Source organism: Fistularia commersonii, chromosome 25 (genome assembly GCF_037954325.1).
Source record: "Fistularia commersonii isolate RoL2024-O1a breed Wild chromosome 25, RoL_Fcom_v1.0, whole genome shotgun sequence".
Classification (NCBI taxonomy): domain Eukaryota; kingdom Metazoa; phylum Chordata; class Actinopteri; order Syngnathiformes; family Fistulariidae; genus Fistularia; species Fistularia commersonii.
In genome coordinates, this window is record NC_141308.1 from 2,451,453 (window position 1) to 2,523,541 (window position 72,089).

A 72,089-nucleotide genomic window follows, 5' to 3' on the forward strand; every position below is an offset into this window, starting at 1 on the left:
CTTGAACTTGTCTCTTCACCTCTTTTCCACACTCTCCATTGCTCTGGACTGTTGACCCCGAGTACCTGAAATCCTCCAACTTGTTGATCTCCACTCCCTGTAGCCTCACCGCACCACCGGGTTCCTCTTATTCACACACATATACTCTGTCTTGCTACGACTGACCTTCATTCCTCTCCTTTCCAGAGCATACCTCCACCTCTCTAGATTTTCTTGTACCTTTTCTCTACTCATTCTCCATCACCACTGCAAACAAGAAGAGGCTCAGAGCTGATCCCTGATGGAGCCCCATCTCCACCTTAAACGTCTCTGTTACCCCTACAGCACACAGCAATACAGTCTCACAGCTAGCATACATGTCCTGCACCAGTCTAACATACCTCTCTGTCAGTCCAGACTACATCATACAATACTAGAGCTCCTCTCTTGGCATCATGTCATATGCTTTTTCTAGGTCTACAAAAACGCTATGCCGCTCCCTCTGGCCTTCTCTCTACTTCTCTATTGGCATTCTCAAAGCAAGTACTGCATCTGTAGTATTCTTTCTAGGCATGAAGCAATACTGCTGTTCACAAATGCTTAGTTCTGTTCTCAGTCTAGTTTCCACGACTCTTTCCTATAATTTCGTTGTATGTCTCATCAACTTTATTCCTCAATAGCTGCCACAATTGTGCACATTCCCTTTATTCTTAACAATGTGCACCATCACACATCGTCTCCATTCTTCAGGCACTCTCTAAGATCCTGTTGAATGATCTAGTCAGAAACTCTACTGCTTCCTCTCCTAGAAACTTCCACACCTCTACAGGTATAGCATCAGGACCAACTGCCTTTCCACTCTTCATCCTCTTCAATGCCTTCCTCACTTCACTTTCACTCATCTCTGCTACTTTATGGTCTGCAATAGTCACCTCTTCTACCCTTCCCTCTCTTGCATTTTCCACATTCATCAGCTCTTCAAAGTACTCTTTCCATCTTCCGACTACTCTTCTAGCATCTAACAATACATTTCCCTCTTCAGTCCACTCAGTATCCCACTTCTTCTTCGCTAACCGCTTTCTCTGTATATACTCCTGCACCTCCTCATTCCACCACCAAGTCTCCTTATCTACTTTCCTTCCAGATGACACACCAAGTACTCTTCTACCTGTCTCCCTGATAACACTAGCTGTTGTTGTCCAATCATCTGGATGCTCTCCCAGACCACTGAGAGCCTTTATCAACTCCTCCCTGAAAACCATACAACACTCCTCCCTTTTCAGCCTTCCCTCTTTGACCTCTGCTCTGCCTTTGTCCTCTTGGTCTTCCTTGTCACCAGAGTCATCCTACAAACCACCATCCTGTGCTGTCTGGCTATGCGCTCACCTACAACTACTTTTGCAGTCACTGATCTCCTTCAGGTTACCTCGGCTATACGAGATGTAGTCTACCTGTCTTTTATGCAATAAAGTGTTCACTGCAGCCATTTCCATCCTTTTTGCAAAGTCTACCACTATCTGTCCCTCTGCATTCCTATTCTGTATACCAATTCTACCCATCACTTCTTCATCCCCTCTATTGCCTTCACAATCATACCCATTGAAGTCTGCACCAGTTGCCGCTTTTATCTCTGGGGATATTCCGCATCACATCATCTAGCTCATTCCAAAACTTCTCTTTCTCCTCACACTCACATCCCACCTGCGGGGCATAGCCACTAACAACATTGAGCATCACACCTTCAATTTCCAGTTTCAGGCTCATAAGTCTATCTGACATTCTTTTCATCTCCAGAACATTCCTAACAAGCTCCTCCTTCATGATAACTTCCATTCCATTTCTTTTCCTGTCAGTACCATGATAGTGCAACTTAAAGCCTGCTCCGAAGTCCTAAGCTTTTAGCCTTATTACCTTTCCACCTGGTCTCCTGGACACACAGTATATCCACTTTCCTTCTCTGCATCATGTCGACCAACACGCTACCTTTTACTGTCATACTCCTGATATTCAACAACTCACAGTCCCAGACTCTTGCCTTTCCTCTTCTGTCTCTGCTTCCGAACACACCTTCCTCCTCTCCTTCTTTGACCTTTAGTAGCCCAGTTTCCATTGGTACCCTGAAGGTCATCTGAACCAATGGCGTTTGATATTGGAAATACTGTTGCCATATAGGAAGCCTCACTGGCAGCCATGATGGCCAAGGTCCCTCAACTGTTACAGAATGATACCACTGGTCGGTTGGACGAACAGTCTGCTTTGTATGAGGAAAAAAAGAAAATACACTGGTTGATTTGTAGAATGTGACCAAATACCATCACAAAACTAACTAATGAGACTGACTGAGTTTGTAACAATATTCAGTCTAGAAACCTTCCCCACATCCAGTTGCTACAAATGTTGTTGATCCATCTCAAGCCATAACCCATGCTCTTCCACATTTTAACTGTATTTCCACCACATTAATTTGCACAGAAGAGTAACCAGCACATCAATGGGAGTTAAGGAGTAGAAGGCAGTGATGGGACTTTATGTAATTTGCTAGCAAAAAAATAAAAGGATATCAACAGTAAAAAGGACATGTAAGGCTACAGAAGTACAGGACAAGAATAGCAATACATATATTTACCTATGGAAGGGGTTCATTGTGTATAATTTAGAGTGATTCAGCACAGGGGTAAACATGCAGCATTGGTGCATATCCATAATTAATTAGAGCCTTAAAAGAAGCAATTCATTCTAAAAATTGTCAGAGAGGCCTATAATTTTAATTGAGCCAATCACCCTCCGTCTGAATATAGGATCTATATTTTCCAAGATTTTGAGACTCAAAATAATAAATCTAAGCACGACTTACAAAAACATGATCAGTACTTAATAAAAATGCATTTGCCTCCCATGTGTACTCTTAAGTGTGTGTGTGTGTGTGTGTGTTTGTGTTTAAATAATGCCTGCCTGAGGCCATGCACAAACTCCTCTGTATTGATTGCAAAGCCTGCTACTTATTCATTGCATTGCTGAAAGTCCTCACTTCTCCTTCTTTCGGCTTTTGCCTTCAGGGGTCACCACAGCGGCTCAACATTATCCATTTAACCCTATTCTTTGTATCCTCCTCTCTCACACCAAGTACCTTTATATCAGTGACGTGCGGTGAGGTTCATGGCTGGCGAGGCACTGACGTCATCAGTCAGATTTACAAACCTATGAACCCTACGGAGTAGCTTATTCACCATTTTATTGGCAGCTGTTTACGTGTTTTGTTTAAAATATCATATCAGCAGTCCTTACATATACAAACTGTAGCACAGAAAAAGCACATTACAAAAAACATTTTTATCTCTTAACTTTACTTATGAATGAAGTCCATGCGCCGCTGAGCGGTTTTCCTTTAGCTTAGCATTGTGGATGCTGATGTTGCGTCTTTGCTGTTCATTCAAAGCAAAATCTATCCTGGACATCCCGAATGTTTTTAGCGCGATTTAACTTTGACTGTGAGTGGCCGACCGCTCATGTTTGAATAGGCTTCTTTGCAGATTCTTCAGGTCAGAATATCCCATTTGACTCCAGACATTGTCAGAAGTTGAGAAAAGAATGCAGGAAAACCAGAAAAGATGCTCTCTTGCTGGACATCCACACAGCCAGCATTTTCGTGTGTACCACTCCGTTTGAAAAGACCGAGTCTTCCGTCTCCTAGTCTGAAACAAATCCGTTAGCGCCGGCGTCGTTCTTCCCTTACTTATTATCTCCTGCTTCCACTGAAAGTCCAGTTTAGAAAATTCTTTCAGTTTAGCAAGGTAATCCTCCATTTTGAAAATAAAGCCAAGCATGAGGTAAAAATGACTGGATAGCTGCACTTGACTTGCTAACTGTTTACAATAGCTTGCTAATGCAATTCTATTATTCTTTAGCCGAGTAGTAAAAAGGCTCCCTGGGATCACCGGCGCTCCCTAGCATGAGGCCCCGTCACAGCGTGCCTCACTTAGTGTGTCTTCGCTGCCGCTTTACGATCGCTCGGCACGAGAAACACGTTCCAGTTGTTAACGAAAAAAATAAGCATAAGTATGGAAATTAGGTTCATATATTAGTGCTTAAAGTGTTTGAAAATTTTAATAGGGACATCCACAGAGACAGCAATAGCATGGCAGTGCAGTGATTGCGCAATCCATAGCGGACTCCGCACAGCTCTTCCTCACATTGAAAATCTAAATTTAGTTGGGTTTTTTTTCAGTGATTTTGAAAAAAAAACGACTAAAAATTGTGAGGTTAGGTGGAAATAACTTTATAGTACAAATCACTGAATAAATAGAACCATTCAATTAATTTTTTCATTTTACATTTTTTTTCTTTCCATGATGCCAGGTGAGGCCCAGCCTCACCTGCCTCTACTGACTGCACATCACTGCTTCATATACTCTCTCACTACATCCATAACTCTATTCATTGGTCTTCCTCTAAACCTCCTGCCATGCAGCACCAGTTCCACAGTCCGTCTGACAATATATTCACTATCCCTCCTCTGCACATGAACCAACCATCTCAGTCTGGCTTCTCTGACCCTCTCTCCAAAACATCTAGCATGTGCCATTCCTCTGATGGACTCATTCCTGAACCTATCCATCTTCATCACTCCCAAAGAGAACCTCAACATCTTCATCTCTGTGACCTGTAGCTCTGCCTCCTATCTTTTCATCATTGTTATGGTTTCTAGTCCATACAGCATCAATGGTCTCACCACTGTCTTGTACACCTTTCCTTTCATTCTGGTTGATAGTTTTCTATCTCATTGTACCCTTGACACATTTCTCCACACATTCCAACGTGCTTGAACTCGTCTCTTCACCTCTTTTCCACAATCTCCACTGCTCTGGACTATGGACCCCAAGGACGTGAAATGCTCCAACTTCTTCATCTCCACTCCCTATAGTCTCACCGTTCCTCCTCATTTACACACATATACTCTATCTCGACTGATCCAGGAGGTCATCCAGGATATCTGGGGACAGCAGGAGGAAGGTTAGTAATTTCTTACTGTCAAAATTTGATAAAATACTTAAGGTGAGTTTGAATGCTTAATAAAGTACTCTAAATCAGCATTCTATCTTCCCAGGGTGAAAATGAGTTTCAAATGTTCATTCCTTTATTTTACTGTTTTCATTTTCATCATTAATCAACTAAGCCACTCAAGAGAAACTGATAAGTCATATTTTGCATTCATTGATAAAGCTTGAATTGATGACATATTTGTCAGAAAGAATGTCTGTACACTGTTGGACCCTGTACCCAGACATGATGTGTTACTGTGCCAGAGTAACAATGTACGACATTTGCCTGCTTATATTTCACTTTAAATGTTTGTGAAACATCCAAATGAAAATGGAGTTAGGATCACTGACCTCATCCTGTAATATAAGCTTCTTATCATTTAAAAGAATATATATTTTGTTTTGTTCTGTTTTTTTTTCATAATATTTTGCATATTTTCTGGTACTTTTTATATAACTGTTTACTCATGACATGCAAATTTTCAGTATTCTCGTTTACAGACAATATCAATTTGGCTTGTTATTTCACCTCTTTTCTTTTTTTTTAGTGCTGCTACCGCACAGCATGCAGGACCCTGGTTTGAATCTCACAAGGAGCAATTCCGTATGGAATTTGCACATCTTCCCCATTTCTGCATGGTTGTCCTCCCACAGTCCAAAACAATGCAGGAGGTTAATAGGGGAAAATTGCCCTATTGCGTGAATGAGAGTGAATGATTGTTTGTCTATAGATGTTGCCCTGAGCTTGACAAGCGACGGGTTAAGGATGTACTCTGCCTCTCTCACTCTGCCCAATGACAGTTAATAGCATCCCCAAGCGTAGAATAAACAGTAGACAATCAATGAATGAATGTATGAAGCTTAAATGTATCTTTTCCTGACCTCCAAGTACTCAGAGGGTTCTCTGTGGTTTGTGGCTCACCAGGCCAACTTCGGTTACTCGGTTGCAAGGTATATCAATGTATCGCTGTGTGTTGAAAGTACTGTTGTTTTAATTACAACTGTGTCCATGTTGCAAAAACTGCATAATTACAGATGACTGATACCTTTTGTCTAGCTTTCACCTATATGTCCATCTGTACATGCATACTTCCTACTTTTTATAATATCCACCCACAAACCTGCTTTTCACCCCTTATAGTATGCAGGACAGCCATCTGAGTATTATGCACAAGGTCCATTTGTGTACAATTATTTTCCACCCCAGAAAGGAGGCTGTGCCATAAAAAAGTCTATGTTGTGTGCATACTCTGCTCTTCCAACAGGTTGAAGTACTGAATTTCATCTGATCAGCACCCAAACTTTGAGCCTTACTAGTACTACTAGATGTATTGCCTCTTCTCTCAGTAAATTAACAAATAAATTCTCTTACATGGTTCAATTCTCTCTTTTTTTAATTTGAAAAACAATTAGTGTCAAAGCAATTTAAATCACTTCATAGAAATTATGCAGCCTGCTGGAAAGAGATTGAAGCCAGTACGATGTGCATTTTTACTGTTTTATTTTCACCATTATACATTGTGAAAAATTTCACTGTCTCCATTTAGTATATTCAATTGGTCTGCAAAGAACATTAACTTTTAAGCCCAATCTTGCACTCCTGTATGACTAAAAACTTGCTGTAAACTGAGAGCTTATATATACAGTGATATTAACTCTGTGTAACTCTATGTTTATTCAAAATATTCAGTATGAAAACCGAAGAAAAATAACTGTCTTGAAATTTTCGATTTGAATTTCAACAATTTATGGAGTTGTTGAACTCGAATAGAATAGAATAGAATAGAATAGAATAGAATAGAATAGAATAGAATAGAATAGAATAGAATAGAATTTCGGTATATGACATGGGTCATTGACATGGGTGTCTATTACATACCATACAGAAGCACTTGTGTTTTCATTCATAATTCTTTCTCTTTGATAAATGTTTTTTTTTTTTGTGAATAATGAGCATCAATGCAAGAAAGCCATTCATACAAGTATAAATTTCCTGCAGAGTGTCTATCCGATAGAACCCAAGATCCAGGCAACAATTATCCCCAAGTTCCCAGGCAGAGACCTTCCAGGTTACTGTATGTTCACGGTTTCCTGAAACCATGACGTAGTTAAAGCGTTAATTTTGCAAGACTACCATCAGAGTGACAGCCATAGCTATTCCGGGTAGTCGTCTTCTTTATAAATGGAAACAAGAGACCACATGGTCAGGTCAACTGCCCTACCTAAAAATACTAGTGGTGCATCATAGCCGTTACTCTCCTTTAACAAATTAAATTCTCTTAAAGGCACCGCAGGAATCTGCCGCTCTCATTTCTCCCCAAAGCCCTTCCTTTTCAATTTTATAGATTCTTATCTGCATATATGTATTCCACCACAACTACTTGTACTGGTTGTCTACTGACACACCAATGTCTTCCAACATGGTTTCCACCATTTTAGATACACTGGCTGCCGCCATCAGCAAGTGGAATAGGAGTGTCCACTACAAAAATATTTGTGTGTGTGTGTGTGTGTGTGTGTGTGTGTATGACAATGTGTATCACTATTTCTGTGGGATTATTCTCTGAATTCTGCGCTAAACCTCAACCTCTGACCTAAAAGGAACCCTCTCTTTACAATATTATGAGTCCGCGTCATGGACAAGCAGACATTTAAGACACCGCACTATTTTCGTTCTTCCAAATCATTGCATACATGCCTTTACAATATGTATGACACACATACATAAAGCAAGGTAAAACAGTCAAATGTGAATTGTGCATCATTGCTACTTGATAAACATGCATCTTCCTGTTCCCTCTTTCGGTCTTTTTATGAATCTCCATAAAAAATACATACCTCAGCAAACTGATGGTAATTTTAATGGCAGTTGTTGTGCAAGCTCAGATGATAATGCACATTAAAATTAATGAAACATCTAGTCTAAGTCACATTTTACAGCAACTGAGGTGTGCAATCAGAGTCTAATAAAATCATCGCTTTTGGTCAGAAATAAATTTAAGATACGTGTTGAAATACTAGTGACAATAAATGCATTTCAGATTGTCTAAAAAATCACAAAATGCTTTCACTGGCTTCCAGACCCATAGTATGCCTATTTTTGATTTTTCTTTTTTTTTGTTCTGGATTTTTCTCTGTCGTATCTTAATATCTTGAAATTATGGATAAAAACATAGCATCAACACATGCAATTTCCGGGTAATTGTTCAAATGCATTCTTAACATTTGAGTGAACACCAATTTGACTGCAAAAACCAAATGGGATCACTCCTTTAGCAAGTCATGACATGAGCTTGCTGATTTATTTGGGCTGAAACTGTGAGGGCTGATGCACCCCAGTGAATAAATTATAAAACATTCAGGTCTCAATAACAGACTTGTGCGTTCCTTTTTTAAATATGTTGCTCATGCTTGTGGTTTGGGAATTACCATATCCCCTTGTCACATTAAATATTGAGTCTTTTCTGCTCTGTCGTTAAAAGCATTTCTCTCAAATTCACCGTGCAGAACACTGCATGGAAATGGTTCAACTGTATGACTCATACTGATTGCCCTGTCCATTTCTGCGTACATCGTAGGGAAGAGGTATAAAAATCCAGCAGATGTTGTTTATGGGCCTTCGTGACTAAACATAAGTTGATATTTTATTATTAGTGTTATCTCTTGCATTTCTCAAATGGGATTTTCTTATAAATAGGATTCCTTTACCATTACAAGAGGCCAGTTTAAAGAGAGCCAGAATGATCTAAATACATTTACGCTAGTTACATGTTTTACTGTAATCACTATGTCTGTGGAGGTTCTTAGTCATCCAGGTCATGGTGAATTCTTGTCAAAATCTTCTTGTCTTGGCCACTGGACTTGAATTTCTTCACTTGAAGACGCTTCTTCAGTTCTAATGACCTGTGGGAAGTTTCCGAATATAGCGGCCAGGGTTCTGGGCGGGTCTAGGTTATGGAGGCTTGTTGTGGTTTTTCTGTTTTGACAAAGATGGCTTCTTGACTCCTCTTTCGAATCATCTGTCTTCTTTGGCCTACTGTACAAGTGACAGCACACAACACACTCTCTATCTTTTGCCTTGGTGTTTTGTCCTCATGGTGCACCACTTTTTGTCTGAGGGTGTTGCGGGGTTTGAAATTATCGGTCTACGGTGTTGAACACCCTTCGGAGTTTCTCAAAAACACCAGCAACACATGGAATGACGTTGCTCTTTTGTTTGTTGTTGTCTTCCTCCTGATCTACTTTCCTGCGTCTGGTGGTTTCTGTTTACTTCTTTGTTTAGCTTTACCTATTCACATTTGAATCCAGGAAATCCCACAAAGTTGCTCTTTCGTTTCGACAAATGAAACCCCCATTCGCATAACAACCCCCTTAGACCTAGTTTCTGTCGATTGACTCTTTCATCTACACAATAAGCCACCATAACGTAGACCAGCCAAGAACCCTGGCAGTTATATTCGGAAACTCCCCACAGGTTATTAGAACTGAAGAAGCCTCTCGGATGAAGGGTGAAACGTCTTCAAGTGAAGAAATTCAAGTCCATTGGCCGAGACAAGAGGATTTCAACAAGAACTAAAGAACTGTTGTTTTACCAGAATTTTACATTTACATATGTCTGGAAATGTGACATGATTACAGTTTCAAAAACAAAAGGGAAAAAAGTGTTGTATAACCGCTGAACAGTTGTGTTGAAAAGCTGTGCTGGGGTTGGCACTCAAACATGCGAAGTATTGACGGCTCAGACTATAAAAAGAGTCACATGCTTATGTAAGATAGCAAGGGCAGTCCGCCTGAGGATGATTTCAGTCTTCTGGTGTGAATTAAAAATGGGTGAAAAGCATTGTAAAACACCTTTGACATTTCTAAATCATATTTTAAATGTACATCACACATGGCTAAGTATAAATAGTTGTCACCATGACTAGAAACACTCTTGCTACAAAGTGCTCTTCATAGCCTTCATAACAGGATTAATCTGCTCCCGACAGTGCACTTACTAATTGTTCAGAGACCTGAATTAGGCCACTATATCTCTGTAATTGGGTTTGAATGGCGATTTGCTGAAAGGTTGCACTTCAGTGTTGTCCCTTGTTTAAGAAGGCTACATGCTAAGTTGAATTCTACCCGCACCCTCTGCATGTGGTAAGCATATGTGCCTAATGGAATGTTAAAACTTCAACGTTGAATATTTCCAGATATGGAATGGTTGACGACGCAAATAAACTTTTGATTTTCTTGAATTGAAGGAATTTTTGCCTATCTCCATTATTATTGCTTGCAATTGTGTCATTTGCCATTGTATTACTTTCGGATTATTTGGTAATTTACATTTTGTGAGACAATTTTAAAGCAATCTTTGAGGTAAATGTCTCACATTAGTTACTTATGACGAATTCAGCACACATTCAGGCCTATAAGCAAATACACAGAAATTTGGGATTGTGATTGTTAAGAACATATCACCTTTGATATAGTAGGACGGAGGACTCATCTTTATTTCAACATTCTCGCCTCTAGTTAAAAGTGACTGGCAACTTTTGAATGTATACAATAAGAATACTTGTCGATTGATTTTACTTTGCTGGTGTTTTATTTGTGAGTGAGATTAAGTCACAACACTCAAGCATTAAAATCATTAGAAGTAAAACACGGATTAATCTAAAATGAAAAGCTGATTATTACTTAGTTATGGTTGGAAGGTTATGCATAATTTGTACTGTTATCTTGCAAATGTTTAAACATTTAAGGTATTGGTAACTGCATGGTAGTAATTAAACAAGGGTGTCATTGAAATTAACACAACCACTCAGGCAAATAGTTTCATATTTACAACATGCTCTACAAAATCATTACAAACCATGACAAATGGCTCTTAATATAGATGCCAGGGAACTGTTAAGTTAGGTGGAGCAGAAAAATCTCATTAGATGAACAGAGCAGACTCACAAGTGTGTGACAAACGATAAGATGACCTGTATGGCCTCTGAATATCCCGGTTTCCATTGATTCAGCTTTATGGCACGTCACAGTTAATGAAATAATTGTTTCCCCCATGTCATTGTCATTAATGTGTTATCTTACATGGCTGCACAAACCTTTTGCCTTACAGGGGGGAACTTTTTGACATAAAGGAAGAGGGGATCATTAAGAAGTTACATCAGTGACAGTGCCAAAATGGCTTTTACTCATAAAGCCAGATTACACTGTATTTATGGAAATGACAAAATGAGGAAAAACTCAAAACTGGAATTTTCCTCATTTGGACCTTTTGACTCACCTCTCTTAATGGCCATCATTACACAGTGCATGCTTTGGGGCACTGATGGGTGAAAATGTGAAATTAGCATGGCCTTTATGCAAATAGCCTATCCTCTTTATTGGCTGAGGTAAAACTTTAAAAATGGACTCATCTCCCTGTATTGCACAGCTAAGGCGCACACCAGCAGGAGATTTTGTTGCATCTCACCAAGACAAGAAATCTTTAAAAAAATACACTCTTAGAGTGTTACCTGGAAAGATGGTTCACATTTTGTCTAGCTTGGCAATTATGAGCATTGCATTTTGTTTAATCGCAAACACAGAAAATATGCAAGGACTCCCTGGCCTGCAACTTCAGCAAGACTCATCACCATGGTTCAACGAAGGACAAAACCCACAGGTAAAATGTCTTTGTTTTTCCGAGTCATTATTTTGGCAATTTTTGGTTGTGTTATTCAATTATTGTAGATCAGTCTTATATGCTGCAGTTGTCCATGTTTATTGCAATGCCATAATTAACTTTACTGACATAATAATGGAAACAAGTGCCCCAATATTCAGAAGACACTGTAGATCTGCCCCCTTGAAATGTCAAAATTCTGCTTTCTACATAAATATGTTATTCATCGCTATCTTATCACTGTCTTCTATTTAATATTGGCTATATGATTAAAAAAAATGTAATCCACAGGAGCCAGCAAAGAAACAGGAGTTGGCAAAATTGTTTCAGATAATTTCCAAATACACAAGTGGAGTTATTTTCCAAGGACCTGAAAACACAAAGAAGGAAAAAGAAAAAAAGAAGAAACAACATTGGTCAGAGAGGGGCATGAGAGCTTACTCCCGCAAAACTGGCTGTCGTGCTTTTTTCTGGAAATCCTGGACAGCCTGTTACAAGAAATGATTTGGTATTTTGTCAACTTGTTTGGAAACTCATCTCTTATTGCCAGAATGTAACATTTTCATCAAGTAATATATGATTTATTATGTATTTAAGGTCCCATTTTTACTTTTTAAATGGGTTTCAAAGTGTGTATATGTATGAAAGCATAAAATATCCTCGTTATCTCTCTTTTAACAAGCGTTTTAAGTTACAAAACCCTAAACCGCTCCATGCATTAGTCATTTCAGTATGACTCGACTTGCACTTTTTAAACCTTTCATCGCTTCAATGGAAGAGGTCATTCACTAAGATGTTCTTAATGGCAATCATGCTCACATTTATAAAGGAAAAACAGAATGTCTTAAGGACCAAGCACAATGGAATAAAAATTGCTCATCTATTGTTCAGTAACTGAAAAGAAGAGAAATACTGTATTATAAAGACTTTGAGACTGAGACCTACCCATAATAAGCAGAAATAGATGTCTGTAATCATTTACTTACTTTCTCATGCAATTAAAGTGACTCGATTTCATTCATCATCAAATGCATGAAAATATGGATTCTTGAGCTCTTGTGCAAATGGCTATGTAACCCAATTTTCTGTCTCGTGTCTTATGTCTTAGAGATCTTTGTGATATTGCTAATAGTCCTGCCATTATTCTTCCAATGACTTTTAATGGACACCATGACAAAGTGTAACGCTTTGATGGCAGTGTGTAATGAGTTAAAATATGTGCGCATGTGGCATAACTATTTAAGAAGGTGTGAGTAAGCAATCATTCTACATCAGTATGAATCCCTTATATATGCCCAAGAGGCCTGCAAATGTCATACATTATTTTACCGATGGCTATGCATAATACATCAATGCAAAAAAAGTGAGGTTAATGTGTTGAGCATTACATAAACCCTAAACTAGATAATGTTTCGAAGACGGGGGGAAGAAATAAAGCAAAAAGGAAGAGATGGAATGAGAAGGAATGTATGCCCCTGGACAAAACAATGGAGAAAGTAGAGATTGGGAAAATGAAAGAGAGGTGCAAAGAGGATGAGCAAGTATTGAAGCATAACAAAAGTCGAAGCTTGGCTTAGTATCCATTCTGTCCCCAGGCTGTGGGGTTCAACTGAATAACTTCACTCTGTAATGGGAAATACTGACCACATATGTATACACTCTCATTGTTGAGTTTTTTTCAATCCGAGACTGTGAGTGTAAGAAATACAAAGCATGTGAACGAGTGGGCGAGCTGTGGCATGAGTTGTTTTAAACAGTACATGTGGGTGCATGTGTGCACTGTACATGAACTTTTATGTGTCCTGTGTCTCTTAAGAATCAGTGTTTGCTTAAACATGTCTGTGGAGTTTCTCAGTCATCCAGGTCATGGCGAACTCTTGTCGAAACCTTCTCGTCTTGGCAACCGGACCTGAGTTTCTTCACTTGAAGACGTTTCACCCCTGAACCGAGAGGCTTCTTCAGTTCTAATGACCTAATGGGGGGGGAGTTTCCGAATATAACTGCCTAAAGCATTCCCTCACAGTCTCAACTTACAAACAGAAGGAGCCAAAAACACTAAACAAACCACAGAATAAAGGAGGCTGGACGAAGATGATGTTATATATCCTCATTACTTAAAGACAGTGAACTCTCTCACGGTAAAACAGCAGTTTGAGGTTTAAATTTTGCGTCTTTTGTTATCAAATCATGTTATTGTTTCATATGTAACAACTCCTCCCAGACACAAAAACACACAAGGATTGGAAACACATTACAACCAATTATCTGATAATATGCCAGCTCTAAGTATGTGATAGGATGAAAACATCCAGCTATAACACGGGGAACCGGATAGATCAAAGAAGCATCACTGAGTTTTAATTGAACAGAGACCAATTATTTTTAATGAGTAGAACTGCATGCCCCAATTCGAAGTAGGACTTCCCTGATTCTGTCTGTCTGTCGTTCTTTCTGTCTCTTTCCCTCTTTCTTACTCTTTTTCCATCTCTGTCTTTCTGAAAGGATGGGAAGAAAGAAATGTGTGGAGTCACAGTGGAGAATATCTGTATCAAAACAACAGAACAAACTGCTTGATAGAAAATAAGAAAAGAATATCCCTGTGATTTTGTTTGTTTTTTAAATGTTGTTCATGAGCCAAAAGTTGAGAAAAGTATACATCTATATGATTACGATTTCAAGTTTGAAACGTATTAAATGTACAATCAAGATATATATGTTTTGTTGCTCCATGTTTTTGCTTGCCGATTTTTGACACAAAAAACAAGCGTTGCAATCAAACTTTGCAATATTCCAAATACTCATCTACACATCACAAAGAAAGTTATTTCCTTATTATGTGTTATCATTTGAAATGTATGATGCATGAGGCTCTTGTGTTCTATGTTGCACTTCAAAAGACCAGTCTTGTTGACTGTGCAGATTCTGGTTACACAGAAGATGTAATTAATAACACATGTGACAACACAAATTTGGATGTACAGAGGTGGCTAAAACCAAATTAGCTGTGATATTTAAAATTCTGACAAAAAGGCAGAGGGTCTTTTATCATAACTTCACGAGGCAGTTATAACAAATCTAATTTTGAAAGTACTGATGGTGCTGCATTGATTTGAAGACCACTATGTCAAAAACTGTCAGTCAATGAAGGTCCATCTCATGAATATGTATTGATCCAGTTTGTTGAGTAAAACAATATATGCCCGTCTCTCTACAGCAGCCAACTGAGCAATAGCTGAAGATATGGCATTGACATCCATTCATTTTGGAAAACTTAATTCAAGCACGAAGCCTCTGACCTAACCTCAAGTTACATACGTTTTAACAGGAGCTCAAGCTAAATTCTGTCAATATGTGCACTAGCATTTCAAAAGGATTTTTTAAAAAGATTTTTGGTTTTAACAGACATTTGTACAAAGATATTCAAAAATGTACACAAAAATTAAATGAAATCTGCTGGATTTTACCCGGTATCAGATCTTTCAAACAGGAGTCGATATTCTGTTGTCAACCTACTATTTAGTCACGCTGTATGACTTACACAGATTCAGCACTCTACTGTATATCCCTGACTGTATTGCAGAACCTCTCCCAACACAGCGAAATTTCATCTCAATCAGCTGATCCAAATTAACATTTTGTAATGCTGAAAGTGTATTGGAACCTCCAGGCTGGAGGGGAACCAACAAGAGATGGATGTGAGTCACGCATTGGAAACCAAACAGTGACAAATGTTGGATTTCATTGATAGGCCATCAGACGAACCTACAACATTTCAGTGGAATTGCTGACATCACATTTAGCGTACATGGGGAACCTAATTGCCATTTACAAAATTGGTGCAGACCCATTTTCCTGTGCTGGATGCCGTACCGCTTAGATGATGTCAACATGCTCAGCGTTTTAAAACATGCAGGCCATGTTTTAAAACAGGTGTTTACATCAAGGGTATCAAACTCAGTTTGCCTAATTTGATGTCAAGGGGGCCGGACCAGTAATATCATTACCGAGAAGTAACACTAAGTCCAAATTTTTCCTTTGTTTTAGTATAAAGAAGGTAAACAGGTAAATAATAAAAATCTTTATATATGTATAAACTGCATAAAACCCCCAGATGCATGAGAGAAAAGCGCGGGTCGCACTAACACAAAGATTTGATTTCAGGCAGGGGCCACAAAATATTGTTCCTTGGGCCGCAATTGGCCCACAGGGCACGACTCTGAGACCCCTGGTTTACTACTTCTTCTTCTTCTTCTTCTTCTCCTTTCGGCTTTTCCCTTCTGGGGTCTCCACAGCAAATGAACCTTCTCCATCTAACCAAATTCTCTGTATTCTCCTCTCTCACACCAACTAACTTCATATCCTCTCACTACGTCCATAAATCTTCTCTTTGGTCTTCCTCAAGACCTCCTGTCTGGCAGCTCCAATTCCAGCATCCGTCTACCATTATATTCTCTATCCCGTCTCTGTACATGACCGAACCATCTCAGTCTGGCTTCTCTGACCTTCTCTCCAAAACATCTAACATGTGCTGTTCCTCTGATAGACTCATTCCTGATCCTATCCATCCTGGTCACTCCCAAAGAGAACCTCAACATCCTCATCTCTGCAACCTCTAGTTCTGGCTCCTGTTTTTCCATCATTGTAACAGTTTCTAGTCCATACAGCATCGCTGGTCTCACCACTGTCTTGTACACCTTTCCTTTTATTCTGGCCGATAGTCTTCTATCGCATAGTACCATCATGTTTACATCATGTTAAAAATTTTCTGTTACAAACAAATTTTTTCACTCCATATCATGTCATATCATCACATTTGATTCACAATTGAACCGATAAGAATTTAATCATGTTGGTTATATGAATTAATTCTGCAATTGAAATCCATTCACTGGGAAACTGCACTTAACATGAGGTCCTCCTATATCAATAGATTTGGACGTGAACCCAAGAAGAACCTTTGTAGAACTCAGAATTTCCAGACCTGTATCTGAAATTTAACGTTTTTTTTGAAAAGTACAATCTGTGGCCATTAAATATCGCAACAGAATCCCTATGCACACATGTGCGCGCACATATACACATGTGCTGGTGATCGCAGGTTTACAACAGACTGACATCAGAGCATTAACTTATACTGATAATCTATATTTCAAACTTTTTATTGAATAAAAAGTCTGATGCATGTGAGCCATCTCTATTGCCAAAGAATCTTGTATCGTACACTGAGGTCTGAATCCTGCAGCCTGTCTAATCCAATGTAATGTCAGCCTAAAATACTTAGTGGTGACAACAACGAAGGGGACCAGTCATAAGTCTCAGGTGTTTTCATAGCATTACAAACTCTCATCTTAAATTTAGTACACACACAATGCCTACGGCAAACAAAGTTCAGAGCTACAGAGAATATGGAAGTTGGTGACCGATCTTAAAACTCAGCAGAGACCTCTGATAACAGGTTTATGTCCTATTATTCCCTGAAGCAAACCACCATAAGGCCAAGGCCTCATTTTGGAAAAAAAAAAAAAAATTAACTACTCATTTACGGACATTCACCGTAAATATTGACTTGAAAATAAAGCTCTGTCTAGGAAACAATAAAGCGCCTTTTTGAGGCTGATGTTCAAGCACAGCTGCTCCTGAAACCATCCGTACAATACTCTGATAAATTCAATCAACTCTCAGTAGACAGAAGAGTTAAGGGCACTTTATTTTGCTGCAAGGATTCATTCCCTAAAATTGTGTCAAAACCTGTGATGAAGTATACCTAAATTTGTCCCGTTTGGTTGGAAAGACGGAAATCAGAAAGTAAAATGTTTCCATGTGGACTGTAGGTGATCCATTAATATCAGACTACCAACTCTAATGTTATGTAATTATTTGTACCTCAGGGAAAAATGTTGTTGTATTGAGTGTTAAAAAGAGAAAAATAAAGATATATTCAGGAGGAGAAACAACTTTTGTATAGTACTCGTTGTGGTAATAGAAGAATGTGTATTTTTCTGTTCCCTCGCTTACTCTGGTCTATAATTATTTGTACCTCAAGATACATTTTTTTGTGTTGAGTGTTAAAAAACAGATAAAGAAATATTCCAGAGGATAAACAACTTTTGTGTGGTACTGCATGTGGTAATACAAGTATGTATATTTTCTCTCTTATTTTTGATTTTTTTTAATACATTTTTTTCACTTGTGGAATTTTCTTTCCAGCATCAAAATGTTGTTTCTACCTAATTCTGACAATGTCACTAAAAGAGGCACCAAAATAGAAGAGAACTAGCCATTCCCATTCCACTCATCTTCTTTTTCATCCGTGCTGTTGCCCTCACACAGGGGAGAAGACAAACCACTTCCTGAAAGACGAGTCTTCATACTCCTCCTCCTCCTCATTCTCCTTGCAGACGGCACAGAGGGTCTGTTTCCATGGCAACGGGAGAATTAAGGGCAAAGAAGCCCTATCCCAAAATGACACATCGCATTTTAAGGGCTAGTAAGAAGATATATCACCGCTGGTGAATTGATAGAGGAAATGGATTGGCTATTCTGAATTTTAGCCACATAAAAATCCATGTTGATGGATTAAGTTGGTCTGCTTACCCTGGTGGTTCTCTGCAGCACTGCAGTAATAACAGCACACAGCAAATCGAAGGCACATGAAACCAATCACTGCATAGACAAAGGTTTTTTGATAGCATAATCTTTATTCTTAAACAATCACTATCGTCATTCTGGTTTTTATTATCAATGCATATTTTTAATTTCATCTCACAATTCATAATGCATATATGGTGTGTTTAAATGCAGTGAAATCATCTGCAAACCAAAAAAAGAATAAATTATACTTAACATCACATACAACAAAACCTTTGATTGCCCTTTCATACATCATTAAGCGCTTTCCTCAGATGCTTTCTCACGACTGCTATTTTCGCCCCTTTTTCATTTTTATTGACTTCACGAACACTCTCATTCCGCTGTCAAACGTTGACATTGAGTACATCCAATTTCATGCATTGCTTTAATTCAGTGTGGATCTCATTTGCATCAATATAAATCGCTATAAAAAAGATATTTATTCACTGTATGCTGGTCTTGCCTGTTTACTTTCAGAGTCATGTCTACTATTTTATTTGTATCTGTTAATTTGTGGGTGTTGTGAGAGTTGAACTGATCTAGCATTAGCTCTCGCAAGTAACCTGTACCAGGTCCGAGGTTGAAAAACCCCCAAACACCAAGACGATATATCTCTGCAGTTTTCTCCGTGCAACTGTATGTGCTATGACCTGTACAAACAACAAAACTATTAAATATTTTTTCAACCAGATATTTAAAATAATCTCATGATTCTCCACAATGAAATCAGATCAAGTCAGCTGTTACAATCATGCTAAGATCATGCTTTGTCTTGTCACCTCTTAATTGTCTTTCTCCACTTTCTTAACCTGGTAACTATTCACGGTACAACTTTTTTTTCAACAATAAAAATGCCATTGATCCTGTCCCAACTTACTTATACACCACACCAGCAGCCAGACTTTGTGCAATGGGTGCTGCATGATGAGCAGCCAGCCTTTGTATCTGGCCGCATTAATGGAATAATAGTAGAACTTCCTGAGTTAGACATACCAATTGGGGTTTAGGAAGGAGCAACGCAAAGGGTACCACTCGTTTCACCGTGTTTATCTTCATGAGGTTTTCCTCTGCAACGAAGAAACAGCTAATTTCATGGGTCATAAAACCAGCAAAGACTGAGATGGTTTAGTAATTGTGTCAGAGAAAACAAATGGCAAAATACTCATACACTGATGGTAAAGCAACCCCCCCCCCCCTCCCAGTTCTGGCTAAAACTTGATTAATTGGCTCCTTAATAAGATGTTCTGCTTCCATTTCAAGAGGAGTCTTTGTAATTCTTTCTTATTAAATATGTTGACAAGATAGATCGGTGGACCGTTGAACAGTCACGCACCCTTCTCATCAGTGTTGACGAATTAGCGACGTTTCCACATTAAGTGACAGTATGACTTACCTAAAACTCTTCACAACTTGCCTGGCAAATATTTCCTATCTCCTCTCTTGCTTCTAACAAGAGTATGCTGACTTGGTTTCTTACTTTAATGGACATTCATTCTCTATTCACGTCAATGGGATGAATGCTGGGATTTTTATCATAGCCTTATTAACAGCACGGTAGTTTCTTTTTGATGTGCAAAGGTGCACGGACCATTTTTTGGCAATGGCTCATATTGCTTTTGCTGGTCTTTATTTTCCTCAGGAACACTGGAATTTTAGAAAGCCTCGGACATCAATACACCTCAAATTCAATCATTCTTTCAGAGTATACTGTATTCTGTATACTGTACCTCAGAGTATATTGAAACTATAGCAACATTGATTTCCTTTTATTCAGACTTAAACCAGCTTGAACGACTTTCTTTACCTGTCTTCTGTACAGACGAACACATCATCCCACAAATATGTGTTGTCCATTTGTTATTACTATTGTTCAGAGATATATTAGACAGCTTTCTATTATATTGCTTAAATATGCCCCCCCTGCTATGCAGGGCATAAAAGGGTAGTTCATTTCTGGAAATATGAAAGAGCCCCATCGCTTCATTTTGTAACGCTTACAGTATACACCTGAGTAAATTACGTCCAACTCTAAGTACTCCGTTCTCACCAGAGTACAACACAGATAACTATCAAATGCATTCAGTCTTTCTCCAGTATAGGCTCATGTAATGTGACAGTGCATTCAAGATCAATCTGAGAGAGAATATATTATAATTATTACTATTATTAATACAAAAAATGTTCAACTCAAAAACCAAACTAAGCCAGAATAATTGTACTATTAGCGGGAATGAGAGTAACAGAATGGCAAAGGTGATAGTTATTACCAACAACGATAACACAATAAAGCATGTGAGAGTGCAACAACATTCAGAAAAAAAATACATCTATGAAATTGAACATGTTTTAAAGCTTGTTTTTCACAGCATAAATTGAAATAAATATACATATATTTGTATTTGTGTGAAGAGATACCACCATTCCTTTGTTTATCACAGCTTTTACTCTTTTTTGCATAAAATTTTGGTCAAGTCCTGTTTGAAAACACATATGTATATAAGTATATATACATTTATGGTTTCATATTATTTCATCTAAAAGTTTTCACAGGCAAGAGTTCAGTGTTTTTGTTATGGTTGTACAGTGATAGCTCCTTTAACGTCACAACTTCCTCTTTTTCTCAGAAGAAATATTGACGCCGGTTTGATGGGGGCGATGGGTTTTCCTTGGGCCCCTCCCTTTGAATCAGGATTAGGCCGTGCCCCCTGGTGGAACCCCCTGCTCTAACTGCTATGTAGAGTCCTGATTGACAGCTTTCCCTCCGTTCATGGTGGGAGTCCCTGAGCTCTTCCTGGAGCGGTGCTTGTCCTCTATTTCATGCAGTGATGGCTCCCTGTACATACAAACTGGCAGAGATGAGAGGAGCAGGGAAGAGAGGAGGGTAGATGGGGGTGTGCAGACAAGGTCAAGTGTGAGACCAGGGTGATCAGTTTTTTTTTCTTTATTGTTTTAGTGGGTTTTTGTTCTTTTTTGACAACCTTCAAACATGACTAATTTAGCAATTATGTTAACGATCTGAAAAAAAAAAAAAAAAAACGCAAAATATATATTTTCTTAAAGTACATTGATGTCCATCACAATACTATATCAAGTGTGCTAGATTTTTTTTTTTTTTTTAATCTTTTAAGCTTTTTGCTAATGCCAAAGCAAGTGGCTTGGGGTTAAAGCATCAGATTTAGTCGACATAGAATTGTGTTGTCAAACTAGTCATTTTTTGAGAAATTATTTCTTATCATAGCATATCATAGACTTAGCCTGCAAAAATAGAAATAATCTCTCTCAAAGAGTAATTCAGAGATGAACAGCATACTATAACATCTTTCTTTGACAATTAATGTTTACAGTTCAAACAGTTTAAGAAAGACAATGGCCCTTATTGTTTCCCACAAAAAAAATAAAGAAAATGGATTCAGTTGAAAGCTTAATTGGCATCCAATGACTGCCAAAGGGTTTTAAACCTGCAGTCCAGACTACGGTCCAATTCTTAATGCGATTAAAGATGCCACAAGCTAGTAACAAAACATGACTGCAGAAGTGGTCTCTGAGCATTTTGTACAAACTTTAATACCTTCAATTGGCCGGGGTACAAAGTGTGATGAAGGCTTAGTCTTCTTGACTCGGTTGCCTTTCATGACCTGCCCCTCCTTGGTGAGGCCCAGGAACCAGGCCCGACCAGACTCTTGCTGTCGGTACACAGTTGACGAGTAGATCACATAGTAGTTTTCAAAAACAGACTCCTTGAACTTGCATTCTGGTGTGAACATTTCCTGTTGAGGAAGAGTGAATGTTATAAGGCTATAAGGTATAGACTTTTATATGCAATAAATAAATTAAAAATGCACTTTTTTTTGAGATCTCAGATCTCAACCATGAGGCAACAGAAAATTAAAATTGAGAAAATCAAAAAACAACAAACAAACAAACAATCTGTTACAGTTATCAGATCCTGATCCTTACCACTCCATTTTTTTGTACTGTCAAGGTCAGGAAGCACATGCATAGCCTTGGAATTCAAATTACAAGAACAATGGTCTCATCAGAATAATGGTGAACAATGGAAGATTATTATCGCTCTACTTCATTATCAAAGCTGCGAGTCAAGGAGAAAAGTCAATGAGACACATAGGGGGTGGAGAGGCTTGAGAGGATAAATGGAATGAACCAGATATTGGATGCACTGTCGGACACAGTGCAGTGCCAGATTACAGCTACGACAATGCAAGGGACAAAATAATGCTCTTGATTATAAATCCATGAAAAATGTAAGCTGCACACATTGTTGTTAATCCGACCACTATAATTGCGGACTGGATTTGGGCTTGGGGCGGGGGTCCCTGCAAAACCTTGCTGCGACTATTTTTGGCATGAATACCCCTATTGCTTTCTCTTTGAGGAGTGGACATTCAAGGTATGTAATCCCCTCCACCTCCTCGGCCACCCACCCAATCAAAAAATACTCGCTCAAAAAGGCTGAGCTGCTATAACTGCAAATTCAGTTTAGGGGACACAGTGGCACCATGGTTAGCGCTTTTGCCTCACAGCAAGGACCTTGGTTCTATTCCCATAGGGGGCATTTCTGTATGGAGTTTGCATGTTCTCCCCATGTCTGTGTGGGTTTGTTCTGCCCTCTCCTGTTCTCCCCTACAACCCAGACGCTTGCATTCCCCTCTAAAAGTAGGAAAGGGTTTTAGCAAGAGATACAGTGGAGGATTTTTTTTGCAGAAAGCAATAGGATCAATTACAGTAAATAGTAATGGGAGGGTCAACAAAATTGCCAAGATGTACACACAGTGTAGGGTATTGCTTCTTATTTTTTTTAGAAGATGACTGAATGTTTACATTTACCAACTAAATCTCTAATTACTTGTACAACTGAAATGATTCACTTATGCTAACAAGACAGATGGCATTCTCACCACCCCTTGACCCTGCTCTCTACTGTGCTTGAGAGCTTCATGAGACTAAATTAAAAGTGACGACAATCAGTTTTGAGTCATTTTTTTTTTCCATGATAGAAGCAGATGACCCTGGCTTGCAGGATATAATACCATCTCATTTCAGACAGGATCTGTATTTTGTGTGTGAGTGTGTGTGTATGTGTGTGTGTGTGTGTGTGTGTGTAGCTAGCTGGCGATTACATATTTTCTTTAATACCCCTTACAGGTTTCTTTGACTTTTAAGGTTGTCCATTTGATTGGCATACCAATTACGCTTCTGGCTGAAGTTGACTGCAAAGGTACATAAAAGTACATACATACATACATGAATGTACACACGTGTGTGTGTGTGTGTGTGTGTGTGTGTGTGTGTGTGTGTGTGTGTGTGTGTGTGTGTTTGTCTGGTTGATGATTATTTATATCCTTCGAAATTTATAGCGGAGTTCTGTGCAAACATACACACAGGTGTGTCTGAGTATGTGTGCGTTCATGCGTGTACGTGTGTGTATGTGTGTGTGTGTGTGTATGTGTGTGTGTGCGTGCGTGTGTCCGTAGCCATGTGCATCCATGTGTTTGTGTGCATGACTTTTTGTGCACCAGATATTCCTCATGTGATAGGGGACATAAATCATTTTATACAACAACATTCTGAGACCTAATTTTTGGGAACAAAATGAACAGCAATATGATGTCAGTCCTTAAATTGTGGCAGGACACTTGCTAAGGGGTCAAGGTTGGGTTAATTGGGTTTTGGTGATTCCAGTAGAGAAAAATAAGTCCTACTGAAAATAATCTAATTTTACTGAATTAAAATTAAATTGGTATCAGTTTTACTTAAAACCATCTCCAAATTTTTAAGGACATGACATTTCATGTTTGAGCACCTTAGAGGAAAACATTCCAATGGAAATTGCTTGAAGTTTTTCCTGAATTTGTTGAAAGCAAAAATGTTTTTTTCAAGTGTAATTTTCCAGTGATTAATATCTATCTATTTCAACTGCTTCGCAATCTATAATCAAAATCAAATCCTCTCCAAATGAAAGCCCGAACATTATTATGGATGATATGTAAGCTGGTGCTTAAGAGCAAAATATAAAGGACTAAAGGACATGGTAGGAGTTGGCACACAGAGGAGGTAGAAAAAGCTTGCAACATGACATTGATGTATCACCTCATACAACTGAAAATTGGTCAACACATTAAGTATCAGAGGGTTTGTGTTTAAAACAGCTGCCTGCTAGAAACAATATGGGGTTGTATAGCAAGCATAATGAATTGAAAGCTGATGAAAAAAAGACAGTTCATGCAAACATCTACATAGATAACATCCATACTAACACAGACACACACACACACACACACACACACACACACACACACACACAAACACACACATGCACGCGCACACACACACACACACACACACACACACACACACACAGACATATATGTGTACATGACATAAATGTTTAATTATTTATTGTTATGATTAGTAATAGTAGTAGTACTAATAATTATTAATAATAGTAATTATTAATAATTCTATAACTGGCCATACACATGCACATGTGTATACTGTGTGTGTGTGTGTGTGTGTGTGTGTGTGTGTGTGTGTATATGTATACATACATAGTATACACACATATATGTGTATGGCCAGTAACAGGATACAGGAAACATGCTTGCTCAGCATGCCACAGTCTAGCAAAATATGTCATACTTGTATGACTACTCATTTACTGTATAAGACAGAGCAGTGCAAAGCAGGCTATGTAAAGGACTTTGTAAGGTGAGGCCACACGGTCCGCCCTGTTGAAACGTCTCATTGGTCAGTAGGGGGGTGACAGATTCAGGAGAGCTGGCGGTAGAGTCAATCTTTGCATGCTGACACATTGTCAAACAGCAGACATCCCTTTCTCATTCGGGGCCCTGAGGGCCACATCCTGGCTGTCGACCACTGTGTGTGTTTGTGTGTGGGTGGATAGGTGCATGTGTCTCTGGACATACTATTTGTTTTAGAGCGTAGGAGGAAGACATTTATTCATGAAACGCCAAAAGGCTTTGTCCCTTCTCCACTGTTATGAGCCCAAATCAGGTCAAACACACAAATGTTCACACCCACAAAGACAGGTAAGTGCACTTCACTGCTCTTCACCATCAGCTACTCTGCATTTATGACACACTGAAGAATCCCCTTATAATTTCTCCACAAGGACAAAACTCTGTAACTGTCTATAAAAGGGCTCAGAGCAGTTGAAAAAAGTACCCTTGCTCTTGGGAATGCTGTGGGTGAAATGTAAGTGACTTTGAAGTCTTTGACAATGTACCTTGTTCGCAGATAACTGAGTGGAAAAATGAGGTGAGGAGACAAGGTCGGCAACTATCATGATTAATGAGATCACCTTAATGTCATATGTGTGAACTTCAGCACCACACAGGAGTGAAGATGCACAAAAAAAGCTGAAAGCAACACACTGATTCACATGTGCGATATAGGTTCAACTTGGCATATCTTCTGAAAGGATTACATAATCCACTAAAGTGTTACCCACTGCAACAGGAGGGTAAATATGAAAAAAAAACTGTGCCCTATTTCAAGGTTTCAGGCCGCACTTAGTGATGGTAAACTGTTTACAAGGACGCTTATTTATATTCTGAGGTGATATGAAAAGGGGAGTTGAAGGACTTTTTAGTGAAACCGGGCACGTGGGCTTTCTTGCATCAGAGGCCTCAGTAGGAAGCTAAAGATAAATAAACACAAGGGTACACCTGAGACCCAGTGAACAAACACCCAGAAACTCTGGACTCAATATTGAACGTGAAATAATTCACTCAAAGTTTCCTACAAAATGCTGCTGCAAAATGCTCACTTGTGTTAAAAAGGTAAACCATCCCGTAGGACATGCAGAGCCTGTCTCCTGTATATCAAAGAGAGGTGAAAAATTGGGGAAGGTAAATAAATGACAAACTGTCATTTTTAGGGCTAATCATAAAAAATGTAAAAAATGTCTAACTGAACATTTAGCTTACAGTACCATTATATATAATGACAGGCATCTTTTGTGCCTCAGGGTCAAGTTAATAAATCAAACCGGTGTTGACTTGACAATTTTACATTATCTAAAAGAAATTATTCTTCAGCACATCAATCGAGCATTACGTTAGACCTGTTCTGATGCCTTTGATAAAGTCTAAGTATAATTAGACTGCACACTGATCTGATAACACACAGTATCATTTGTCCTGAAGTTGGACACCGCTACTTCCTAGTTAGTACCCTTATCTCTGAGAAGGGTACAGAATATGCACTCTTATTCACTGCTCCTGGACAATAATTGTTTAAAATGGGCTATTTTAACCAAAGCAGGTCCAAGAACAACGGCTCTCGATCTTAAAGATATGTTGATGGCATAAAAAAAATGGTAAAAAATCTGGGCGGTACGAATGAAAACATTAAGAACCTCAAAGAAACTTTGTATTAAAAAGGGATCATGTTCAGCTGCCCCTAACCGTGTTAATTAATTTTATTCTGCTTTTTTAAAGCAAAACAGCACGGATGATAGGAGATCAATATTAAATCAAAAAGCTGCATTCAACACAAGCTTCTTTAATCTAATAAATGACGCCCATCCATAATTTCGACTGTGGTTTGGCCTCAGTGATCACAGAGCCAAAAGAAGTTAGATGTATGAAAACTACTTCAAAGGGTATCCTATTCATGGTTCATGAATCAACTTCCAGGTGAAACTTAAATAAATATAATAGTATGGAGTTGTGTCAAATTTCCCTGAATTTTAATCCAGTTGTTTTAGATCATTACTCGCCATTGTCAAAGTTAATTTGCAAAAGACTTGACGATGCCAGTGTGTTACATGCGGGTCAAAAGGGAGAAATTCCTCGAGAGTTTACAGAAAAAGTAGATGCAATGGACTTGAAAGTAGCTTGCTTAGGGAACCAGGTTGAAAATACAGTCCATCCAATTCAAGCACTGTCTGTTGGGGAAGGGAGGCCTCTCTCCAGTCATGTGCCTGCTACAAACGGCTGTCCTTTGACTTCGAAAAGATGTAGAGGATACGGAAAGGACCTCCATTTAAGAATGACCTTGTTCCACCCGTGCGGATGAGAGATTTAGACTTACAGAGAATCCCAGGCCTGCCACGGAACTCCCAGAAAGCTTATTTGTATTCAGGGATAGATTTAGGTCGGGGATGGTCTACACTGAAATGCTTTCTCGCTCTTCTCTTCTAGTACCGTGCTGTCCTTCCTAAACTCAATCTTGAGAAGAAATTGATGATGAATGGCAAAAACAAACCACACACACATTGTGCAAGTGACTGCTCCCTTGCCAAAACAAAAATACAGATGAGACAAATACTTCCTTTGTGTAGTAAAGAGAAACAAAAAATATCTGTATCAGTAACTGAACAAGCTAGTTTGGCATTGCAATCCTACCGGTGCCCCGATGTGTAATGCGCTATATGAATACTATCCGAATGAATCCCGAAATTCCCCTATGGGGATCAATCAAGTATGATGTTTTTTGAGAGCAGATTTAAAGTACCATTGATGGACATTACAGCAAAATTTTCAACAAGGCAGAATAACATAACCTAAAACATACTGTGTGCTATAAAAACAAACGGGACTAGGACTGTGGTCCTAAACTACAGGTTTTTATGTCGGCAGCAAAATTCTACCCCACCTTTCAAGTTCCAGTTCTTTAATAAAGAAGAAAAAAAAAACAAGCATATGTAAATGATGCAACTTGAACATCTAGTTTGGAGGTGGAGGGAAAATGTTTTTATTTTTAGACTTTTAACACATTTGGACAAAGAAATCTTTGTCCAAATGAGACCAATTGTTAGTTAAAACATGAACATACAGCCATCATTTTAATTTGAGACAAGACCAAAATTATTTCTCATAACGTACAATTATTCTATTCTTGAGATCGATAAAATGCACACAACTGACTCGCCATTACTATTTGTACCATATACAAAATGTGACTCTCCCTAACCCTCCACAACTCTTTCCCTCTCCTTCGTCACGGCCTTCACCGGAGGTTTTACTGCGACCAATTATTTTCATGACTGGAAGAGGGGATAAAAGAAGAATGGATAGATGGATGGATGGATCGGCGGACGGACGGACAGATGGCTGGATATACGGATGGCTGGACGGACGGACGGAAGGACAGACGGACAGCGAGACAGACAGATAACTGTTGTGCAGCTATCTAGGTCATATTGAGAAGAGTTATAAATAATGGAAAGGAACTCTCAATTGTAAATGCTCAGCCCCCACATACTTCATTGCGAAACACTTCACACAAACATGATCACCCATGGCTGCACAAGCAGCAGCCTCAACAGCGAGCTCAGCATTCACACAAACCAGCATGCACGTAATACCTCTCATTTCCTAATTGTTTAACAGTTACAATAGAATAACTTGTGACCTGTAACTTGATGACAAAGCTCCATGGCGCAGGACTTCTCAAAAGCATACTTAAGACAAAGAAGACAAAGTGTCCTGCATTCCCTCACTAACAAGACAGCCCGGGAAGGAAAACAAAGGGAGTATTAAAGAAGTAGGAGGATATCCCTCAGTAATAACCTCCCAGGGGAAAGTGGGAAAGAACCACTCATCTCTGCTCTTGGAATTTAGGAAACAGTGCAACATGACTAAACAAGCTGAGACATGATTTATAAACCAGAAACCAGAAGATAAGGATGAAGACCTTGAAAATGAGAGGGATGGTGATAAGGATGTGCAAAAAGATAAAACACCTAAACTAATTATGATCAAGGTAAATGCAAGTAAGTATAAGTAGTGAAAGTCGGGAACTGGTTTTACAGCTGTGGTTCCAGATGGCAATAAACTTTTGAATAAGGAACCCGCATTAATGGTTTTAGCTCCCTGTCTAAATGGAACCAGGCTCCTTTGTGTTGGAAGGCTGCCCATATAGTAAATTCAGTAAATAATGTGAACAAAAACATTTGTTTTTCCAAACTACAAGTCACATATTAATTCACCTCTTAAAATAGCAATGTGTTTCTTCAATGCTTCGAAGCCTCCCCGTGATTCAGCAATACTGCATACCAATTCATGCTCATTCCCAATGCTTCACATATGAGAAACTGGACTTCTTCCATATGGCCAGAAAGAGCATTTACTTCATGTTTTTAATTAAAATGGCCTGTTGGATGTTCAACTGAAATTACTTTGCTCTCTAATCAACATTAATTTCCTCATGATAGAAAGGTCAAATAGGTATTTCCCATAAGCATTTAAAATGACACAAAAGATAAATGGAGGCTTTTGTTTATAAATATGAAAGATACTGTATACCAGAAAAAATACACTGCATTACTTTAGTCAATATTAATAGTCATGTATTCGAATGCCAATGATGATTTCATGAATCATGCCGTGGCTCAGACACAATCCAAATTTGGTGTCCGTATAGTAAATCCAGTGATTGTAGATTTGGCACTAATTAAAATTAACATCAAGCGTGTAGTTGGGTGAAGGAATGTTACTGGCCTTAATACTGTGAGCTTCCTCATAAGTCTTGAGTTATCAATTATTAAGTCTATCTATGTGAGCCATAAGAGCAAGTGCATTTATTGCACATTCTGTTTTGAACTTCGGGGCGCATGTATGTTGTTTGACGCGCGAGTCTGTGCTCATGGTTAAAATGAGCGAGAACGTTTGGCCTCCTGAAATATCACTGAACCTTTTTGACTTTTATTCTACAGATTTTGCAATTCCTCAACCCTACTAATGTATATGAACGTAGAAATCTGACCTTTTTAAAAATATTCCCGTACATCTCCCGCAATGAAATCCCTTCATTATAAGATTGCTAAAATGCACATAGATTTCTCTGTGCCCTCATTCAGTTCTTTGCATATTTCAAAGGAGAAAAAAAAAGTTTCCTCTGCCAATGAGCGACCAGACCACCATCGCAGTCACGTTGCAGGTTCTTTGAGAAACACAGCTCTTCCAGCCAATTCTTTTTTTCTATAACACCATCTTCAATGGGATTAGGAACATTATGTTATATAACCATGTCAGATCAGGCTATCTTCCTGTCTCTGTATCTCTGACTATGCCCCCACCCAATTTCTCTCTCGCTCTCTCACACTCTCTGCCTCTGCAACTAATTTTTAACGTGTTCCAGAAGCATGTATTTATCCTCAGCGCAACATCTACAACTTGATGTTTTCTCCAACTGACATCTATGACTTGGTCCACCTCCACCCAGGCATCTGCAGCCCACACTTGTCGATATGCTTCTAATGTCTTACACTGCATAAATATCTGCCCTAACATTTACTCCTCCACTGAGCCTTGAATATATTATTTGTAATCAGAATTAAAGTTGCGAATTTTTTAATTCAAAAGAATTAACAGCGTATTAAAAAAACTAATATAAAAAACAGTCCAAACGGAAATTTGGGACTGCTGGAAAAACACGAACTGTTAAAATTGTTTCCATAAAGCTGATAGTTTAGCAACATAATATTCTTCCATAAAGTCAGGAATCCTGTACAGAATCCAGGATGAAGCTGAACAAAACATCCACATTATCCACATCAAAAGATAGTCAAATTCTATGGAGCCGTTACATGAAAGCCTCGGTTACGAGCCAGTAAAAGAAGAAGCAGCAATTTCAAAATGAGCCAAGCATTGAACTTAGTGTCAGATTAAATGTAAAACATTCAGTGTACTGTTTAAACAACAAAGGCTGGAATACGTGCTTCACGACAAGAGAGACACACAGAAGGAGCACTCTTGAACAGAGCAGAGATGAGGGGTTGGAATAGCCGAGGCTTTGCAGCAGTGGCATATTGTTAACAGACAATAAACGGAACAAAATGCAGCATGTATATTATATATAAACAGGCTGGTAATGCACACATATATGCATAGCAAAAGTACAACTGGTGCCAAGAGTTGTGTCTCACCGAACTGTAAAGCATGCCTTCGCCATTCATGGCAATGTAGAAGCCACTCTTCACCCCCTGGATTGCCACCACTCTCAAACCCACAGGAATAAGATTAAACAGAGCTGTAAAGATTTGGGGTTGGGGTGGTGGAGGGATACAAAGAGCAGACAAGACAGAGTTATCTGAGAAGAGAGAAAAAATACAACACTTTAGTTTTCACCTTGGTTGTTGATTCTTGTGGAAATGAACGCTTACAGATCTGGTATTGGCTTTCGGTGAAGTGAATCATGCAGAAACCTGGGCCTACTACAGTTTGACCGAAGCATTGGTTGAAAATTTCGAGATCCAGATTTATTACATTACCAATTGAGATGATATCAATCAAACTCCAAGGTCTGTGGGGGAAAGGGGTCACGGATAATTATACATCTACTTACAACACCTCTGTGGCTCACAAAAGCGCTTCACCACACACATTACAAACTTGAAAATGATCTCGGTTTGGCTCAGATAGGAAAAAGGCCAGAATTGACCGGACATTTAAAGCCTCTCTCAGCGACCGGCACCCATGAGCAAACTGTTCGAGCCACACCCCGACAAGAGAACTTGTAAAAACCGTATCCGTCGAATGCTTTTCGTATGAATGGAGAGAGAATAAATACATCCACTGGCAAAGTAATGTCATTTATGCAGGAGAAAATGAATTTTAATGAAAACACCAAAAATGTTCTATGTACGGGTTGTGTAGTGTTGAAATCACATCTAATTTAGCTACTGCCACTCTACTCCGATCGCTCAGTCTTTCACAAGCGAGAGTTGGGGAATGATTGACTGCTTTGTAAAAAAAAATAGCATTGTGTAAAATTATTGACTAAATAATTAGCAATAAAGAGCTATTAGGTCAAATAACCATCCTGCCAAGCCAACCTGCTATACAATGGTCTTCAGGATCATGTTAGCACGGTATTTTCGGTATGGTTTGACCAAATTCAACTGGTTCGTCATCATAAATGATGGACTCACAACTATCATCACATTAGTGTGATTAACTGAGATTGATAGATCTCTAAAACCTTTAATGTTTTAATGGTTTGATTCTTCTTTATTTTGAAACATAAATCATGTTGTAGTCACTCATAATTTACGTCACTTACATGATTGTATAGCTTGCTTCCCCTTGACTTTTTACCTTTTTGTAGTATTAACAATCTTTGTAGGTTACTTCTATTGAAGCGAAAGATGGGACTGTGACTTTCATCACTGTTAGTTGAGAATGGCGTGGGGACATGCTTTATGTGATGTAGCCACCCTGTTTTGTTGGGCAGATTGGTGCGCAAGTGGTGATGGGGACTATCAGATAAAGCTGGCAGGGATGAGAGGACTCATGCCAACACGGGTCTGTTCTCAGAGCAGATTCAATTTCACTCAATAAATATCGATGCACCGCTTTCGACTGCCAATTGTTTAAATCTGCCCTGAGGTCACTGGTGCAGATGATACCGACCGGCAACTTATGCAGTTATGTGTACCCTTGAGGCAATGGTATCTGAAGGCACAATATGAATCCATTATTATCTCGAAATTTGCATTCTTGGGCTTCTCGGTTACTTATTTCTTGTGTCCCTCTCTGTCTTAGCTTAGCATCTTTGAAGTTTTGCACCAACAAACCATTGACCCTCCACTGGTGTGTCTGTGTCACTCATGACTGACGGTGTCTCCCACATGCTGTGCCCACAGCCCTGGGAATTATCATTAATAGGTAAGAGTGCTCCATTTTTATGAAAAACTCCACCTATTAAAGCATTTATCACGAATTCTTCTTGCAACATTGACCTTAAGATATAGCTAACTCTTGAGCTCAAAAAACAGGGTGCACTATTTTCTGAGGATTATCGTAAACTGTTGTGTCTTCATTTGCCAGCTAGAAAAAAAAAAAAAAGTCGCAAAGCCATCTAGGGCTGTCAGTCTACCTTCTAAATGTCATAATTTCTATTTCAGTAGCAATAGCTGTTAATAGATTTCAATTAAATCCATACAAAAGCCACTCTTACAATATGTACCGATTGACTTTTGCAAAGGCAATTCCCTTTCCTTTATAACCTTAATTTCTCTTGCTGAGAATAGAGAAAGGGTGGGGGAGTGAAGGGATGGTATGGACGGCGTTAAGAGATTTTGGGGGATCCTATATCATCAAATTGCCAGACAAATAGGTTCAAACAAACCATAAAAGCAGAAACCTTGAAAGTCCTCCCATGTAACAGTAATCACCCACAAGAAAATCCAGTGGTTAAGCTAAAGGACAATTTGGATGTGGAAAAAAATCCTGGTGCAGAAGGAAATAAAAGCTGCAGGAAGGTTGAGTGAAACGGCTAATCTTCAAATGGCAAGGGCACATCTTCAAATCCATGAAGGAACACAAATCCAAAGATAAAAGAGCTGGAATTACAGCAAAGATGCTCTGTGCCTTATGTTAAGCATTTAACAAATTGGATTCTGACTGAACTCTTGATGCCGTGGTTAAGAAACTGCCCAGTTACTTCTTCAATCAGTAATAGTAACTGCAAGATATAAACAGGTATACAGTACATATATACTGATAAAACCCATCCACCAGAGGCATCAGAGACTGGCCGAGTGCAAACACCTTACGGCAAAGGTGTGAGATAACTTGCAATATCTTTCTGGACCTTCAGTGCCTTGCAGCAATTACCGAAGGCAATCAACTGATGACATTCAAATTAATAACTTCAAATGTGAACATGAGTGTTAATTAATTAAATGGTGTTTAACAGCCTTTGCCGTGAGTTAGGCATAGCTATTCCATCTTCATCCATTTTACTAACGTGTAGAAGTAAAAAAAAAAAATCTGTAAATATGCATATGATTCAAGCCTTTCCAGGTTCTCAGAGCAGAAATATGGCGTAAACCTGGTAGACTGGCCACCTCATGCTCCTCGGTTCAAACCATCTCACTGAACATCCCTCAAGAAATACATTTCTGTATTCCATCTGCCGCTGCTGGGGGTGATGCAGTTCACAGAATGGCATGGTTCAAGGGCAAGGACAATCTATTATTCAAATAATAATGCGCAATCAATAGTACAGTTCAAGACCTGAATACAGATAGTTTTTGCCCATTCCTATCTCTCATGTTGCGAACCTATTGCGACTTTCACATTTTCCTTTGACTATTTTCCTCCTTATTTTTTACTCAAAATAAAATTCTCTCACTGAACCTCCTGCTATCCATTGCTGTCTTTCAATGCTTCCTTCAGACTATTTGAGCTTAAGGCATCTCACATAGAGAATTATTTATTGGGTACAAATGGAGAAAGCGTATTTTTAGTTTCCTCTGGCTGAATTATTCACTGCGCTCCTTCAACCCGGGCAGGTAGAACTGCTTAACAAGAGGATCACCTAGAGGTGGGAAAGCCCTCACATACAGAGAAGCCTTGACATCAAAACCTTTAGAATACTATAGACACTCAAGAGACAATGATATGTTCGAGGAGAATTATACAAAAATATAACACAATTTTTATACATAGCTCTTTCAATGGGCAGGAGGCCTTGAAAAGCCAAAGACCCTTTCTTGACAACTGTGTATAAATGGTTCTCACTGAGGTTTCACCCTCATAATGCATATCAAGAGTGACAGGCAGAAGAGACCATTCTTTTTCCCCCACATGACTTTTACGCCCCAGCAGCTTTGGCTTAAGGTTACACCTTAACACTAGCAAGATGTTTAAGAGAAGAAAGATCATGATTAGTTTCCTGTGACTTCATTCGCGACTGGATTTTTTTGTCATTGGTGCTTTGATGACCATTCTCCATTTCAGTATCTCCTTCTTGATCATTCAGTTTGTAGAAATGTTATGTTTCAACACAGACTTTGATGCTCATACTTATCGTTTCCTTTTTTTTTTATTTTACTGGGATCAGAAGGAGTGAAATAGCTTAAGGGGGCGTCTACTTCATTGGCAGGCCCGTAAGCATATCCAAAAGGTGCTGAAATATTGCATAGAAGCAGCTCATATCATTGTAGCAAAACTTCAATCAGAAGGGAAACTTGATTTAGGCAGCAACTTGGGAATTCTGTCAGTCTGATGATACAGTACATAAATTAGGTAGGGACTATAGGAACAACTTACTTAGGCGTGCAAGGGGATGGATGTTGCAGTTATTAATAGTTCATATAGTTATCTTACACTTGCTGTAGAAGGTATATTTTCCAGGTGCTGAATCACAAATCCACTTTAATCATGTGTTGACATATTTAGGTGTAGCATTTTCCATTAAGAGGAAATTCTGTCATATTGAATTATTGACATCAACATTTAATTCTTTGGTTAATCCTGATTATTGATGACTTTTATGACAGATTGGCCATCAGTCATGTAAGAAATCACAAACAATACAAAATCTGGTAATAAATTATCTAACTATGTTAATCATTGACTTTAAACTCACTGTTGTCGCTGTTCTCGTCTTTGCTGCCGTCGATGGTTCCATCCGGCTGCATCTGCAGGTAAAAGCCCTGCTGGCTGAACAGTCGCGTCACGATGCCTTTGAGCTGTGGCTCTGTAATACACACGCACACACACACACACACACACACACACACACACACACACACACACACACACACACACACACACACACACACACACACACACACACACACACACACACACACACACACACACACACACACACACACACACACACACACACACACACACACGCACGCACGCGCGCACACGCACAACCCATTGGCAATGCCACAGCCCCATCCCCACCAAGAATATGTCAGATTTACAATCTCAAAATTCATAACACTAAACAATAAATTAGTTTGCATCTTTGACTTCAGCTAAGCATAAACAGTTATCTATCTGTGTATCGATCTGTGTATAGATAGATAGATAGATAGATAGATAGATAGATAGATAGATAGATAGATAGATAGATAGATAGATAGATAGATAGATAGATAGATAGATAGATAGATAGATAGATAGATAGATAGAGATAGGATAGATAGGATAGATAGGATAGATAGGATAGATAGGATAGATAGGATAGATAGGATAGATAGGATAGATAGATTTATATATATCCATTAAGTTAAATCCTGAAGTTAATTTCAAAAAAATGCATCACAAACATTAAAGTAAATAAATAAATAAATACATACATACATAAATTAATTCATTCATTAATTTATAAATTAAGTAATATAAGAATAAACAAAATGTGGCAGTTGGTAATGGAGTCTAGAACGTACCAGTCATTTTGCTTTGACACACACACACAAACAGTTGTTTAATTGCTTGCTTACAAACTAAATTTTCCATGTTTCTATAACTGTCATTGCAGTTGTAAATTAGATTAAAAAACAGGTAAAATAAAAAAAAAATCATAGAATACATACTGTATATTAAATTCTTTCAGACAATTCTTTCTATTGATAAACTATCTCATTTAATAATGGTATTACTCATTCCCCAAGAATTATGCTATGTTCTTATAATGACTTAATGTAATTAGCGCTTACAAAGTGGCAATACATACATGATTCTGACAGTTCACCTGATACTATAACTTCTGTTTAACCCAACTCATCTGTCAAATTTCATTTTCAGTGTAAACACTATAAATAAAATAAAAATTCCAGTGGTTGACTTGATAATGACAGTGCTGCAGTTGGCAACTGAGTGATTGGATCAATTGCTTGACCAGAACTTTCAGATTTTCCCCTCTATCGCCATTCCAGTAACCCTGAACTGACCTCCAACACTGAGCCTACGATATCTGGTGCGTGGCCAGGTTGCTGCTAGACACTCTTTAGCAGAGCAGGTGGATAGGAGGATTAGCTGAGAATAAATGAATAGTCTTGGCCTCGGGCAAAGCCAGGAAAAGTGGAAAAAACAGCATTTATCTGTGGGAAAATGTAGTCTCAACATCAGTCTGATGTCAAGAAAGTCTAGATTTTCTAGATTTTATGTAAAAGCAGCAGTCAGTGAAATTACACCATTAGCGTCACCCACACATTGAGATTTATGAAAGTCATTGTTACTGGACAAGCCTTAATGATGACAGGATCACTGGTTCACTGTTCACTGTGAATAATGAAACGCTGAAGAGTCAAGTGTTGTTTTTCAGTGGCTCATTTTTGAGACAAGCACTGAGTCAGTCTTGTATTACTAATCGTTTGTTTATTCTCCTGCTGAGATAAGGAATAAATAGTGCATTGCGCCGAACTGACACGGAGGAAGATGAACTAACTTTCGTGGTCTATTCTAAATGAAATATCCCAATGTGCGACTAAAAACACGGCATGAGATCTGTAACCAGATTGCACATAGTTAAAGCTACATCTACTCCTTGAAAGACGTGCAGATTTGCAAATTATACTTTACACTTCGAGGCATATAATTGCTAATCATAGAGGAATCAAATGGTAAAGTGGGAGTCATGTGGAAAAATATGTGAGACATGTAACATGAATATGATTATATAATACAATGAATATATTAACACTGGAGGGGAGTGCTGTTAATGCCACTGCACATTGTGGTGATAATGTTTACCAAGTATTAAGCCATGGATTATCTTTTTGTTTGCCAGTTTCTTTGTGTATATAATGATTCCTTGATAAGATCCAATATGCCTTTATCAACAAAAAAAGGTTTGCTCTTCACCACAATAGTCAAATGGATGTTTGTCTTTCTAGGGGTAACGCAAATCAGTCAGGCAATTTGCAGTAGCCTGATGTATTTGCACAGAAATATGAGCCATAGGATAAAAACTAAAGATGATTATTATAATATTGTATGCTCATATTAATCATGGCCAGAGTCAACCAATGAGGAAATTGTGTGTATGATTTTATTATTTTCAGATCATTTGGTTTGCAAGGTTGTCATCTGTTTTCATTCTGATGTCAAGGACATGGATCTCATAGGACATGTAATCGAGACACAACATGCCTGGAAAATACAGGGATACTGCTATAAACTGTATCAAAAGAAGCCGACATAGCTGGCATGACTATTGGGACAAGGCTGTTTAGTTATGAGAAGCGACAGGTGGACGCCATTTACACACAGATAGTGGCTTGTCAATCCATTGTACTATAAATAGGACCATAAATTTAAAAAAAGATGTCACGCTGTCCAGAGGAAGCCAGTAAACTAGTCATTGAAGCCACAAATTGCAATGAAATATTTATACATTAAATCAATTCATTTTGACCCCTGCACAGCCCATCCGCTTGGGGCATTCTAAAACTCTTCAGTTGGCAACCATTCAGCATTGGTTGTTCTTTTCAGGCCAAAAAGTACAATCATCACCGGCCAACCACAAAAGGTTAGCCAGTCAAAAAGTACCAGTTTAGAGAAGAACTTTTTTGTGATTAATTCAAACCCAGGGGGTAGAAATATGTTGTCCGAAATGTACACAACAGCATGAGAGCTGATCACCGTATTAATTATGAGTGCAAATGCAGTTTTTATTCCGCACAGACAGTTGTGTCGTGAGGGCGGCCCATAAAAGACAAAACTGAGTGATTTCTCCCAGCTAGAAAAGGGTTGCATCTGCTCACCCATCTGTGGTATCCTCAGTCATCCAGGTCACGGAGAATGCTTGTCAAAATCTTCTCGTCTTGGCGACTGAATATGAATTTTTTCACCCCCTCTGAAGCTCTCATCCGAGCGGCTTCTTCAGTTCTGAACAGAAGAAGCCTCTCAGATGAGGGGATGAAACGTGTTCAAGTGAAGAAATTGAAGTTCAGATGCCACAACAAGAAGATTTCAACGAGTTTCTGCTCAGCTACATACAATCCTGATCATCAATTCCCAAACTCACCTACCCCTGGGTGAAGCCACCAGTTCCTGGGACAGGCCCTTCATCATCCATCACGTCTAGGGTGAGGAGAATGTGTGTGCGTTTGCGTGTGTGTGTGTGTGAGCAAATGGGAGTGTACACATCAATAAATTACATGTGATAAAAATGTTCCATAACTTGGGGCCTCCATGTGGCCCACAGTCATCACTGTCAGCTCATCACTTCCAATGAGTTTGCAAAGACCATGAATGGAGTGTATGTGTGTATTTACACATGCCTGTAAGTGTAAACTGGCTTTTAGCCGAGCACCTGAATTCCCGTGTGTTTTCATGGTGAGCGTGATTCTTATCGGTTACATATCGTACATCATTCTGGGAAAATGGAGCATGATGGCTGTTACAAGTTATCAAAAAGGTCAATAAATACAGTCTACTAATACAGTCGACAATAACATTTAGGAATGTTGACAAATGGCATCATGACCGTGAAATGGAGAATGTTTACCTGCTCAAATACAGTGTCTGACGGGGAAAATACATCATAATGTATGTCATTACACAATACAGTAAGCACCTCTACTACACTCAGTACTGGACACATATTTACAGACAACGGACTGATCCGACAGAGAAAATGAGGCAAAAAACACAATGAGAGGAGGCAGAGCCAAAGACAAGGAGAGGAGGAGACAGAGGAGCGACAAACAACTGGCTAGAAGAGCATTAGCTACGAGACGGGGGGGAAAAAAAAAAGTAAGAAATTAAGCTTAGAATTTTGAGAACGAAGGATGCAAGAAAAAGAAGAGATCAGCAAGGGAGAGGGTCGTTGGCTATCAGACAGGTGTTGAAGCCCCAATCCCTTCCCCTCCCTCTCTGGCCCCCCTGCCTCCCTCCCGCCCCCCCTCCCTGGCCGAGGGGGAGTCGACATGGGCGCGAGATGGGGTGGAGACGAGAAGAAACACAGCACACACGGATGGAGGCTGAGCTACTGACCTAGCCTGCAGCCCTTATGGGACACCTGTGGAGGTTTCGAAGATGCATCTTACGAAGGGGGGGATGGGATAGAAGGAAAAACAACATTTTTTAAAAGGCAGAATTAATCAGTTCTCCAGTGAATCGGCTGTTTTATATGCAAATATATGGTAAGGCATCAGCAGCAATTCGAAGGTTTTCAATTAGAGGACATTCATCACGTATCCGCCTTACTGTCCCTGAGCTGAAGGCTTCACGACCGTCTGTCTCCCGCTCACTGTCTGGCCATGTTTACCAGTTTTAAGAGTTAGCTACCTGCCAAATAGTGTTTATAGCCCTGAGCAATTTGCTGCCGGTCTCCCTGTCTACTTTCATTCTGATCGGGCCTTTTAGTAGCAGTCTCGACCGTGGGATTATTTGTCTTTCCGATGAGGTTCCGAATGTCGGCGGCTCCATCGGACGGGCCGGGGGTTTATCTTAGCAATTCTCTCTTCACATCCTAAATAGGAGTGTCTGTCTGTCCGTCTGCTTCATTCTCGAATGTCTGCAGAAATGTCTAGATGGGGGTGTTGTCGGTGGTGTTGTGTGTGTGTGTGTGTGTGTGTGGGGGGGGTTAACTTGCACCTCCGGCTTGTTGTCTGTGCACCGATTTCAAACCAGGAGAATAAAATAAGGAGCCTCACACCACGGTGTGTGTAGTAGGCGAGGAGCCTGTGTCTATCAATAAAGCCAGAGTAGCTCTTAATCACTAAAGCTATACCTCCCTTCACTGCAGTGAAGCTCTCTCACTGCAATAAACATTTACCATTAAAACATTTAATCTCAAAAGTGCCTTGGTGCACTGCGGTGCAACTTATCTCCACTCTGTGCCCCGATGTGAATTAATAATGAATTAGGACATTTAAAGAGGTATTTGGACTGTATTCAAGTTGAGTGTTTAAATGTTTGGATGGAGGAGAAGGGGCAGGTAGAGCGACGTTTCGTGAGAAAAACAACCACAAAAAAAAAAAAAAAAAAAAAAAAGAAAGAAACTCAACATGTCGCCGGGAAAAGTGGAACAAATCCTGCTCTGGCTTTGACTTGACATGAAATTTGGATTTCACGTTCTCGCTTATTTTCCGCTCGGTGACCGATGGACGGGGGTTACGTCACGGACGACCGATTATTTCCTATCGATCTGAGCAGCTCGGTGCATGTAGGCTGAGGGGTTGTGGATCCACAGACAACAAGGAGACCCGATGGAACAGGTGGATTTTTTTTTCGCATCGCGGAGAAAACACTTCTCCTCCGGGTCAGATCGGAGCCCTTGACTGCAGTATGATGCCTCCGCTGCTCCAAAGAGGGGCGGGGTGAGGTGGTAGGGGGGGGGGTTGGGGTGGGGTGGGGGGACCGCTTCCATACGCACACATAGCACACATCACGGTTGGGGAGGAGGAGGAGGAGGAGGAGGAAGAGGAGGAGGGGTGGATGGAGAAAAAAAAAAATCTACAGCACTGACCTGGTCGCCGCCGAACGGGTCTTTTCTTGCCGCTGCAGAATCGGACTTTGCTGAAGACCCCCAAGAAATGCCTCTCGCAGAGGGAGCGGGGGTCTTTGCTGGGGCTGGGACGACGCTTCGAAGTCGAGACCCGGTCGCTGTTCGATTCCCTTGCCTGACGTTTCTGGCGGATCAGGGAGCTGGCGATCGCTGCCATCTCCCCCCCGAACCGAGTGTCAAATCCGATCGTCTAGTTCGGCGGAGGCGGGGGAAGGTTGGGGGGGTGGGGGGGGTCCTGGTGCAGCCTCTTGGCGCAAAAAAAAAAAAAAAGGCAGATAGTTGAATCTATGTTTTCGGGGGTGGGGGGTTGGGGGTGGGGGGGTTTCAACCGAATGTCATCCTGGTTAGAAAATCTTCCGACTCCCGGGCATCGTTGCGCGTCTGGCTGCAAATTGAGGAGGGGGGTGGGGGGGGTGGGGATGGGGGAGTGGGCGCAGAAGCGTGCAGTTCAGCCCGCCGGACAACTTTATGGCATCGAATGGGATGCGATCTTTAAATTAAATGTAAATGTAGAAGCCGGGCCACGAGGGCCGACATATCTGTCGCGCAAACATGCAACAGTGTCGTCAAGTTATCGCGGCTGCGTGTCATCGGAGAGCTGCAGGTATTCCAGGTGAACAGCGCCGTCTGTAAGCCGCCTCCGATCCCGATTCCTTTTCTCCTCGGTCCTCCCCCCGCCAGATCATTCGCATCGGTCCGGTTTCACAAACGAGCGTTTGTGCGCTGGGGCTGAAGGGGAAAACATTTCCTGTTCGGTTCGGTTTGTCGCTCACATCCCGCGCGTCAAAGTGACACGTATGGTGCAAACGCCAAGAGTCCGGGGAGGCGCGCAGGCTGTGGGGGGGGGTTGGTGGTGAGGGGGGGGGGCGGATACGTGAGCCCCAGTCTCCGGCTCCGACGATGGTGCCTCTCGATGCAGCCGAGGGGGGGATGCACAAAAAAAAAAAAAAAAAATGCAATTGGCATAAAAAAAAAAGGTTGGTTTGCTGCAGAGATGTTCAAAGCTGCAGGGACGGATTCGGTTGTTTTTTTGTTTTTTTTTTTTGTTGTTTGTTTTTTTTTTAAAGCAACAATTAGTTGAGGGGAGAACACGCAAGAGCTTTTTTTTTTTTTGTAGCGCACAAATACTACAGTCGCCTCAGCATTATGTCCTGCGCGTCCCGAATGGATGCTCGTCGGTGTGCTACATCCTTAACAACCAAACTGAACGGTCTCGCTCCAAGACCCCCCCCCCATCCATATACCCGGCCACCCCTTGTCTCTCTCTCCCTCTCTCTCCCCCAACTCTTTTAACGCAATCATACGTGATTGAGGTTCGTATTAGGATTTCCCAGAGGGGGGTTGGGGTGAGGAGGGGGGTGGCTGATCTCCAAGAAGAAAGAAAAGAGATCATAAATAATATGTAAAGCAAGTAAATGTGAAACTGGGGATGAAGGGTGGGTGTTGCAGGGGAGGAGGGGGGGTTTCACACAGGATGATGCATGCATTTAAATTGGCCCCGCGGTCTGGCAAAAGACAATGGACTGCTTTTAAAATCCTGAAGCACAAACAGCATGAAAGTGGCATATTAAGAGGAACTTTAATGATCTTTGATAGAAAAGCGGGGGAGCAAAATACCGCTGTTATCCTCGTAGTTCTTTGTTGCTATCAAGACATATGGTCACACTGTGTTTTGTGAAATCCCACCGCCAAACAGGCCATAAAAGCAGAGCTATCACACTGACAAAAAGGATTGACCCGCAACACTATATGGACATAAAACTCCAGTTCACCAGAGATGCAGACAGAAAATAAACACATGGATGAAAATGATTCATGGGTTATTGGAATGAAGGACCACATGAAACACAAAGCCATAATAATATATATATAAAAAACCAGAAGCCTTCCTTTTTTGCCACTAAAAAAACTGCAGAGTAAAAATGGTGGACACATCCTTCATTATACTCCTTATAGACTACAAATGTGCACATGAGAAGATCCTCATGTGTCTGCCATACCTTGCTGCAAACCTCAGATTGTTGTGTCTGCAGTTGTTTAGCTCAAAATAGCCTTAATTTGCATTTCAGAGGATTAAATGTAAATTTTCCTAACTGTAAATGAGAAATTTTCAAAAGTAAAGGTCAACAACTACGGGGTATTAACCTGTAAGTGAGTGAGTGAGTGAGTGTGAGAAGGAGAGCATGTGTGTCTCAGTGCATGTGAGCTTGCATCTGGTTGCATGTCTATTATTGCCCCGGCACGGGAGGACACAAGCCCTTGAATGCACACACACACGCGCACTCACACACATAGTGGGCAGAAGTACACGTGAGTCTTCAGCAGTACAGCAAACCTCTCTCTTTGCTATGATGAAACAGCATGAAACATTTAGAACCCCAAGACTCAGTTTGACAATCTCCGGCTGGAGGGAGAGAGATGGAGGACAGATACAACCGGTTTCTTCCTGGGCCAACGAGAGAGTGACAGCAAAAGACAAATCCAAAACTCAGCTTGAGAGTAACAGAGAGTTTGAATCAGAATCCATTCGCCCATAAGTTTGTAATCTTATTAGGGTTGCCCTTTGAGTGGATAAAGGGTGTCACAGCAGCAACAGGAAATGTCAATGTCAATAACATTCATCATTGTAACAGATACGCAATGTGTTATAGGGGGGATCCAGCTCATGATGTGGAGGTTTCTCAGACATGGAGGGGATGGTGGGGAGATATATATGAATATACATTTATCTTTGTCAGGAAAAGATAGAGTACCCTCTCATAAGGGATCTGCTGGGCTTCAGCCCTCCGCCGGTAACAATTGATGTTCACCTCATCCCAGCCAGGACACGTCCGAGCCATAAAACACTGCTGGCACATGAAAAGCACTGCAGGTGAAACAACCCTTAAACTGCTAATTAAAACCTAAAAATGTGCTCGCTACAGGAACAGTGTAATTTTCAAACGATTAATATATTTTAAGAATATTCCGCATGAAGGCTTTATTAAATCCCAGTTGAAGCTTGCCGTGTAATTAAACAAAAAAAGTAATACAACGATAAAGCATCTCTTCTCCACTGAGTGTCGTCGTCACTGCAGGAGAAGGCAGGCCACACAAGTAAGTTTCTTTATATCTACTGCCCTCCTGTGGAGGGAAAAACTAGCCACGATTATTTTAGAGAGAATCTGCTGGAGTTCCCATTCTCTGAAGTTCAGTACTTCGACGTGTCCTTGAAATACTGCACAGATTTGTAGACTTCAGAATACCTGTCATTACTCAGATGTGTGATGGATGAAACTGTCAGGCCTGTGGATGGAAAATGCTGACGATTCTGTGTTTCTCAATTGCTCACAACATACATAACAAAGACGGACAACTATGCTAAATCCACATTCACTAAAGTACTGCACGAGAGGAACTTAGAGGTACTCAGATTCATACCTTAATTAATTTTTTTTTCACATGAAAAATTAGGTGATATTTCTAAAGGTATTTACAGTTCAGTTTTCCTATCTTATTTACTCCAGCAGAAAAAAACAAACACCACCGATATACTATTCTAAAACCACCAAACACATTATAGCAACAAAAATGAAAACTCCAAGTTGGGCAACAAATTGGTAAAGCAACCATTATTCTATCTAGATGAGTTTATACAATCATTCTCACCATTTTGGATCATTCTATAAAAATTTAAAAAATGGAAAACTTAAACAGCTAATTGATTTATAGTGAAATAATGGCATCAATTGCAATTTCATACAAAACAATGAGATGGGGATGATCTCAATCAATTACAATACTAACCATCTTTTTTAGAAATGACTTTTCTCTATTTGAGCGGTCACTTAACACAACCATATCTCCTTTCTTCTGAACAGCTCAAGTTGAGAATGTACTTTGCAAAAGCAAACCAAGTCATACCAAAAGTGAATGAATGAGAAATTGCGCATCCATCCATCAACTGTCAGCCGAAGCAGAGAGCTCTTCCAGGGGCATCCCGAGCTGTTCCCAGGTCAGCCCAGAGGCATAGGAACACCTCACCAGGGAGGCGTCCTGGAGGCATCCTGAGCAGATGACCAAGCCCCCTCATCTGACTCCACTCTACATCGAAGAGCGGTGACTATACTCTGCATCCCTCCCAGATGGCCCTAAGAGCCCAGACACCCGGTGGTGAAAGCTCATTTCAGCCGCTTGGATCCGTGACCTTGTGCTTTCGGTCATGACCCACAGCTCGTGAACACAGGTGAGGGTAGGAATGCAGATCAGCCGGTAAATTGAGAGCTTCGCCTTTTGGCTCAGCTCCTCCTATTTTCACCGGGACAGACCGGATCAGAGTTCACATCGCTGCTGACGCCGCACGGATCTGCCTGTCGAGCTCCTGTTCCATCCTTACCCTCACTTGTGAACAAGACCCTGGGATACGTGAACTTCTCCAGTTGCGGCAGGACCTCCTCCCCGACCCAGAGTGGGCACTCCACCCATTTCCCCCGCAGAAAAATGGTCTCGTACTTGGAGGCAATGATCCTCATCCCGACCGCCGGAGATCACGGTCAACAAAACCACATCATCCGCAAAAAGCAAAAACCCAACTCTGAGGTCACCAGACCGGGTCCCCTCAACACCCTGGCTGTTCCTGGAAATTCTTTCCATAAAATTTATGAACGGAATTGGTGATTAAGAGCAGCCCTGGCAGAGTCCAACCCTCACCGGAAACAAGTATGACTTACAACTGGCAATGCAGACCAAGCTCTGGCACTGATCATACTAGGACCAAACAGCCTGTATTACACAGTTTGGTACCCCATACTCCCGGAGCCCCCCCTTCCCCCAAATTGAATTTAACAAAAAAAATTTAACACAGTTTTTAATTGGACCACACCATCAAGATAGTGAAAGTTAAATTTAAAGTGAAATTTAAAGTGCACAGTATAACCGTTTAGAATAAGAAGACAAAATTAAATAATGTATCTAAGCACTAAATTGAAGTGTTATTTTTGTTTTTATTGTTTGACTTTTCTGTTATGTGTTTTATTTTTTTGGGCCATATTCAACAAGGATACAGATATTCAAATTATTCATCTACATTCTATTTCTATTAATCAAGATTATATCCATTGATTATGTCAAGGGTCAGCATCTGCAAGCCTGCAGTTTATATTTTTGCTTAAGAAAGAGAGTTTGGTTTGTTGGAATCATTTCACTCACTACTGTCACCTGCCTGACAAGTATTTGGTTATACACACAAACTACTAGTATGAGCAATGTAACGTACTTTTACAAAGCGCTCAAATATTTTCTCAAGTCGATTTAACTGGAAAAGAATGAATCGAGAAAGCTGTCTCTTGTTTCAGTTCAGATTTGGTCGTGCAAGGTAAAGCATTGCATTGCAATGGGGATAAATTATGCTGTGTACTTTAAAAAATATTACAACAAATCAACGCTCCAAGCAAAGACAAGCAGTTTGATTACAACCAAAACAAACAAGAGACTATATAGATGAATGGTATTACTGAAATTAACTTTACTATGTACTAGAATCTTGCAAAATTCAGCTTTTGAAGGTAAACAATATGGTGGGGAAAAAAAAAACAACGTTAATCCGACATTACAGCATTACAGCTCCTTTTGTTGAAAAACCATGGGAGATGAGTTCAATATATTGCCTAAATGAGAGAGCATGGGACTCTTTTCTTCCTGCTTTGCGTGATTTTTCTTGAAGCTTGAGCCGTCAGAGCAGTGAATGATTCAGTGAGAATGCCACGCAGGGAGCTTCAGTTTGAGTCCCATTTTCTGAAAAGTTAAACCCTGGTGCCGGGTTTTCTTTTCTGTTAACCTTGCACTCAGTAAGGTTCCAATGCACGATGATCAGACCTGTGAATGTGTACATATGATGTGTGTGTGTATGTGTGTGTGTGTGTGTGTGTGTGTGTGTGTGTGTCCCACTTCGGCCCAGCTCCTTCCTATAAAGCTATTTGCAACAGTCACTTGAGTTCAAAGAACACCAACTGGAATATAACTCTCAAACACTGATGTCGAGATTGAAATTCTGGATCTTTTTAGCTACATTATACTTGACATTATACTTTCACAGCCTAATCAGTTTATTCCTGAGGTTTGAATCGCTGAAAAACAAAATATCAGAGGCTCATTATCATTTATGATTCAGGAAGAGCCTCCACACAGAACTATGTTGTTGATTTAAAGACTAAGCTGGGATAAGGTACCAACAGCAGACCACGAGCAGATGTTATTTGTAGTATAAGCAGTTATGGACCCGGTACCATCGCGTGTTTGGGCCAATCACAACAAACCCTCTGCAGAGGCTACCCCCGAAGCAGGAATAATGTTCTTCGTCCAATGTTTTCTTGCACTGTGGTGTTTTATGTAACTCCAGAAACAAGCACGTGTGTGCGGTTGCTTTATCTTTTGGATTGTGTGGAATGGCTGTGCGAATTTCTCATGCTAGAAGAGGAACTTATCTATTCTTGAGCTTTTCTCTGGAAAAGCAGGTGTTAATCAATGAGGCTGTACAATTTAAAAATAATAATAATAATAAAATGACAAGTCAAAGTATAACTGAAACATATTCAGTGTAAAGAGGAATCATTTTCAAGTATGAGGGAACCACTGCTGTTTATCAGGCAAAAAGGTTCAGGTATGAATTTTCTTTTTTCCCTGACATCCCAGAACAGATAAGATCCACTTAAATCAAAAAAAAGTATCCAGTTTTACTGTTTAAACCACAATTATTCCACATCTTATGCTCTTGCAGTGGGAAAACCATCCACATAACCTAAAGATAAACTCCAGGATAAGCTAAAGGGGAAGAGGGGTTCTTTCTCCAGGACATACAGATATCAAATGTTGTGTAACTTACAATAACAAGACTATAATATGCACAATACAAGGACATTGCACTCTCCTGTAATTTCAAATTTGACTGAATAGAGCAAATTCTATCCAGGAATTCAATGAATCACAGCGAACCAAATGTTCCAAATCAATATCTGGGCAGATTCCAACTATGGTCACAACCTCAAACATAGTCTGAACTGACAGATCTATATCAAATACCATTAACTAAATGCAAGCAGCCACGCTTTGCATTCATTTATGTCAACACCAATGAGCAGGCCTTACAGTGAAAAGAGGTGCCAAATAAAGGAATGATAGGACTTTACATCGGAGTCCTACAGATCCCAGTGTGTGTGTGCTGCTTTTGGTCCAACTACCTCAGAGGAATCAACTGTGCTTAATGGAGTTTCTAATTGTCTGTCCTGAATTTGAGAGCTGCTTCAGCCTAAGCCGCTGGAGATAGTTAATATGAAGGGACGAGGCAGGAGAATTTGTTGCATTTGTTTCCCATTAAAATTGACTTTTTTTTTCTGAGTCTGGAAACACAGGACGGGTTGGGGAGGTGTACTGTAGTTATTGCACAAGTGAACCGAAGCAGCAATGCAGTAAACAGCTGAGACATGAGTAGAGGACATGGCAGGATTCTTGGGCTTATGGCCAAAAACTGTTGAGCAGTGGTTCTGTATGCGCGTGTGTGTGTGTGTGTGTGTGTGTGTGCGTGCTATTTCAGTACAATGTCCTGCAGTGATTTCGCAGAGTAACTCTTGTGTTTGGACTTCTCAAAAGGGGAAGTCAAAAGAAATGCAACCGCTCCAAAACTCAGGCAGCATACGGCGTTTAATTCCAAAGCAAAGTGTTTCGATATTATCCTTGAGATCCATTTCAAGGAAGATCGCAAAATATTTTGGATGAAATGTCCTCTTAAAACAACGACTGCTAAATTTGACGACTGATACAAACTAGGATTGCCCAATTTCGGTGGAATCCAGCAGGGAAAAGTTTGCCGGCCTCTGCCTTGGGACTCTCCTCTTACTGCGCTATCCGTGGTGCTGAATCGCGCCGCATGTTTGGGGACTTAAGACGACTTGATCCCTGCATTGTCCATTTTTTTTTTTTTTTTTGGCCCGTTTTGAGATGCGGTGCCGCAAATAGAGCAAGGTCCGTCTCGTGGAGTAAGTGGAGCCGTTCGCCCACTCCTCTGCGGCTGGATGCTACCTTCCAGCGTCTCACCACACAAACACACACAACTAGGGACAGATGATCGGAGCACCAAGAAGAGGCTCCCTTCCACTGCAGACTCGGGAAGATGTTACTCACACACCAGAGTGACCAATGAAACCACTCACCCCCTCCTTCCCTCGCTCCCTCTCCCTCTCTCTCTTTCTCCCCCCTCCCCCCCTCCCCCATTTTTGCCACCACTTAAGAAAGCATGCAAGCCCTAATGGAGCCATAGTGCTGTATGTTTGTGTCTCACCGTTGCTGATAGTGGTCGACTTCGATCGTTGTCCACAGAAACACTGCAGCATATGCGCTCCTTTCTGAAGGAATGGCCTCAGAATCCTCATTGATTTGGGTTGATGGGAGCCCTCCTCAATCCAAACAATCGGACAACGTTATCACAACACAGGAGGGTCAGGCAGCATAGCGTACAGCCGGGCAGCCTCTCTCTATAGGCTCAGAAGGGCACAGTCTGCTGCAGGACAAATAACGCTAAAACGCGGCATCTTGAGTGATGCCCCCCCCCCCATACACACACACACACACACACACACACTCACACACACCTCTCTTTCCGGTCCTCTATGCCTCTGTCTTTCCTTCTCTCGTCGGTCATTCGCGTTTATCTTCTTCCGCCACGCAGGCAAACGCAAGGACGTTACAATGTGCTCTAATTGTACATCCACCCCCCAACCACAACCAGCACCCCCACCCCCCCCGACCCCCCTACCCCCACCACCCCCCCCCGTCTCCGCGTCTTTACCAGCAGCGGACGTAATAGCCGGAAAAGAGACAAGGTGGTGAGGTTGGTGGGGTGGAGGTGGAGAGAGAGAGAGAGAGAGAGAGAAAGAGAGAGAGCGTGCACGGCAAAGTTAAACTGCAGAGGTAAAGTGGCAGGCCGGACACAATTGAGGTAATGCCGACTCTCCAGGCCGCGGACCGGATACCGGCTGCACACATGTGTAAGCCCCGGGAGCCAATAGTTTCGTTTTTCTCACACTTTTCTTTTTTTTTTTTCCTTCTTCCTCTTCCTGCACAGAGGTTTGGAAGAGAAGCGTGCAACGCAAAGGCCTACGTCACTCGCAGCTTTAAAGACGACGATGCTTCGTTATTACGTGGTAGTAACAGAAAGTTTGGAGCACCGATGAGATGGAGGGGGTTACGGGGAAAAAAGCGAAATGGGAGAAAAGGTGGAGAAAATAAGAGAAAATAAGGCTTAAGTGTAAATAAAGTCACACAGCGCGCAGATAACGCACAGCGTTAATTGGTGTTAAACTTCTTTGAAATTGACTGTGCCAGCATTTTTTCAGCTGCCCAGGATTATTTTTCCTATACACGTGATAGATTCATTTGCTGGTGAGTTGTGTGACAGTTAATCAGTTAACTGGTGAGAAATTGGGGTGGGGGGTGCGCTGACAGGTTTTCCAAAAGTGCCAAGTGACGTCCTCAAAAGTGAACATTTGCTTGTGTGAAAATATACTTGAAAAAATTGTGGAGAAACAGGACATTATTGATACATACCTGTATATACCAATACAGGTATATACCTACCTTATATATATATATATATATATATATATATATGCATACACACACATCTATTTATACATACATATATGTGTGTGTCTGTATATATAGATATATATGCACACACATATACATATTCGCTATAGTTGGAGAGTGCTCCTTTTTCTTGAAATACGACTTCGATATACTGATTAATCAATCATCAGATTCTATTTACACAGACACACGAATTGGCTCATTGTAATACTAGACATTTTGCGACAGACAACAGTTGGAATGAAGTTACCATGGAGATGGCCATGGTTAATCTCACATCTTCAGACAAGAGCACGGCTATCCAGTTGTGCTGTCCTGCATTTGATTTGCAGTGATTATATTTGCAGTATATTAAATTAATTACATTTTTTAAATGTCATTATTGTCCTATATGAGAAACCTTTTTTTTATTTCGTTTCTCTTTTTTGATTTTATCTTTGATGTGCACAATTTTGATGCTTCTACCCCATGTGCCCCCTATTGCCCATTGGGGACAAATCAAGTTTTTCTAATTCGGACTCTGATAGCATGTGCAGCTTGTAACTCTAGAGGGAGCCATAACATAAAGTACACTAATAATAAAAAAATAACCAGACTGAAACTTGACCATGGATTGAAAGGTATAAAACATTTCATCTTTAATGCAGTCTAAGCGATTATTATTCCTTAGGTGAGCAACTGTAATTCAAAACTATCTGCACAAAATCATCAATGTAACTTCAAGGTTTATGCACCAAAGTGTTTGTGTTCTATATCTAATCTTCTTCTAAACATTATGTGTTGCATTAACCGAGCTTTGCATCACAAGTATAGCAAGTTATATCTCATTGATAACCCTTTGAAAAAGTCTAAGTCTACAAATGTAGATAATCAGTGGACTGCTTCAACGACAGCAACCAATGAAATGACATAAGATCAGAAAGGAGTATAGGGCACAGATGATGTGTGGGTGGGTCAAAACTCAGATTCCAATATGTGCTGGTGGTGAATACATCTCAGACTATACTGTTTGACTGCAGAGCCACTGACCAAGATACACAAAAAGAGACAGAGAGAAAACATATGATATGTCAATAAGTCAAACACATGGGAGTTAGTGACAGATTGCGGGTAATAACTTGCCAATACAGACTTTACTTGGTGACTTTCTCACCCAAATACACAATTTTCTGGTACGTCAGCACCGACCCCACTTGCCCTCACTGAACAAGCCGAAGGCCAATGCAAAAAGGAACATTTCTGTGCAGAATAACAAGTACACATAAAAAGGGAAGCTCAAGCATCCCAAACAATACTGCCTTTTCACTTATAAATTACACAAATCTCCTCTGAGCAACATAATGAAGGATAAAATGGTGGATAATATACCCTAATACTTTCAATACAAAATATACATCTTGTACAACAAAAAATATAGTATATCATGATACACTTTGAAATGACATTACCCATCCCTAAATTGTCCTGATTATAACTTGAGAATTAGTTAATGCTGAATAGATCATATGTAATCTTACTTTGATTCTGCCACTTCTCCGGGTGCTCACCATGTTACCTTTACCTCAGTGCAGCTCCCATTACACCTTTCTGTCTATGTTTCATTGCAGTAAGGTTACAAAAAAATATGAATCTTAGATTTTCAAGCTTTTGGTTTGATATATCGATCAATTTCATTAAGTAAAGCGTTAAAACTGTTGCATGCAGAATATAATTCAGCCCATATACATCTAGGTTTTTCTGCATGAACACACTGCGGCCTTAAAAAAAATCTGTGCACTGGAAACAACGGTGGCTGTGGCTAACAGTGGTTAGCGCTTCAGCATCACAGCACGAAGGACCCTGGCTCAATTCTAAATTCTAAACTTGTGGAGTATGCATGTTCTGCCAGTGTCTCCATCAGTTTCCTCCCACAGTTCAAAAACATGCAGGTTAATTGGAGAAAAATGCCCGGAATGAATGAATGAATGAGTGAGTGAATGGTTGGTTGTCTAAATATGTGGCCCTGCGATTGACTGGCAACCAGTCCAGACTGTACCCTGCCTCTCGCCCGATAACAGCCGGGATAGAATCCAGCTTCCCCTGCGACCCTCAGTGCAGGATAAGCGGAAGAAGATGGATGGATGAAAACAGCATTAAACTGAATTTATTGGTGTCTCAGTATAATATCTGAATCTACTGTAGTCTCAGTATAATATCTGGCACATTCAACAGAGTATAAACCGTGGACCTGTCAAAATCTGTGAAAATGTTTATCTTATCAACAATCTAACACTCAGATTCAAGTGTAAAAAAATTGTTTTGAATGTATTGGACGTGAAAACTGTAGTGTTTGGATGAGTCAGTGTTTACAACAGTGCAGCCCACAGTGAAATAGCTACTTAATCATTTAAACCCTTTGTGTGAGAGTCATGTTATTTGAGTGCAGTACTCTTTAGAGTGGATTTAGCATTTTTGTTCATATTACACTCTAGGATAAAACCCTCACTATTTCTGCATACTTGTTTTCATGAACCAAAATCTGCGAAAAACATTGGCTAGGTTTAATTGTTTGCTTAGTCTTTTCATGTCGTTTACATTTGACTGAATGCTGTTTGTTCTTTCCTCCCACTTTGTTTCAGACAAGGTCCACAGCGCCACTTACTTGTGTGCCAAAATCTGAACGTTGTTAATTATGATGGCAAAGTAATCTAGAATGTCAACAAAGACATATATTGACATGCACAATGTAGGACACACCAAAACATAAGAGAAACAATGACAGCAATGTAAATTCTAAATCACTGATATTGAAGTGCAATTATACAATGAGATACAAACAATTGCTGTACTGAATTGTTGAACATTGTGATTTAAATATTCGGTTAAGTATTGTGTACCGTGATGAATAAATCGGGACTTAAACCAGTAATAGAGGTACAGATTAAAAAAGCTGTATTTCAGTAGCACTAACTTGCCACCCATGGCAACTTCTATTTGCTGAAAAGTCAGAAAGCATTCTCGTGTTCTTTAAAGCAGAAGCAGTTTGTGCAGTTAAAATCATTGGCCCTGCAGAACTGTATTGCATGAAGCAAAGCTGCCAAAATCTCTTGCAACATGGCAAGTGTACAAACTTGAGGTTAGGGACTCAGTTTGAGTACAACACGTAAGCAAGGTGATACTTGTCACAGATAATGTATCCCTGTCAATAAAAAGTCTCAGATACCATTCAAAATATCTGTGTTGGATCAAATAGTTTGCTGTCTCTGTATTTGTGAAGGGCCTAAGAAGGTCAACAACAGAAAATAAATGTATTCAGATAAACATATTTTTACTACATGCAAATAACCTCTAAAAAACAATTACTTTTGCAATAAAGCATCATCTTAAATGGAAAATCACACCCGCTGACATTCAAATACAGAAAATCTGCATCGTTGAAATCTTGGTTCAAAGCGAGAAGCCAGGATGACTTGTGATCTAAATGGTTGGAAATTACAGGGAACGGAACGTAGAGACTGAGAGATGGAGAAAAAGGCAGAAACCGTGCAGTCGGGACAGCAAGTCTGATGAGAACGAAGACTGGAGCTTCAGATTGCTGCCGTGTGCAAACCAGAGAAAGAAGGGATTTTAGCTAGGATAACTGAGAGAGATGGGCAAAGAAAAGCGGGAAAAAAGAATAACAACGGAGCTATCCTGCTGCATGTATTTTTTTTTACGTGACTTTGTTTTTCTCTCAAAAACGGAGGTGTGAATATATGCATGAGCCTGTAAGATCTGCCACAATCAATAAAGCTCCAACAATAACGTGCTGTGTGAACAAAAAAAAAAGATTTCATGCTGTCAATAGACATGGAAGATATGTTGCTATGCAGCCAATGTTATTTTTTGATGTTGCATCTACACTTGATTTTGTATTTATTTGTACTAAATTGGTTCATTTCATTACCTCTGAAATATCAGGCAGACCTTGATCAAAACCTGGGGCAACACTTTTTACAAGTGTTCCCTTAAAATTTATACCTTTTATAGATCAAATATCACTTCATCATTTGTACTTAAAATCTACATAGATACACATAATTGGTCAAAATGTTGAAGCTATTTTTGCTGGTGAGATGAGTGTCAGCCTTCATACGAAATGAAATAGAACAAGAAAAAAATAGTGGAATTAAACAAAGACATATGCACAGGGAACATCAATTCCTTGTGTTTTGTGTCTAGGATGTGATTTTGCTTGCCTAATCAAATACCGCGACATGTAATATTAAATAGGCACTTTGCAATATCGTGACTTGCATTTTTCAGTACTGGTTGTCACATCTGAGATGCCATTCTGTGGACTCACAAGGCTGGCAGATATGCATGCTAGGAATCTATGTTTGAAATATGCAATCAGGGACATAGAAGTAAATCCTAAATAAGTAAACGATTCTAGTTTACCAATTATCATCAACACAGGGATTTACTTTTAAGTAATACTAATACAGTAGGGTCTTCATACATTCTAAAGTACGAGCAAATATTTTAAATGAAGATAAATTTCATTTGTCCCTGATTGCCAAGTTAAAAACAGTCACAATAGGTCGATGAGAGGAACAAACTAAACTAAATTATTAGGAAAAAAAATTAGGAAAATTAGAAAAATAAACTAAATTATCCACATGATGTGTCATTCTAAAAACAGCATTGCCAATGAATCTACTACCAGCCACGTCCTCTGGGAAAAATGTGACCGTCATGTTTTCACAACTAGTCCTATAATTGTTTTTGATTGTTTTCAATAATTGGCATTATCTTTGAATGAGCAGGAGAGCCCCGCAACTTACATATATACGTCAGAAAACAGTTGCCAGGGAGCAGAAATGAGTGTTACACATATTTCGTGTATTGAGATAATCTGGTCTGGATACACTCCCTCTATTCTGCCCAAAGGTGAGGTGAAGGATGTGATGGGATAGTAATAACAGCAAACATTTGACTTTTCCTCTGCATTTCAGAGGTGAGTGACAGAACTGAGGAACAAGAATGTTTACAGATGTTGCCAGAGAGGAGGACAAGTTGTCTGATTCAGCAGACTTCAAAACAGAAAAGGGAAAAAGGAATCTTATCATCCAAAGACTGTCTTGCACCCTCTTCATTTTAAAGTCTTTTTGGCTCTTAAACAGCACAGCATTAAAAGTGGACAACATTTCTGTGATGCGATGTAAAGACCTTTTTCTTCTAGAGGGTGACTATGCTGCAGCTCCATCTGATTTTAAGACTTTTTCTATGCTTCAGCTCCACACTGCGCCTACTTGGCCCATTACTGGAAGGGGTGAGAGACTCTCGACAGCACTGGCAGCTCAGGCCACGGATGGAGCAGCGTTCATGTCCCCGAAAAACAGGAGAGACAGCATTTTTTTTTGTCGAAATCAGCTGACAGCACCAATACTGGACAGCAAGAGGAGTGGGATCTCTCTGTCTGGTGGCATTTTGGCGTAAATTCGGAGCCGCATTTTAATGTTTTTGATGCGGATCGTTTTATCCGAACCTCTGCTGGGTGGGTGAAAGGTGCATTTCGGGTGAGTCGAGGTGGGAGTCCGTGCAAAAAAGCCGATATACGCCAGCTTCATCGTGCTGCAGCGAGGACAGGCATTACTATATCCGCATCCCAAGTTTTTTTTTTTAACCAATCGGGGATTTTACTGCATACACTGTACAAAAAAGTTGGGAGCCGCCGCAATCCGAGCACACAGATGAATAGCCTTTACTATGTCTCCGAAACAAAATAAGCGTCGGGTTTAGAGATAGAAATTCGCTGCATGCACGTGGATGTTTCTTACCGGCGTTTTTATCCCCCATCTCCCTTTGCAGTGCAGAAGTTGAAGACACTTCCGGCAAGAGCTGGAGGACGGTTCGTTTTCCTCTCACAGCTGGGACAGGAGAGCGGCGAGCACACGGGTAGTTTGAATCAAGTCATAAAACTGCAAACCGATCTCCGGTTCTAGACTCCGTCGGGGTAGGAGGTGTGTGTGTGTGTTTGTGTGTGTGTGTGTGTGTTTTTTTTGGGGGGGGGAGGGGGGTCACCACCGACACACGTGGGAGCGACGCGGGACGCGCTCCGGAGGTGCGCTGAGGGTCAGCGGATGTTGGGTGTGTGTTCTGATGCAGGAGCAGGCCTGCAGTGTGTATCCACCAGAAGTAGCTCTTCTTTTAAATAAAACAAGTAATATCAGTACTTGTGTGATTTTATTTCAAGATATGCGCATCTTCTTGAAATCCAACGAACACGCATGTGAGAAAAGATGAATACAATATAACACAATACTTGCCTGTGTTTAAGTGCGCAGTGACAAGGGTTTATTCAAGGGCAGTGTTTTGAGGACTTTACCCCATTCCGTGCTACTCTACACTTCTGCCCCACATCGCTGGAGAATTTCAATTTCCATTTTTTGTCCATGGCAATTCAGAGACTTCAGATGTTCAGAGATACAAGGAAGTTGGCTCCGGCTAACAGTTCCACCTCTTACTGACATGAAGGTAACCTATGACTGGACAAGAGAATTGCGATTGATATAAGATAAAAAGTGCAGAGAGCAATGTCTGTTTAACTAATGAAGTAATGTGGACATTAAGGTAATGCAAAATTAGGCAATTATATAACTAATGTAAGAAATAAAGGGGAGATTTATCTCCAAATTGGTGCTTTTGAGTGGTTGTGTCAAAGGTAAGGATTGGGTTTGATCTGTGAGCTGAAAACTTCTACCTCTTCTAAGCCAAAGACATAATTTAAAATACTGGCTCTAAAAATGATTGTCACAAAGCTGAAATTACTGAATATCTGAAAAGATTGCTCAAATCATACACAGGACCATAACGCTTAAATAAGGTGAGGTTATACCTGTAGTTTTATCTGCTCAAAGTATATAGTTAAAATGACAATGGCAAAACATTCTTTAATTAAAACAGAGGTGGCCATTGTCAGCCAAAATGACACATTTTGCTTGGCAAACTCAGACACATGTTTACTAAAATGAAAATTAATCCTTTATCAATCCCTGTGGGAAAATGTATTCTTTGCAATGAACCCATCATGGATTAACCATGGCTGCCGTCCTCCAGCGCCAGGTGAGCAGTTAGGAGTTCAGTGTCTTGCTCAACAACACTTTGACACACTAGGAGGAGCCAGGAATCCAACCGAGAATGCTGGGTTCCGAAGACGATCTACCTCCTGCGCCACACCGCCCCAAAATAAAATAGAATAAATTCATTCATTTAGGACTCCTCTTGCAACGTTGTAATTCCACAGTCTACTATAATACAAGTGCTTAAATTATGTAAATTCTTCATCTATCACCATAATTATTGTAATCATATGTCTGTATTCCTCTTCTAACTTTCTGCCACCGTACTTAGGAATTAGTCTATTGGAATAGACAGGAGATAAATACAAGGAATTCCATTGCGCTGATAGATGCAGGGAATTTAAAAAATGAAAACCATGCAGGTCAAGATGAGCAACTACGTGAAGTTAATAGTGAATATCAATAACAAATGTGTAGTCACTGTTGTATCTTAAAAAATCACTGCAATTGTAATTCAGCTTTTCAATTCAAAAGAATGAATTATAATGGCATTCCATTATCTGGAAGTGACAATCAAGGGGCATGATTTTGTCTGGAGGTTATTTGATGATACTGCAGGAACATTCTGTTAGAAAAGACATAATATATGAAGCACTGAAAATGTGCCATTTCACCAAGTCAAAAGGATGTAAGCACAAAACTCTTGAGGAAATGACCCACGCTTTGTATCTAATTTGCATCAATGTGAACTGCTCAAAGAGATATGTACAACAAAAGCTCCAAGCGTTGCTTTTACTTTTCACCTAATGTCCCTTTTACTCTGTAACATCTTACTCCTGATGCCTTTTACATGCAGGTATTTTATTATTGTATTGTGTTGGATAAGATAAACACCAGAAGCTTGCAGTGGTGGGTTTTTCCAACTCACACTGCTTCATAATATAAACAAGCTACAGAAAGTTTCCCCAAATTGCAATCATCACACCACTGTGTTTTGAAATCTGTGCAGCAAAATAACAAAAGTCACAGTGTGGTATTATCTAACTGGCCCATTGATCAGTGTCTGAGAATAAAGCTCCAGTCAGCACTTTGATGGGACGTGATGATAACAGCTAGAGTTTCCCCTGATGGTATAAAAAGACTAATGCTGGTATAAGATGTTTCTAGCCTTTGCATTGAAATAGAAGCCTCAAGGCCAAATGGCATTCCAAATCATGTGTCTGCTGATGATCCACATTATATCACAAAATTTTAATGACTTGAACAAAAGACTTTGTTTTATTTCAATTTAATTTTGTGTGTCATATCATATGGCGGCGAGATGAATGAAAACATTATCTGATCTTCAACATCATGTTTCATTACGTGATCCAGGTTCGCTGCTCTCTGTTGCAGACATAGCCGTATTCTGGCTGGCGTCGGTTCACAGCAAATCAATGGAAGGACCTGAAAGGGGACACCTCTGCTGGGAAAAATGCACTGCATTGATCAGAAAGGAACCTGAAGTCCTCTGGAGTCATAGGGAAATTTGTGTGTTGTTGTTGCAGAACAGGGCTGCAGTGTTGAACCTACCTTTGAATACAACATATAGACTCTACAATTAACTCCAGTTAACAAGCTCTCTTCCGCTGAGATAACTTCTTTTGTCATTCTAGCATTTCCATCCTTTATTCTTATCCAGTCATTGTCATTCCGCTTCATCCTCTTTCTCCTCTTCCACACTACCCTATCCTCTCCAACACCCACAGGATATCATCTAACTGGGCAATGTGTCCTTGGTCCATACTGTAGCAAAGGCACATTGCTCTCTTTTATTTGTACATTGTATCTTTGCGCTGCAACCTACACCCCCCAACCACGATGGCATGGCAATTTGCTTGCAGAAGTGAGATTATATTTTAATGTCGCAAACAGATGCACTGACTGTGCCAATAAAGATTAATTGCCTGTGTATAGTCTATGCTAATGTTAATTTATTTTCAGCCATACAGCATTTGCATGTGCATTATTGTCCGAAGCTAAAGTAGCTCAGCAAGCCAAGTGCAGATATCGCATTGGAGGAGAGCCCTGGTTACTCTGCAGTCACTGCAGTGCAGCTTTCTCCCTTTGTGAATGTGAAACTTCACCTATTTCTGGAGTCTCTGGCAAGCCCGTAGAAGTTTGTAGAACTTGTCCAGATGCCAATAGCATCATCCAGAGCCATCAGTATGCTGTAAATGTATCTATTTAATCAATCAGTTTTTTATTATATTTTACAAAATAGATGACTTGCATATTCATCGAAACAAAGGAGGTGTAAATTGAAGATGTTTTTCTTGAAATATTGTGAAATAGAGAGCTAAGACTTAAAATGTTTTCATACACAGAAACATTTACAGCGAAAAAGATAACAGTGGTCATCGAGCAACAAAAATGTCTTCTTGAGACTTTAGGGTGTCAGCAGTTTGTGTGTGACTTTATTACACCACAAGAGGGAATTAACGTACCGTCTCTGTGATTCATGAGCAGTACACAGGGAGAAGAGATTCATCATAAACCTTGATTTTAATGTTTTCACCAGGTTTAAGATTCCCTCTTAACATTATTAATTATTTTTTTAATGATAAGACTGCAGGCACAAAAATTAGCTTGGCATGTCGGAATTCCCTCAAATAAAAAATGGTTGAAAATGACCCTTTCATTTTTACAACATCTCTTTACGCATAAACCCTCATCTTAATGAGGACAAATTAACCTTCTATTGTAGTTTTAACAGCACTTTAGATTTTAGCGGAAATTTTTTAACGATCAATTCATGTAAATGTGATTTTCATATCCTAACAGTCATGCAAAAATCATCCAAGACAAAAAATGAAGTTTACCTTTTCACAAAGGTGTTCTATTGTCAATGTTTCACATTTAAAACCACCCACTCAATATTTTTCCACACCTTAATGGCATGGAGGGAATTGTCTGTCTTCTGCTTCAAATGTTGACATACTCTCTGCTGTTTGAGCCTGATTTATTGATAAACAGAGGACTCTTTCAATTGTACGCAAATATTTTCTTCTAACTGTGGACAGTTAAATCGATGACACTTTAACAGTTTAACGCATTGAAACTCATTTTTATCCATCGGTATCAGAAATCCGAGCTTTCGAGAGGTACTTGAACGCAACATTTGCTAGCGATAGCGGTGGGCTGGACTTTAGGTGGAAAGGTCACAACAAACATGGCGTTGGGAAGGTGTGTAATGAAATGTGTCCAGACAAACTGCATCACACTCAAAACCCTGACATGTCAAAGCTCAAGGTGAGTAAGTGAAACGGTGTTCATGTTGCAGCACCAGTTTTGCCTAGTAAAACAGGTTTATATCAGTTTGCACGCGCGAGATAGCGTGTGTGGCGGTTACCTAACTGGCACCGTAAACAGAATCGCTGTACAAGATTTGTTCTCAGTTTTACATATTCCGCGAGAATTTCGACACATTCACATTATTTTTGAAACTAAACCAGCGAAATACATTCCCCTGTGGCCTTGACTGTGTTGTCATGTTTATCAGAACCGTATGACGTTATCTCAGTTGCTCATAACTATTGTTAATAAGTGCAAGATTAGCCGGCTATTGACTAGTGACATTGGATAGTATCTTCAGTTGATCTGATGACAAATTCAGTAAAATGCATACGTTATATTTTTCTTTCTCATATTTGGTTATATAAATTGAATATACTTAGGTTTTGAGTCATTTGAATTAGTTTCATATACGGAGCATTTGTACAACATTTGTAATTATATTAGCTGATAATGTCATTGATATTACATCTGCATCCATGTTGTTCTGTGCTTAATATACTTTTATATCTGACAACAATGCTTGATTTGTATGTTGTTGTTTTTTTCCCCTCCAAGACTCAGGCCATACAACCAACAGAGGTGTGGTTTCCGTCGGGACGCCAAGAGGCCAGACCTAAAGAAAGGCGAAGAAACACACAGCGCTTCACCATCCCAAAGTAGCAAACCTGGACCTCAACCTCCTCCCAAAATCGCCCGTCCCAAACTTTTTAAACCGTTCATGTTCACATTGGGGGTATGTTTTTATTATTTCTTACTTTTTATCCAGTAGGTTATAAATCAGAAAAAAAACATCAGTGCTTTATAAGAATTGGACAGTACAATAGGGTCTGACTCCCTTGTCAGTTTACAGGCTGCTCCTTTGGTGCCGCTGCCATCCTGCAATATGAGACCCTGAAGTCACGAGTTCAGACGACAAACAATGAAGAGGAGTCAGAAAAAATCCTACAAGTAATATATGAACTGGACAAACATCCACCGTTCTTCTGCTTTGCCTTTTGCTTCAGCTGATGCTACCACATACGCTTTTATTTTACATTTTGCCTTTAGTGATGCTAATAATATTGATCATCATAAAATGTCATAAGGGCTCCCAGAACATGGCGTACTGGCATGACTGGTGGAACCAGCTGACAACTTTCCAGCGACAGCTAATCCTTCTAATGTCCGTGGCTGATGATCTCTGGGGGGGCCTCACTGAAGGACAGAAAACTGTAACTGGTAACTATCATTTTTTGGTTTTTCTGTGCAACACTAACAAATGTCAGTTTGTTTAATACCTCAAAATATTTCTTTGTTCGAAAATCTTATGGTAACTGTTTTTAGGTATAATCGCAGTAAATGCTGTAGTCCTGTGTTGCTGGCGGATCCCTTCAATGCAAAGACGTATGATTAAATGCTTTACATCCAACCCAGCCTCCAGTGAGTATGGGAGTAAAAGGCTTACGTGATTACAATTGATTTGTCATATAATAGTCTCGACTAGGAGCAAAATTGGTCCTCTGTCAATACATGATGAGCTACTTCCTTTTCAGGTCTTCCAAGACCCATTGTACATTTCTGTCCATCTTTTTCTATCTTGACAGAAAAGCAGTGCCTTCCCATGGTCCTGTCTTCTTTCAGTCACTACTCCATTATCCACATGATGGCCAACATGTATGTCCTGTGGACATTTTCCTCAGGAATTGTCTCTCTCTTAGGGAGGGAGCAGTTTCTTGCATTCTACTTTTCTGCAGGTAAATCTAAGCTACAATAGATTGATAAGATTTGATACTTTCACTCCACTGTTGAATCTGCAGTCAATCAACTTAAAAATGGATAGGGCTTTATTTTTCTCCATATTTTTAAATGTAGCTCATAACAGTAACACCGAGTACCTTTATTTTCACTCATGTAAAATATCACCAAGTCCACTTCCATTTGGATGATAACATTTAATATCCAGTATATCAGAGCTCAACCCAGTGATCATGTTATCAGTTTTATTTTTGTTACTAATAATAGAAAGCCTTAATTTATCAAACTTTTTTTTTTTCCCCAGGTGTGGTTTCCAATATGGTTAGCTACATTTGTAAAACAGTATCTGGACGTCTCTATCCCTCTTTAGGAGCGGTAAGGTATTTACTGGGATCTTAATATATCTTAACGTGCATCATGTAAAATTGTCCTTTTTTCTTTAACTGTTTTTTTTATATTGTAGTCAGGTGCAGTTATGGCAGTCTTGGCTGCAGTGTGTACAAAGGTTCCAGAAGCCAAACTGGGCATAATCTTCCTCCCCATGGTCACTTTCAGTGCAGGAAATGTGAGTGACAAAGTAGATCTACCCTTAAATATAATATGTGTTTACAGTTAACAGCCTCACTTCTAATCAGGCAACTGCATAGAAGCATCTGAATGCATTTAGCTATGTAAACATGGTTGAAAGAATCCGATAAAAACTTAAACCAAACATCAGACATTGGAAGAAACGTGATGAAAGTTACTATCATAGTGGAACATAAATTATTTGGCACCATCATAACCATCATGTGGGATTGTAAAGAATCATCTGTGAAGGAGATCATATCAAATAGGAATACATTTTCTGGGTAAGAAAAAATCTTTGACAACTGCAGTCAGAGAATGGCTAGATAAGTTCAAGTTCATACAAACGAAACAGTTACTAGAAAAACAACTCTTAAGTACGGTGTGCAAAAGATCAACACTGTGTATATTTATAATACATCTAATCTTAAAGCAGATGTGCTACAGACACAGATCACCACACCAGGTCCCAAACTGATCAGCTAAGAACGGGAATCTCAGGTTTTGACTTGCATAAAGTAACCAAACTTGAACAGCAGAAGACTTGGAAAATACTTCCCTGTCTGTGTGTGCATCAGAATTTGGTATAAACATGGATCCAGCCGACCTTGTAACAACAGTTCAGGCTGGTGTATTATGTAATAGTGAGGGATATTTGCTTGGCACACTTTTTGCCCCTAAAAAATAATGAAGTTTTGTTCAAAAGCCATACACAACTTGAGTGTTGCTGCTAAACTTACTATCTGTTTATGACATTTAACTCATCTTTCAATGGATACTTTTAGAAGGACATGGCACCATGCCAAAAGCTCACGTCATCTCAAAACTCTTCCTGTTTTTAACATGATTATGAGGTTATAGTATCTACTGTAAGGCCTCCACATTCAATAATTGTCACTTTCTATGGTGGCAGTTTATAGTATTTTGTGTATCTATCCTGTGTGTGACCTGCAAAAGGCTTAAAAAGAGTTAGCTTGCAATGACACACATTTGAAGTGTCATCTTGAAACAAGTTTGATAACTTATTTTTGGTAATTTTTACTCTCTTGTTGTCTGTTTTCGCTACAGGCAAGAGATGTAATTCTGCCCAGTGTATGAATGAGTGAATGTGTAAGTATGTATGGTTGAGAAATAGTGTTTGATGCAGTCAAGTCCTTTTTTCAAGTGGAACTCAAACATTTTTGTTTTGGTTTTTTAAATGTTTTTTTTTTTTTTTTTTTTTGTAGGTTTTGAAAGCTCTTGTTGCGATGGATACAGCAGGGCTGCTATTAGGATGGCGAATTTTCGATCATGCTGCTCACCTGGGCGGAGCCCTCTTTGGAGTGTAAGTAGCTGTTACATTCTTGGTAGAACAGATCATTTCTTTTTCTTTCTTTTATTTTCTCTAAAAGATTCACAACTGTCCATCCATCCATCTTCTATTGGTTGTCCGAAGTCGGGTCGCGGGGCCAGCAGTCGCTGCAGGGAGACCCAGACTTCCCTCTCCCCTGCCACATAGTCTCTCCAGTGTGTCCTTGGTCTTTCCAGTGGACTCTTCCCAGATGGACATGCCCAGAATACCTCCCCCGGGAGGCGCCCATGAAGCATCCTGACCAGATGCCCGAGCCACCTCATCTGACTCCTCTATGCGGAAGAGCAGCGACTCTACCCTGAGCTTCTCCTGGATGGCCGAACTTCTCACCCTATCTGTAAGGGAGAGTCCGGCCACCCTGCGGAGAAAACTAATTTCGACTGCTTGTATCCACAATCACATTCTTTTGGTCACTACCCACAGCTCTTGACCATAGGTGAGGGTAGGAAGGAAGATCAGCCAGTAAATTGATAGCTTTGCCATCTGGCTCAGCTCCTTCTTTACAGTGACAGACTGGTACAGAGTCTGCTTCACTGTAGTTGCTGCACCGATCCGCCTGTCGATCTCCAGCTCCATCCTTTCCTCACTTGTGAGCAAGACCCCGGGATACTTGAATTATTCCACTTGGGGCAGGACCTCTTCCCCGAAGTCAAAGTGGCCACTCCACCTGTTTCTGATTGAGCACCATGGTCTCGGATTTGGAGATTCTGATCCTCATTCTAGCCACCTCACATTCAGCTGCAAACTGCTCCGGTGAGAGCTGGAGGTCATGGACTGATGAAGGCAACACAATCAGATCATCTGCAAAATACAAAGACTTGACCCTGTGGCTACCAAACCAGATTCCCTCAACACCCTGGCTGCCCCTAGAAATTCTGTCCGCAAAAGTTATAAACACACAACGAATGGCAGCCCTGGCGGAGACCAACTCTCACTGGAAACAAGTCCGACTTACAACCAGCAATGCGGACCAAGCTCCGGCATGGTCATACAGGGTATGCTCGTATAACAGGGCTTGGCACGCCATATTCCCAGAGCACCCCCCACAGGATTGCCCGCGGGACATGATCGAATGCCTTCTCCAGATCCACAAAACACATGTAGACTGGTTTGGCAAAATCCAATGCCCCCTCAAGGACCCTCCTGAGGGTATAGAGCTGGTCCAGTGTTCCACGACCAGGACGAAAACCACACTGCCCCTCAGTTTGACAGCATCCCCCACCGCTGGGGTCCACCAGCGGGTTCGAGGGTTGCCACCCTGACAATGGAAGCACAGAACATGGCCCATTTGGATTCACTGTCCCGCGCCTCCCTCGGAATGTGGTTGTAGTTCTACCGGAGGGGTGGGAGTTGAAACTCCTTTTGACAGGGGACTCTGCCAGACGTTCCCAGCAGAGCCTCACATTACGTTTGCGCCTGCCAGATCTGACTGGCATCCTCCCCACCATCAGAGCCAGCTCACCACCAGATGGTGATCAGTTGACAGCTCAGCCCGTCTCTTCACCAGAGTGTGCAGTACATTAGGCCGCAAACAACAGTCAGAATCCTCCCCCCCCACCTGAAAGCGGAGAGAAGCTACCCTCTCATCCACCGGGCTAAACCCCAATGTGCAGGCACCGAGTTCGGGGCCAATTAATATGCCCACAGCTGCCTGGCACCTCTCCCCAGGGAAAACTCCAAAGTAAAAAAAGAATCCAGCCCCTCTCAAGAGTCCTGGTTCCAAACTCAACGCTGTGTGTCGAGGTCAGTCTGACTGTATCTAGTCAGAATCATTCAGCTTCACGCACCAGCTCGGGCTTCTTCCCCACCAAAGAGGTGACGTTCCATGTCCTAAGAGCCAGCTTTTGTAGCCAAGGGTGAAACCACCAAGGTCCCCTGCTCCGGCTACAAAAGCTGGCCCCATTCCCATGGGTGGTGAGCCCAGGGAAGTGGGATGTATGTCATCCCTTTGGGCCGTGCCCGGCCGAGCCCCATGCGTGCCACCAGGTACTTGCCATCAAGCCCTGCCCCCAGGCCTGGATCCAGGGATACCCAGGTGAGTCGCATCTGGGCAGGGGAAAACTGGGTCCAAATTCTTTATCCATCATGGGTGGTCTTCTGAGCCACGCTTTGTCTGGTCCCTCACCTTGGACCTGTTTGCCTTGGGTGACCCTTCCAGGGGCATAAAGCCCCGAACAACATAGCTCCTAAGATCACTGGTACCCCTCAAGAAGGGGCATTCAAAACTGCTCCAATGCATTTTCTTCCAGAATCTGTGGAATGATTTTATGCATAGTAATTTTGTTTAGATGATTATGTAAATTATGAATGTTTGAGAGACTGATAATGACTAATAATTACTAATTGTATTAACAATGAAAGGAAAGAACTAAGGAAAGTACATGATCTGGATGTGGGTATTAAATATGTGCATCACATATTACTGCCAGACCTAAGTAGTGTCTGTAATATTCCGTAGGAATGTTCATTAACAATTAATGAACACATGATTATGAGTGGCTGCTGGCTTGTGAATTAAACACTAAGCTTAAATTTCTATGATGATGGGTCAAAATGTTTTGCCTCATAAGACATCATAGCAAAAACTGTATGGAAATATAGAAATACAGGAAGTGAAATAAAAGTAGACTAAAGGGAGTCTTTTTTTGAGTTAATCTCATCAAATGTCCTATAAATAGGTCTTACCTGCATTACATCCTCTATGATGCATTTTATTTAAAGGCTAGAAAACATGATTAGGCAATTCTCCAATCATCAATATTCATAGCTGAGGTATAATAAGTTATATACCAGAGCCCAAAGTGCTTCATTCTGCATGCACCTTATCGTTTCTTTATATCTTTTTCTGCAGATGGTACATGGCATATGGCCACAAACTGATCTGGAGAAAGCGGGAGCCTCTAGTGAAGCTGTGGCATGACATGCGCTCCCCTGGTGCAGGGGGATCCAGGCCGGGAGGTGGATCTGGGACCAGTGGTGGTGGGGGAATTAGACCACAGTAAAACTGTAAGGGAACAGACCGAATTCTGCAGTTATTTAAGAACATTGAGTACATTGTTATTACTGGTTTGGAGTTGAATTTATCATTTATCAATAGTTTTTCATCCATTGTAAACTGATGTCATTGTAAGATGGGATCTAAAGAAGAGTTTTAACTGTACTGATTGTCCTGCCATTATTCAATGCTCCTTTGATAAACCCAATTGTGATCACCGGTCCGGTGATAAACAAGAGTACTTCTTACTGGTAGTTTCAACACCGAGGAACCACATAAAATTTTCAAACAAAATCTTGACATATTACTCATGCTCTGATCTCTGGTCATTTATTCCTTACCTGTGTATTCAAAATATTCCCCCCTTCAAACGACCTAAAACAATGGATGGGATCAAACCACAATGTATATTGTACATAAGTAAGAGAGGGGGGAAAAGTAGTACGCCTTCTGTGGTTTACAAAATAAAAAACTTTAAGATTTGTTGTGACTATAGACAAGGTCTGCACAATTTTAAAATACAAAAAATTTATCAAATGTATTTTGATTGAAAATGCATCTATAATTTTATTATCAGAGGTAAATCTTTTTTTTGCAATGCAATTCCAAGGGAATGACAACCTTGGCAACAATACTTCTCCTTTCGGCTTTTCCCTTCAGGGGTCGCCACAGCAAATCAATCTTCTCCATCTGACCCTATTCTCTGTATCCTCCTCTCACACCAACTACCTTCATGTCCTCTTTCACTACGTCCATAAATCTTCTCTTTGGTCTTCCTCAAGACCCCCTGCCTGGCAGCTCCAATTCCAGCATCTGTCTACCAATATGTTCACTATACCTCCTCTTTACATGACCCAACCATATCGTTCTGACTTCTCTGATCTTCTCTCCAAAACATCTAATGTGCTGTTCCCCTGATAGACTCATTCCTGATCCTTACCATCCTGGTCACTCCCAAAGATGACCTTAAGCATCTTCATCTCTGTGACCTCTAGCTCTGCCTCCTCTCTTCTATCCCATAGTACCCCTGACACTTTTCTCTACCCATTCCAACCTGCTTGAACGCATCTCTTCACCCCTTTTCCACACTCTCTGCTGTTCTGGACTGTTGATCCTAAGTACCTGAAATCCTCCAACTTCTTGATCTCCACTCCCTGTAGCCTCACCGTTCCACCCAGGTTCCTCTCATTCACACACATATACTCTGTCTTGCTACACCTAATCTTCATTCCTCTCCTTTCCAGAGCATACCTCCACCTCTCTAGATTTTCCTCAACCTGTACTCTGCTCTCACTACAGATCACAATGTTATCTGCAAACATCACGGTCCATGGAGGTTCCTGTCTAGCCTCATCTGTCAGCCTGGCCATGACCACTGCAAACAAGAAGGGGCTCAGAGCTGATCCCTGATGGAGTCCCACCTCCACCTTGAACTTCTTTGTTACCCCGACAACACACCTCACCACTGTAGCACACCTCACCTCTGTCTTACAGCTAGCATACATGTCCTGCACCAGTCTAACATACTTCTCTGCTACTTTAGACTTCCTCATACAATACCAGAGTTCCTCTCTCGGCACCCTGTCATATGCTTTTTCTAGGTTTACAAACACACAATGCAGCTCCCTCTGGCCTTCTCTGTATTTCTTTGTTAGTATTATCAAAGCAAATACTGCATCTGTAGTACTCTTTCTAGGCATGAAGCCATACTGCTGTTCACGAATGCTGACTTCTGCTATCAATCTAGCTTCCACTACTCTTTCCAATAACTTCATTGTATGTCTCATCAACTTTATCACTCTATAGTTGCTGCAATTCTACGCATCCCCCTCATTCTTAAAAATCGGCACCATCACACTTCGTCTCCATTCCTTAGGCGTCTTCTCACTCTCTAAGATCCTGTTGAATAACCTAGTCAGAAACTCTACCGCTGCCTCTCCTAGACGCTTGCCTCTCTTTCATTTTCCTCATTCATCAGCTCTTCAAAGTACGCTTTCAGTCGTCCCAACACATTGTATGCCCTCTGTTTGTAACATTAGCTGTAGTTGTCCAGTCATCTGGAAGCTTTCCCTGACCAACTTCTCAACTCCTCCCTGAAAACCATACAACATTCCTCCCTTTTCATCTTTTACCATTTTGTCCTCTGCTCTGCTTTTGTCCTCTTGATCTTCCTTGTCACAAGTGTCATCCTACAAACCACCATCCTATGCTGTCTGACTACACACTCACCTACAGCTACTTTGCAGTCACTGATCTCTTTCAGGTTACCTTGTCTATACACGATGTAGTCTACCTGCGTGCTCCTTACTCCGCTCTCATAAGTTACCCTATGTTCCTGTCTTTTCTGGAAAAAAGTGTTCACTACAGCCATTTCCATACTTTTGCAAAGTCTACCATCATCTGTCCCTATGCCTTCCTATCCTGTATACCAATTCTGCTCATCACGTCTTCATCCCCTCTATTGCCTGCACCAACATGCCCATTGAAGTCTGAACCAATTACCACTCACTCATCTCCGGGGATATTCTGCATCGCGTCATCTAACTCATTCGAGAACTTCTCTTTCTCCTCTAACTCACTTTCCAAATGCGGGGTATAGCCACTAACAACATTGAGCATCACACCTTCAATTTCCTGTTTCAGACTCATAAGTCTATCTGACATTCTTTTCCCCTCCAGAACATTCCTAACAAACTCCTCCTCCAAGATATCCCCTACTCCATTCTCTTCCTGTCAGTACCAACTTAAAGCCTGCTCGTAAGCCCTAAGCTTCAAGCCCTACTACCTTTCCACCTGGTCTCCTGGACACATAATATATCCACCTTCCTTCTCTGCATCATGTCGACCAACTCTACCTTTTCTTGTCATAGCCGACATTCAAAGTCCCTACTCTCAGTCCCAGACTGTTGGCTTTCCTCTTCTCTCTGCTTCTGAACATCCCTTCCTCTTCTCCTCCGTTGACCCACAGTAGCCCAATTTCCACTGGTACCCTGTAGGTCATTGGTCCCAATGGCGGTTGTTGTTAACTCGGGCTTCGACTGATCCAGTATGAGATTATTCGGTTTGATTTGCATGTTTGGTTTGGCAAAAGTTTTACACACGTGTCCGCCTGAGGCTGCATTAACCTAGCCAACGATACAATTTGCATAATTAAATATGAGGTGTTTTTCCAAACTGCCCTTTCCTGGCTGCTTATACTTATCATATTATACTCATAACTAAGGCCTCAGTGTTGTCCTTTTTGCAAATTTCAGCTATAAAGCAAATATTTTAAAAAGGGTACTGCAGCTTGGATACACAGCAGTGAAGTCCTTTGACACCCCCCTCCCAAAGAAAAAAAGTTTTAGGGTCCCTAGAGAGGCTGCAAGAGAGCGCTCCCACCAGCCAATCCCTCGTTATGCAGGGAGACTTTAACGCTAATGTCGGCAATGACAGTGCAACTTGGGAGGGCATGATTGGGAGGAATGCCCCCCTGATCTGAGCCCAAGCTATGTTTTGTTATTGGACTTCTGTGCTCATCACGGATTGTCCATAACAAACCAGGAACACCATGTTCAGGCATAAAGGTGTCAATATGTGCACTTGGCACCAATACACCTTAGTCCACAGTTCATTGATTAAGCTTGTGGTTGTATCATCAGACTTGCGTCCGCATGTCCTAGACTCTTTGGTGAAGAGATGGGCAGAGCTGTCAACTGATTACCACCTGGTGGTGAGCTGGCTCTGATGGTGCGGACGATGCCGGTCAGACCTGGCAGACCCAAATGTAATGTGAGGGTCTACTGGGACCGTCTGAGTCTCCTGTCAGAAGGACTTTCAACTCCAACCTCCGGCAGAACTACAACCACGTCCCGAGGGAGGCGGAATTGGGTCCCAATGGACCTTGTTC

General features: G+C 40.5%; 2 protein-coding genes across 7 annotated transcripts in view; one reads left to right on the forward strand and one right to left on the reverse strand.

Annotated features, from left to right (window-relative positions):
- Positions 1–18,354: 18,354 nt before the first annotated feature.
- fgf12a (fibroblast growth factor 12a) lies at positions 18,355–50,287 on the reverse strand. 3 transcript variants are annotated; one of them, XM_086172090.1, is made up of 6 exons: positions 41,518–42,525; positions 40,041–40,088; positions 35,671–35,781; positions 31,220–31,323; positions 21,875–22,073; positions 18,355–21,152 (listed from the first exon to the last, which is right to left on the reverse strand). In XM_086172090.1, the coding sequence occupies exons 1-6, from the start codon at positions 41,711–41,713 to the stop codon at positions 21,037–21,039; spliced, it is 774 nt and encodes a 257-aa protein (XP_086028216.1). In that variant the 5' UTR covers positions 41,714–42,525; the 3' UTR covers positions 18,355–21,036. The 3 variants fall into 3 exon arrangements, with proteins under 3 accessions (XP_086028216.1, XP_086028219.1, XP_086028217.1); XM_086172093.1 differs by lacking the exons at positions 40,041–40,088; positions 41,518–42,525 and adding an exon at positions 49,868–50,287; XM_086172091.1 differs by lacking the exon at positions 40,041–40,088 and having other exon boundaries at positions 41,518–41,713.
- An 11,115-nt stretch (positions 50,288–61,402) lies between these two features.
- The window catches only part of parla (presenilin associated, rhomboid-like a), a 13,150-nt gene continuing 2,463 nt past the window's right edge, over positions 61,403–72,089 (forward strand). Inside the window, exons 1-11 of one of the 4 annotated variants that reach the window (XR_015108712.1) lie at positions 61,403–61,508; positions 62,109–62,286; positions 62,397–62,501; positions 62,639–62,771; positions 62,877–62,972; positions 63,137–63,286; positions 63,592–63,662; positions 63,751–63,852; positions 64,923–64,964; positions 65,081–65,178; positions 68,057–68,100. Coding sequence is in view for 3 of the 4 variants with exons in the window: in XM_086172738.1 (XP_086028864.1) it covers positions 61,429–61,508; positions 62,109–62,286; positions 62,397–62,501; positions 62,639–62,771; positions 62,877–62,972; positions 63,137–63,286; positions 63,592–63,662; positions 63,751–63,852; positions 65,081–65,178; positions 68,057–68,207 (1,164 nt within the window). In the remaining variant the exon portion in view is untranslated. Of the gene's footprint in view, positions 61,509–62,108; positions 62,287–62,396; positions 62,502–62,638; positions 62,772–62,876; positions 62,973–63,136; positions 63,287–63,591; positions 63,663–63,750; positions 63,853–64,922; positions 64,965–65,080; positions 65,189–68,056; positions 68,212–69,499 lie in introns of those variants that run through there. The other 3 variants (XM_086172738.1, XM_086172739.1, XM_086172740.1) reach the window with 3 other exon arrangements.

Bases quoted from the DNA above. Each gene is read 5' to 3' on its own strand.
- fgf12a (XM_086172090.1), bottom strand. From the start codon at position 41,713: ATGGCAGCGATCGCCAGCTCCCTGATCCGCCAGAAACGTCAGGCAAGG. The intron at 22,074-31,219 runs GTGAGACACAAC...CTTCCTCAACAG, and splicing joins AAGGCATGCTTTACAGTTCG to GAAATGTTCACACCAGAATG. The intron at 21,153-21,874 runs GTATTAAAGTTT...CATCTCTGCCAG, and splicing joins TGTACCCCGGCCAATTGAAG to TTTGTATGTACAGGGAGCCA.